The 72,089-nt window shown below is 36.2% G+C and overlaps 1 long non-coding RNA gene across 1 annotated transcript; it reads right to left on the bottom strand.

Annotated features, from left to right (window-relative positions):
• Window positions 1-10,797: 10,797 nt before the first annotated feature.
• On the bottom strand, window positions 10,798-34,751 carry LOC138921215 (uncharacterized). The gene is made up of 3 exons (XR_011433619.1): window positions 34,569-34,751; window positions 27,945-27,990; window positions 10,798-12,173 (listed from the first exon to the last, which is right to left on the bottom strand). It is a non-coding gene; the product is annotated as an uncharacterized lncRNA (long non-coding RNA).
• Between the last annotated feature and the right edge of the window lie 37,338 nt (window positions 34,752-72,089).

Here is a 72,089-nt window from a genome sequence, read left to right on the forward strand (position 1 = left end):
ATGCACAAAATAATTCACTGGACAAAAACTTTTACCTATATGAAGAATTTTTTAGCCATATTCTCCATTTTTTTTTCCTTTTATGTTTCTCAGGTGATAAAAGGAATGGATCAATAAGGCCTTGAAGAAAGTGCTTTCGGGAAAATTGGTTCATTAGCTCCCGGAAGCCTAAGACACCCAAGCATCCACTCTTTCCAGATATTGGGTTTTTTTAATTATGATTTTTTGAAACTTTATCATTCATATTCACAAAAAAGATACTAACATCAAAATATATAATATCCTAAGTGTCCAAAATTTCAATACCACGTTACTCAAAACATGATGGGATTGATCTGAATCACTGCATATGTGCTATTTCAGGGGTCGATACAACCTGAAGTCAGGTAAAGTCCTGGTTCTGTGAACAGTCGCTCATCTGTAGGAACAGTAACACTAAGTTTAACTATCTATACCAACTCAGTTATATTTATAAAAGTTTAACGTATTTGAGAAAGGCTATAGTGACATCGCTTCCCCAAGAATGTATAACTTTTACATTACCGGTCGAAAATGTGATATGATGTTTTTCTTACAGAGTAAAACTTTTTCTTTGTAAACCTAGTTTTAAGTTCTAAAGACACGTAGCAGGTAGAGGAGATCAGCAAATAAGTTTAAAAGAAGAGTTCAAGATTTTGTTAGTGCTGCCTGGCAATTTTAGTATATTTCTGTGGTCCATTCAATCTCCCATCCTCCTAGATTACTTTATACCCTTATCTCTCTCCTTAAAGCTGAAATACTTCTTGCCTCTTATGCTGTGCTATTGATATTGATTTGGAAAATAGGAGGAATGAGAAGAGCACTCTCTTACACTCCAGCATCTCCTAGCCTGCGTTCATCTGCTTCCAGATGCTCTTTGGTTTCCTGTACCCAGTGGACGAAGGAAGAGTGAGGGCTCTGACCTAAGGCCAGCCTGTCTCTCACGGCCAGCACTTCTCACCCATGAAAGATGTTGCTCCAGTAATGTCTCCCTCCACCACAATCAATTTTCCCTTCCACCGGATCATTCCTATCAAAACACAAACACGCTGCGGCACATCCCCCTCAAAAGACAAGCAGTTCATTTTAACAGAAATCCAATTCACTCGACTTTCTTCTCGAGCTCCTATCCCATTTCTCTTGTTTCTTTTACAGCAAAACTCTTTGACAGCGTTGCCTCCCTTGCCCTCTCTCCTTCTATTTCTTTTGTTCTTTCTTCGGCTCACTGTAATCAGGTCTTCATCACCATCACTCCTTCGAAACAGTTCTTGACACTACCTGGCACATTTATTCATTTAATCATTCATTCAACAAAAATTTTGAGCACCTTCCATGTGTCACATCTGTTCAAAAGTAATGAATGGAGAACCTCAGAATCAGATTTTTCTTTCCTTCTACCCTGGGAGCCAAATTTTATTTTATTTTATTTTTTATTTATTTACTTTTTTTGGTGAGGAAGATGGACCCTGAGCTAACATCTGTGCCAATCTTCCTCTACTTTGTATGTGGGATGCCACCACAGCGTGGCTTGATGAGTGGTGTGTAGGTCCATACCCAGGATCCAAACCCGTGAACCCCAGGCCATGGAAGTGGAGCATGTGAATTTAACCACTGCACCACCAGAACAGCCCCAAGGGAATGGAATTTAAACTCTCCATGGGAGCATAGCTGGATAAATCTTGATATACTTTCAGCAAAATTGCACAGATGAGTAAATCCTGTGCCCCCCAACTTCCTGTTTATCAGGGGAGATGGGCAGCACAGCCACTCCAAAACAGACCCGGGCTATCTTGACCAGTGAGCCCACTCAAACTGCATGGGACTGCTCTCGGTTTCGCCCTGGCAGTCAAATTCAAAGTCTGGGTCCCACACTTTAATTCTATTTAAATTATACAGTCTTCAAACATGCCAAAAATCTCCATGCACAGATTCCTTTTAAGCAACTTTATGTTTATCACTGTCCCAGCCTCCAAGACAGCATACTGAAATACTAAATGGCTTCTAGACATTTAGTGTTTTATGTTTTGTAACAATTTTTTTTTTCCATTTCTCCTTTCAAGTGCCTTGACCATACTGACTCTAGAAGAGTCTCTGATGATTATGGCTTCCCTTGTTTTAATGATCTTTTATTACTCTTTGTGAAAATGCTAATCAAAAACCTTTCAGTGGCTAGTCTAGAGAAAAGAAGTGATTTAGTAATTGACTCTGGGCACTGGGTTGCTGCTTTAGGAAGATACTTATCTTGTCTGTCAAAAGCTGACTTTGCCAAGGAATTTCTAAGGTGGAATATGTCTTTTCCCTTCTGCTTCTCAAAGGCATAGATTTCTCTCCAATATGTTTTAAAAAATGGAAATCACCTACTTAATCTTTGGTAATGAGTAATTTGAGTTATAAATCTCAAATAACCCTCTATATGAGAAACTATAGTGGTCACTTTTGTACTCTATCCTCAACTCATAAATGCTTTGTAATTCTGGGGACAGAGGTATGATCTGACGTATTCCAGGTTCTTAAGGAAGGCGTTCTCTTCAATTGCAGTCCAGTAGTCAAGTCAACCTGGCAAGAATAGCCCTTCCATCCAGGCACCTCAAAGCCTTGTCTGAAGAGCATCCTCTTTTTAAGGATTCCAAACTGAAACCACTTATTAAACCAACTAGTTGTCTCTGGTTATTAAGAAAGAATATATAATTGAAGCTGCTCTGGCGAAACACTAATGACCTAACACATAAAATGCAATAAGATGTTACATGAAATAATCAAAGGAATTGCTTTGGCTAGAATTGTGAACACACACAAAAATAACAGAACTAAAATTACAGAGTTCTTTGTATTGTGTCGCTTCAATATACCTTATACGAACAGTAACAATACATTTTCCAATGAGGTACTTATTTCTAGGCTGGATGCCATAGGTAGTGTTCTCAGCGCTTTTCAGTCCTACGCCTTCTTAACTTCCTCAAATGGAAATAAGTCAAGCATTTGATATGCAGCAAACTTTAGGAATATTTAAAACAAGTTTTCTCCCCTGCAGACTAGTAACAGATTTGAATCTTCCGGGCATACCTCTAACAGTTTATGTTGGCAACAATGCAGCTTCAAACAGCAGATGGTTACTTGCATATTATAGATAAGGGGGAAGAGCTAGCGATACACCAACTGGGATGGCAGCTCTGGGGAAAATTGCAAATTTCAGCGAAGCCTACGGAGTTTGAATGTTTATGAGCAATAAGGAATGGAAAAGCGAACAGGAGGCAAAATCCTTCACACACACAAAAAAGAAAGGTTACTAAGGCTGGTGGTATGGACCTGTTACTCTTCCCTGAAGACAGAGTAAATGCATCTGATAATTTTGTTGCTGCATAACGCATGCATCTTCGGAAGAGTGTGGCATGGATACAAAGTTCTGTAATGAGGCAGGTGGATACTCATCGTGCGTTCATTGCTGAGAATACCATAACACTGCATTCAGTAGATGACTCCCTTCTGCATATACAAGCAAGCCCGTGCTCCTCAGCCTAGCTTTCCTTTCTTCTCTGTTGATCCCAGTGGGTTTGTCTGTCTTATCTCATCATTAATCTATACCAATTAAACAAATATTAATAAATATATCACCTCTGTAATGTGTGGCTGATGCTCTAATTTACTCACAGCTTTAACTGAACATCTTAACTTATGAATAAGATTTGGTACAAATTATGGAGGCTGTCGAATTCATTACATTTCAGAGCCATCCAGAATAATCTTCTATAGCTCATTTGATACCTGATGCCCATTTGGTTATTTAAACATATTTTATATGTTTATATATATATCTGCAAAAGGGGATAGTTATAGTACCTCCCTCACAGGTTTGTTGTGAGGGTTTAATGAGTAAACATAAAGCCGTGGAAGAGCAAGCCCTCCATTGGTTACTCGGTGTTATTTCCAGTGTTATCGTGTTAGTATAATTTACTGTGTGCGGATAGCGCTGCAGAGCAGTTATGCAGACTTTTCTCTCTCTTTGAAAATTCCAATTTCCCTCCCAGTGCGGCAGATGATTTTTTATAATAGTTACAGCTAACATTTAGTGTTTATCATGTACCAGGTACTATTATGAGTGCTTTATGTGTATTAATACATTTAATTGTCACAATGATGCTATGAGGAAGATACAAATATTATCCCTACTTTGTATGTGAGGAAATGGAGGCACAGAGAACTGAAATTATTGTCCGAGGGTGACAAAGTTAGAACTGGTAGAGCTGGGCTTCAGACCCAGGCTGTGTGGCTCCAGAGCCCACACCCTTTACCACCTCCCTACAGGGCTATCGATGTTTGTTCTCACATTACCTTGTTTCTATGTCTCAGCACTTTCATTCCAGTCCCTGACTCAACTGAGCTTCTCACTTGTTCTTTGACTTGGTTACTGCCCTGTAATTCTCTCCTTCCTTTCAAGCATCTTCAATCTTGCGCATTTCACTGACTTTTCAAACAAACAGCTTTCTTTTGTCTTTAAAATAAACAAACGCAAGCCTCTGATCAATGTCATCATTTCTTAGGAATACTACACTTTCTCCCTTCTCCATCCATATTGTATTTCATGAAAACAAGATCCGTCCTGCTGTAACCACATTCTGTGTTCTTTCCTCGTCTACTCCCACCACTCCTCGGGAACGGCTCTCTGGAAGTTACTGTGACCTGCTCGGCGAAGCTAATGTCCTTCTTTCGTTCTCCTCTCATTAGGGATGGGAGGGGGCCTTTGGAAATAGAGCTCACAAAAGCAGTTTTTCCAGGCAATGAGTTAATTAGGATACACACCAGGGGGAAATAGAACAAAAGATTTCCTTAAAAAATTAGCGTTCCTTGTTTTCCTTCTATTTATTAGCTCTGCAGTAGCTACTCTTGATTACTTAGGACTTAAATGGCTCATTCTTTTATATAAATTTTACCAATATCTTTGAAATAACTATTCATTTCTCTATATTAGAGGGTTTATTTTTATTCATTCTTTTGACATTTCCTTAGCATTGTTCTGTTGCCCCAAACTAACAATCTTACCAAAAAATCTTTGCAAGTGAAGTAGCTATTAGCATAATAATGTCTGTGACCCTCCATTTCTTAAAGTAATTGACAATTAAGAACTGGTAGGACAGGTTATCATTAAACTGTAATAATTAGCTGTGGGCTTTTCAGATAATTGCTAATTTTAAAATATTCATAGCTTGGTACTGTGTATTGTTTAAAAAGAAAAATACATACATACATATATATATATATATATATATATATATAAGTCCACAATGAATTAAATCCTGAGTTAAGTTCAGCATCTATGAAAGGATATTTCTTGATTGAACTGGCATTCATGCAGTGTCATTTCCTGGCAGAGTTTTAGGTTCAGCTTTTTAAAGACATCTTTGTATCTCTCATAATACATAGCACAATCTCTAATATAGAATAAGCCCTCAATAATTGTTTGTTGAGTGAATACATGAATCCATGGTGAATTTAAGAGGAATAGGAGCACATTTTCCTAGTCTCTCTTGTTTCTCATCCCCATGAATGATGAGGAATGATGAGGAATTTAAGAATAATGTGGTATTCCAGGAGAAGAATCCTGGAAGTTGAACTAAAAACAGGGGCAAAGAAAGTCCATGTACACAATAGTGATGTTACCTCCTTCCGCCCAATTCTATCTTAGCAGCCAGGCTTTTAATAGGAAGCAATAGTTACATAGTCATAATAATGCAAATGCTAAATGTTGATTTAAACAAAATTGTGCTAGAACTGCATTGGGTTCTGTATTAGGGTTCTCTAGAGAAACAGAATCAATCTCCATCTATCCATATATGTAAAGAGATTTTTAAATAAGGAATTGGCTCACGATTATAGAGACTGCAAGTCTCAAGATCTTCAGGGTGAATTGGCAAGCTGGAGACCCAGGAGAGCAGATGGTGTAGTTCCAGTCCAAAGACTGGTAGGTTCAAAACCTAGAAAGAGCCAGCTTCTCAGTTCAAATCTGAAGGTGGAAAAAGCCCAACGTCTCAGTTTGAAAGTACTCAAACGGGAGGAATTCCCTCCTACTCAAGGGGTTCAGCTGTTTTGTTCTCTTCAGGCCTTCAACTGATTGGATGAGGCCCACCCACATTAGTGAGATCCATCAGCTTTATTCAATCTTCCAATTTAAATGTTAATCTCATCCAAAAACACCCTCACAGAAATACTCCAAATGTTTCACCAAATATCTGGGCATCCCATGGCCACATAAAATTAACCATCGTAGATTCTACGAGAGTGTCGTATCTGATGGAGAGGAGCTAAGCACAGGGGTTAGGAGGGAGGAGTAAGAAATCTAAACAGTTATTAAGCAAATAAGTAATTCTAAAATCTGTGAATCAGAATCTAGCAGTATAAGAACAATATTTGAAAGTTTACATTAGAATACTTTGTAAATATGAGATAGTATGAATTTAGAACAGTGTCTGGCTTACCATAAGCACTCAATAAATGGTGTGCATTATTTCTCAAATATTAGGATAGTCAATTACATACTCTGTTCTTTATTTTAACTATACTGTTATATTTTGCATATAAATTTCTCATGTTCTAAATTTTTTTTTTTTTTAAAGATTGGCACCTAGGCTAACAACTGTTGCCAATCTTCCTTTTTTTTTAAGTATTGGCACCGGGGCTAACAACTGTTGCCCCCCCCCCGCCCCCCGTATATAGTTGTATATCTTAGTTGCAGGTCCTTCTAGTTGTGGGATGTGGGACACTGCCTCAATGTGGCCTAACGAGCGGGGCCATGTCCGCGCCCAGGATCCGAACCCTGGGCTGCCGCAGTGGAGCGCATGAACTTAACCACTAAATTTTTAATATTAATTAATTTTTCATATAATATGTCTGAGAATCTAAGGTATATGGGTTCTATGAAGAGGATAAAAAAGCTGTCAGTTCCTGCGAAAGCACCATGATGAATTGCGAAAACATGAATTTTGAGGTCATGCAGGTCTTACTAGTTCAAATACTAGACTCGTTTCTTACTAATGCTGAGCTCTTACCCGTGTTAGTCACATGGAGCCTCTCAGCTCGTGGAATAGAACAGCGCCATCTTACTGAGAAGTTGTCATGTGGCTAAAGGAATCTTACATGCATAACACCCAGCACCTAGAGACAGAATGCATTCAAAAAGCACTAGTTATTTTTATTTCCTTTGAGGCCTGGGCAGGCCGATTAGGAATATATATATATTCCAGACTGATCTGGGGCAGGTTACTCAGCCTCTCTGTGACTCAGTTTTCTCATCTATAAAGTCAGGATAATACTAGTAACCTGTCTGTTATGAGTGTTGTGAGGATTAACTGAGTGAAAATCTGTAATGTGTCTCAAGCCCTTACAGTAGTCCTGGCACTAACGGGAGCTGTTTAGATATGACAATAATAATAATGCCACAGGAATTATAATAACTATTGTTTGTCCCCAGAAACAGTATTATTAGCCATAACTAAAACAAACAGCAGCTGCTATATTTTCAATGTCTGGCATCATAAATAAATCATTTACAGACCAGTTTTATGCAGTTTCAGGCAAGGTGCTGAGGAGGTACCAGAAGGAGATCAGAAGACAGGAGTCTGTTCTTATAAGAAAAGCCTAAGAGAGGCCTGACATGGTGGCGTAGTGGTTAAGTTCGTGTGCTCTGCATCAGCGGCCCAGTGTTGATGGGTTCAAATCCCAGGCACAGACCTACTCACTGCTCATCAAGCCATACTGAGACAGCATGTCACATACGAAATACAGGAAGATTGGCATAGACGTTAGCTCAGGCCAATCTTCCTCACCAGAAGAAAAAAAAAAAAGAAATGCCTAAGAAAATGTGGTTGGACATTGGATGCCCATAGTGAGGAATTTTGTGGAAAGATTTGTCATTATGCGTGTATTCTATTTCCCTTCCTACTCCCACAAAGCAAGGGACTCTAAAAGAAGAACTTTGAAAATTTATATTATGTTCCTGAAGCTAAGGGAACAATAGTTGTTATGGAAAATCACTCTCAAAAGCACTTTCAAACAAAAAGCCAGCTGAGGGCCTGGAGAAGCAATATATAAAGTGGGGTGCTGGTACGAGTTTAACAATTGCCAGACCCCCCTCCTCGAAAAAATTGAAAGCCCTGATTTGTAACATTTGCCAATTTCCATTATGTAAATATTGCCACTATGATGGATTTCAAGTTACCACTATGAAGTTACTGACCATGGAATTGGGAATTTCTGCCCTCAGATTTCACGAGCCCTGGGAGCAAGCTGCGTTCCTATAGCAAGCATTACCTTTTCACAGCTAACGTTCCAGCAGGGGAGGCTGTCAGAGGAAACCACAAAGCATCCCACAAGAAAAAAGGCAGTAGCTAGTACAAAGACACAACATTAAGTTAGAACTGAACCTATCAAGTAAGGCCATGTGTGCCCTTTACCACTTCTCTACTCCCCTACGCCTGATGCTGTAGCGAACAGAAATGTGAGGTAAGAAGTGACAGAGAGTGAGGCAAGAAGTGTATCAAGAAAGTCAGTCATGACTTTCTTCCCCAGAGCAGCCTGTGACAGCTGTGAGCTGAAATGGGAGAGTTTTAAATTTAGTAATTGTTTCTACCTTTATGAAAAAGACTGGCATTTTTTTGTTATTTGAAAGTTTTCTAAAAACTATGGAATCTACCTAACTTCATCTAGGAAAAGAAAACAACAGCCACAGTTCTTCAGATAACATCCAAAAGGTAGCGGTGAAAAAGAATACAGCTCCATTCTGCCTGTGCCCAACCTAATCTAACTGGTTCAATAAATTGGTTCTATCAGTAATATAGGAAGTCAAAGAAGGGTGAATGCCTAGCAGTGGTATAATTTTAATAAGGAAAAATAATGATTACAACTAAGCCCAGCCTTACCAGGGCTAGCCTCTTGGGCTACACTCTCATTGTCAGGATTAATCACTCTGTCTGACCCCCAATGAAGGTTATTTTTCCTATAAAGCTCTCACATAGCATGGTCGTCCTTGGGTTCCCTCTTGACCATCTAATCTCTTCTGACTGTGAGCATTTGGGGCTGGAATCAAAGCGTGGTTATTTTTTGTGTGCCTGCACCGCTTAGAACAAGGTACACTTTTCACCCGTCTGTAGTTGCGTACTGTAATGTACTTGGGAAACGTTTGTTTCTTTAGTTGATGGAAAGAGTCTTTGTTCTTTGTATCGAATTAATTTGCTCAAGTCATTTTCTACTGACAATGTAAAGGGCAATTTAATCCCAATTTCAATCAATAGAATCATAAATTCCGCTCAATTAAAATGAAAACTGATGGCATTTTATTATCCAGTGGGGAAGGTTCACAGATCATACAAACCTGTTAAACCAGCAGAAGTTGGAAAGAACACAGTTAAACACTGAATCCTTAACTCCAACACCATATAAGTGTTCGACCCTTTTGGAGAAAGACTTGCCCTTGGAATTTTATGCCGTAAAAAGGTTAACTTCTTAATTGCACGTGTAATATTATCGTTAAGAAAGATACAGAGAGAAATGTTGTCAGACATCGTATAATTAATGTAAGTTAATATAAAGTGTATGTTAATTACCATTTTTTGGTAACTAAGGAGAAGAATACCATCCCTTTCTCAATTCATTGGAACAAAGTCTGTTAGCTCTTGCTCACATTCATTCTGTGGTCTGAAATCTGTGAATCAATTCACCTATGTGGTGGGCTTATCCTTGGTCACGTCTATTTTGGAATTTCCTAATTCATGTTCTAGATGTACCTCCTTCCCAAACATGCTACATGCACAGCTTCCCACAAGTGAGTTGACAGTAACACTATCACTTTACCGTTATTTTGGCTAAAAATCTTAGTATCATCCATGACTCCTTTATTTTTCTCACACTTCACATCTATTCTGTCAGGAATCCTACTGACTCAACCTCCCAAAATATTTGTGGAATCTGAACACTTTCCTTGATTCAAACTACCATCTGAACTAGTCACCCAACTGGTATTATTGTTTCTACCTTGCTCCTTTACTGTTTTTTCTACCATACATTACCTTCTTACAAAAAATATTAATCTCTTAAAGAATTACATTTATTGTTCAATAGCTATCTCCTCTACTACAGTGTAAGCTCCACTAGGGCATGCATCTTTTTCTGTTTTTTCCACTGATGTATCAAAGGCACTTAAAATAGTACCTGACGTGCTGTAGGCACCCCTTAAATATTTGTTGAAAGAATGAATACTTGGCTAAAAACATATATATATTTGGATAATGATTTCTATTTTTACATATATATGTGTACATATATGTATTTTTTAAACACACACATATGTGTATATATACAAACCAACACAGACATGTATGTGTGTATCTGTGTGTATGTGTATTATTTATGTAGAAACATTTTTTGGGTGTACTGATTGCAAATACATTTATTTTGGACCTCAGTAAACATAATGTTTGTTCTTTCAAAATTTCATTCTACCGGAAAACGATGGCTTGTATCTACAAATTTTATCAACCCTTTGAATGAAGACCACAGAAAAGTAGCACCTCAAACAGACTCTGGGGAAAATAACAGAAGAATGGGCTTATGTCATTTACAGATATATCCACAAAAACAGCACGTTGCTTCTGTCATTTAACAGAAAAATGAATAAACGAAACCCCTCATTCAACAATATTTCTTTAATATGTACCGTGTGTGTGTTATTGTAAATAGTTTTGTATGCACATTTGTGTGGGCACAAATGAATGAGACACAAGCATTGCTGTTAAGGATCTAATAAGTAGCAGAATTTTATTTAATGTAAGAATAATTATAACATGTGAGTCATAATGTAATGATTACCATACTAGGGGCATGCACATAACGTTACGGGCACTCAAAGAAATAAGAGAGAAATACATAGCTTTGCGTTATTTCCTTATTGTGCTGTTCTGATGGAAAATAGAAAGGAAAATTTTCAAACTGGGAAATTTTCGCTTCCTCTGGAATAAAATACCTATAAAAGTTTATTAAAATTTCATACAGCATTTAAAAACATTTTGAAAGCGTTATCTTTTTTAATTTCAAAACCATTGCACTTTGAAGTGTGGGATGGTTAAATTTTTACAACATGAAGGATTACAAGAGGTTTGTTTTTATTGAACATTGTAATATGACTATTTGAGCAAAAACTTCCAAGTCAGGCTATTTACTTATATACTAATCAAGTATATATCAAAAGGGCCGCCCATATGAAAAGAATCTTAACCACCCCTGGAATTAAGATAATTTATGTTTGCAATTAAACGTAGGAATAATTAGCCCGTCCCTAAATTATAGAATGAAGAGTATAAATTCATGTTACAGAAGGAATGATCTCATGTAGCATTTACATTTAACTGTGAAGAATATGGCGAAAATGTATTTGCATTTTTGAAACAGTTTAATTTCTTAGACTTAATATTTGTATTTAACGCATTTGATAATTTCTGGATGTAATTTTATTCATTTGCTCTTTAATATATCTCTCTTAAAAGGGAAAAGACAGTCCTAAGACATTATGCTTTCTTCCCAATAATGGCAAATCTCACAGATGCCTTAATTAAAAATATTTAGAAAGTTCTCCGTAATTCGGTTTTTCCCTGTTCCCATAGAACGCAATCCACACTCCTGGTACTTCCTCTTTTATTCTTGCCATTGTGCCTCCAACCTCTTTCACAAACTTCCCTGACTTGACTATCCATATTACTTCCTTCATTCTTTTTTTTTTTTACCTTAGTTTATATTCTGCTACATAATAATACATCCATAGACTTTTAGATTTGGAAGCCTGAAAACTCTTATCCATTGCGCTGCCATCTATAAAAGTCCATTTGTGTGCTGGTGAACTGTCTCTCAATAATTAAAACATCTTGATTTTGAGAAGTGAGTTGAGGGGCCGGCCTGGTGCCACAGTGATTAAGGTTGTATGCTCTGCTTCGGCAGCCCAGGGTTCAATGGTTTGGTTCCTGGGTGCAGACTCACGTACCGCTTATCAAGCCATGTTGTGGCAGGCGTCCCACATATAAAACAGAGGAAGGTGGGCAGAGACATTAGCTCAGGGACAATCTTGCTCAGCCAGAAGAGGAGGATTGGCAGCAGATGTTAGCTCAGGGCTAATCTTCCTTAAAAAAAAAAAAAAAAAAAAAAACAAGAAAGAAGTGAGTTACGGAGATGAACTTACTACACATCAAAACATATGACAACATAGGCCGATCCAAGTATATATTTACACCGACATGTGCAAAATATATAGAAAGCGCAAATAAGTAGAGAGAAAGCAGTATTGTTCCCCAGAGAAAAAACTTACAGTAAGCACTAGTGATTTTCTCTTGAAGTATATAGAGTTAGCTATATAAACATTTCCCACAGCTGACCAGGAAAGGTGTTATCTCCCAAGAAATTATTATCTGAGATAATGAGGAATCTGCTAAAACCTATAAAAATCTCAAGCTGCTTCCTGCTTCTGCTGAGTCATGAGAAAATGAGTGCTATCTCAGAAAGAAACATGAATTATATCTCTAGTTACTTTGAAGTCTTAGGTTGAAGTCTAAAGGATTTGGGGCAGGGACGTTAGATTGTAAAGATAGAGTTGTCATCTCTTTATCTAACTGAAAAATGCATTTTGTAGACAAAAGAGCATGTGGAATTGAGTCTATGCAGTTGATGTAAAAAAACTTGATTGTGTTTTCTGGACTACAGGTCCTCGTTTGAGAATGATGGATGTCAGAGAAGGAAGAGAGAACATCTCAGGAGAAAATGAAAAGATCGAAAGCTCAGGATTTTTCCACATGTTGCTTCCTGTAGGAAGACTCTCCATTCATTCTTGTCATCGTTACTATTTTAGATTATTTTTTATTTGGATGAAAAGAGGGAAAGCATACTTTTGTATGTGAAAATATCACAAACATATATATGGGAAGGGTTGATAGAATATGGATTCGATTGTATTGTTGTTTGAAAGGAAGAGTCTAATTAATAGGATGAAATGCAAGAGGTATTAATGTAAATTTCTATACTTGGGTTCAGAAATTAGTTGGACAAGTAAACGGATGGCAGAAAACTGGCTTAGCTACATTTTAGCTACATTTTAGCTACATTTTATCCACCTGGGTGGATAAAGTTGGTTTTACAATTCTATACAAGCCAAGTGTGTGATGTGGCAGCCAAAAATATCTAATGAATCCTCAAACTGCATTAGCAAAATTGCAGCATCCAGGGAAGGCAAAGTAATAATTCTCTGGCTCTTCCCTTTGCCCAGACCACATCTGGAGCAATGTGTTAATTTCTAGACCCCATTGACAGTTAATTACAGTACACCCCAAGGGATATAACCAGTTGTTAAAGAGTATGGAAACTATGGCATAAGAGGAATAGTTGGAAAAAATTGTGCTTAACCTGGAAAAGAAGACATTCAAAGAAGGTGCCTTAAAGTCTTTAATGACTGTCGTGTGGCAAAGAGTTTCTATTTATGTTTTATAGATTTTGAATTGTGATTAATGCCAATTCAGGGCTAAATATCAGGGGGAAACAATATTGGGTCAATATAAGAAAGATCTTTTTAAAACTTGAACTGTCCATCAATACATAGGCTCCTTCATGAAGTAGTTGCAGGTCACTAAAATTATTCTGGATAGAGATAGCTGGACACCTGCAGGATGTGCTTGAGTCAGCTACTACCGGCTTATGAAAGCCAATTGTTAAATATTTAGGGATTTTGCCAGCTGGTTAGGTTGCTCGAAATCAGCAAACTGTAGGAGGGTTTACACCAGAGAATTTGGCAAGCAATATAAATCAGGATTTTTTTTTTTATGCTTCACAAAGAACTGAAATTGATTAACAAGTTTTTGTTAATATATTTACATATGTATGTTAAGTGAGAATTTTCTCAAGGGGCTGATAGAACAATGTGATGATAAGATTGATTAAAATCTCTCTGAAAACACTGCTCTTTCTTTATTGAATAACAACAACGGCAAAGTTTTCTCCATCATTCCCAAATGAATTGGATAACAGAATGTAATTTCTTCTTCCATTCTCATATTCTAACTCATTTTAACAACCCCACTCCTGTCTCCAATATAACTTGTTCCTTCTTGCATCTTAGTTTTATTGCTTTTACTTATGATGCTTCTTTCTGTCCTTCTTTTATCTCTCTATCTCATATCAAACCTGGAATCCAAACAAACGTCTTCTGGGAATCATTCCCTTATTAACTATACCAGAACTTAATCCGTCCTTCCTATGCGTTTTCTCAAGCACTGATGTCCTCAGTGTGAAGCACACTCAATCAAACTTATTAATATGTTGTTGATGATTTAGTGCTCATCATTTTCCAATCTTTGTTGCATGCCTCTCCACTTACATGATAGCCCCTTACTGAGCAGAGGTGTCGTCAATGTCTTGATATAATTTCCTGCTCAAAGCCCTTCCAGGGCCATTGCGATAAAGCTAAAACTCCTTACAACAGGATATGAAGAAGCTTCTGACTGCTCTCCATCTTCCACGCTCATCAATTGACACACAGCTCCAGGTATCCTAGTCTCCTGAGCTGCTCCATAAAGTTCCCAGAAACTGCTGTCCAATTCCACACTGGTGTGCCCCGGCTGCTTCCTGGAATGATTGAAACATCTGCCCCATCAGGAGAAAATTTCTTCATCTTTATGAGTCAGGCTCAGCTCAAGTATCCCTTTCTTGATGAAATCCAACCTCTGCCCATAACCTCGGTCCCACATTCACACTCAGCTATCTTGCCCACCAACTATGGAGTTCTGTAGTTGCTAGTCCCTAGAGCCCAGGATTTAAAGTCACATAGACCTGGCATGAATCCGGTTTCACCACTTTCACGTTCTGCGATTTCTGTCAAGCTATTTAACGATCCTAAATCTCAGTCGTCTCCTGTGTCACTGGGTATAACTTCCCCTTCCTAGAGTAGTCATAAGTTAAATGAGTGGTACATGTAAAGTGCTTGGCACTTAGACTGGCACAGAATGAGCCCTCAGTAAATGGCAGCTCTATTGGACTGTAAGGTCCTAAGGCCAGGGCATCTTTGAAGTCAAGAGTCTAATGCTTCAGGAGTACTCAGTAAGTGTTTACTGAACAACTGAAGTGAGTGCCTCTATGACAGGAGAACAAAATATCAACTGAGGATGCGATTAGAGAGGAAGTAAAAGGCAGATCATTTAAATCTCTTTTAGATTCAATGCCTGACTTGCTTCAGACCTGATATATAATATGACCTCGAGATTTTTACTAGGCTTCCAGCACGTTCAATCGAACTTATATACAGAAAAGTGGAAAAATTAGTATTAAAAATAAAGTTTCTAATTAAGAATATTTTCTAATTAAGAATATTTTCTAATGAGACTGAAGCCTTTTTTTCAGGCACTCATTCTTCTAGTAACTTTCAGATCTATGAAAATGGTAGGAAGGAAGCATAATCATGCTCATATGGCAAGTTCCTTAATTAAAACATATGGCCATTGCAATTTCAAAAGGCCACAATAAAAATCAGCGTAGTTGTTTAGAACCAAACATGACAAGTTCAGTGTTATGGTATAAATTGAACCAGGCTCAAGTTAAAAATAAGAGCAAAAAAACAGTAGTTTAGGATAACGTCTACAGGTAAATATTAACCAATTATATTTCATTTAGAAAGGTAAAAATACTACCATCCTCAAGTTCAGAAACAAGTCTAATTTATTTCCTTAAAAGCTGCTGCAGAACAGATCTTATGGATGTCTTTCTTACACGTTAAGACACCTCCTAATGGCTCTTTCCAGCTTCAGTCTTGAGCTACCATAATGACTTCTTTGAAAATTCATCCAATCTAATTTACCTAAAGCATAGTTGTGATCATATCCCATCTACAGTCAATAAATTTAGAGTATTCTGTGTGGCCCTCAGAGTAAAATTTCAACACATGAGTGTGACGTTTGATGCTCTTTACAGTGAGGCCCCAAAGCCCCTTTACTGTGCTCCCCTCAACATATCCTTCCCTGCGAAAACAAACAAACAAAATTATTAATTTGGCATTTCCTAATACAGCCCAACTGTGTGTCCTCTAAGTTCCTTCTAGAATGCCCTTGACAGTCATCGCTGCCCTTTGAATTTTAGCCAAGGCTATGAATCCATTCCAGATACAGTCATTCACACCCTTCTTTTTCTTCCCATAGTATTTAATTTGTATATCTATTATGATCACTTCAATTTTTATATGAAAGACATTCTTGAAAATTAAAAAGCGAAGTAAAAATTTAAACCAAGTTGGATTTTCTCAAAATAAATTTAAAAATGATAGAAAAATAAGACAAAAAACCATTTGTGTTATTTTTCCTATAGCATTAATCTGAATAATACACAAACATTTATGGAGAAAAGTGAAACTTCAGAGGGCATTAGTCTACAACCACAAATTTATTATTCTTCTCTTTTATAAAATTTCTTGTATCCAAGTCTCTGTCATGCTCCAGGATATTTCAGGTGTAGCTCTTTCTCAAACTGCACTGACATTGTCATGTATTGTGCTGATTGTGTCTCACTAAGGTAGAGTAAGTTGATAGCAGCAATGCATCTTTATTTGCTTTGTGTCCAATGAGCCCCATTTTTCCTTCATGGTGATGGCCTTCTACAGTTATTATCAGAGGATTTCCTATTAAATGAATGAATTTCTTTTTTAGGTTTGATTTAACTTAAAATATAAATTAAAAGAAAAACATCATTTGAGATAACTCTAAATTCACAGACTATATTACCAAACATGTGAATAATTTTAATTCAGTGTCTTCTGGGAAGGTCAATGCCACTCAGGAAATCGCCTGTCATCTTGCTATGAGTGGATTTCCTGCTCCCTTCATTCACTGGGCACTGCAATGGGTTCCTAAAAGGTACTAATACTCAATTCTCAAGATATTAGTGGGTGTCTTATTTTCATATCAATCTGAATGCACATTTTAAGGAAAGGAATAAATCTCATCGCCACATTATTTCAAAAAGCATACCCATAAATAAGAGGTTGATATATTAAGATTATTAAATTCTATCTTGCCTTCTACTTATAGTTATGTATTTCGTTCTCTCCTATTTGATTTGGAGCTCCCTAGTCAGATGCCTGGCTTATCTATTTCTTTTAGTGCTGACAGAACCTAATACATTGCCTTATTCACCAGAGTTGATGCAAAAAAGAGTTTGTTGAATCAAATTGCGTTTAATTAAATATAATGACTGGATAGTTATTTTGAAGAGAGAAGGGGTTTTATCTATTTATTTTTGCTGTAGTTTTGTGATTATACGATGCAACATCCATTAAAAGTCCAAGCAATTTAAATTTAGAGATGTATATTCCAACCAACATTAATCTTCATCACAAATACCCCTCTATCAAAATTCTCTAGTCAAAAATGTCAAGAAATAGTCTCATAGAAAGCAAATGATAAGAGATATCCAGCACCTGCTGCCTTTATGCAAACTCTAAATTTAAGTTTTCTATGTTTAGAAACATTACACATCTAGATAGCAGAAGAGTAAAATCATTTTATTTGGCAAGATCTTCCTACTTCATCTTTTTGATGTATGGATATCTGTGTGAAATAAGTCAGTCAATCACCATTCACTGGCTTTGTGACAAAACCTCTGTACTTTTCTATCAAAGGGTTCACTGAACTTATTGATTGATCTTACTACAGCATCCTTCCGACTGTAAAGCTCCTAAATTATGATTTTCAAAAAAGTAAAATCATGACATATAAAATGAACATAAGCCATTCATTAATGAGGGAACTAGTAAGATGTTGTAACCAATTCAAAGGAGAATTTGGCAATTTGGACTTCAGAAATTAAATTTTAAATTAAAGCTAAAATGAACTTGTTAATAGATTCAAAACTGCTTCATCTTCCATACAGCAATAATAGGCAATATTAAGTGTTATCTTTTCTATAGGCCAGAAATCAATTTTCTTTCCTTACCGGGCCATATTGATTTGCACTACCATTATTTTTTAATAAATTATCTTCTACTCTTACAGAGACGTAAAATGGCCTAATAAACAGAAAGCCAGTTAATGCTACACACACTTACAAAATCAGATGCAACCCAGAGGGTCTACTAAAAGAGAATCCAGTCCTCTCCCTTGCCAATCTGGGTAATTTTTTTTCCTGAAAGGGTATATAGTTTTGGAATGTGATCTTGGTATTTAATCTTCTCTAGGATTTTTTCTCAGAGGTGGAGTCTATTTCAGTTTATTAAAAAATGTTATTCAGCAGTGTGATTAATTTTTTAAGAGTATAAACTTTTGACAGGCAACAGACTGGTTCAGGATTTAGCTAGATACCAGAATCACTCAACTTAGGAAAGGACTCTTTGGGCAATTTCTCATTCTGTGGGTTTTCTTAGCTCAGTCCTTTTAAGTCAAAACTATGCCTTCCTTTCTCTGTTTCTCTAGCCACCAAGGATCCCTGATCTGTAAACTAAGGGCCTAATGTCCAGATTAAATTCAATGCTACTCCCAGTTTCCAAGAACAGAAACTCATTCTATGTCCTTTTCAACTTCCATATCCAGAAGTTCTTTTAGTTCTATCGTTCTTGGGTCAGGGCAAACTTCTTTGCTGTCAGAGAGAGTCAAGAGTGGGAGTGGAATTGGAGTTCAAACAGATTTTCTCTGACAGTGTGTGTCAGTGGATCATTTATTTTCTGATGAAAGGCAGGAGCAGCTCCAGTTGGGGTTGTGAGGGGTGGGTATATGCTCTTACAACCATATCTTAGCCAAATAAAGAAGGATAACACTTTTGAAAACATTTCAGAAAGCACTCTCCCACTTCATGTCAGAGGGAAAATTTGCACAGAGCTGGATTTCCAAGGAATCAGCTTGCAGGAGTGTAGCTATAGAAGTGGGAAACTTATTATTTTACAGACCAATCATACTCTATACTTGGTGACCTGAAGAATGACATGCCAGATCATTCACCAGATACAGAAATAGGAAAGTAAAGGAGAGATAGTTAGAAAGCACAAATAGCAAGATTTGATGAATTACGTGTAAGGGAGAAAGCAGAGTCTCAGTTGACCTCAGAGGTGTCAGGACTCAGTATCTCTGTAGTCAGAGGTTTCATTAATTGAGGTTTTGTATACTGGTAGGTATGGGAGACAGGAGTTGATGTGAAATTTGGCATTGATCATGTTGTGTTTGAGATACTAGTAACTATTCTGGAAGGTAAGTTCAGGGTCTAACCTGGAAATTACCCATTTGAGACCATTAAGTTTATAGATTTTGATTAAAATCATGCTGGATAATATTCCCAAAGAGGGAGTGTGCACGGAAAGAAAGTACTAATCATTCAAGGACAGAAATCTGATGACAGAGCCAAAAGGGAGACTAGGAAGGATGAATCTAGAGGCCATTTTAGAAACTGTGGAGAGATAGATTGGTGTCAATTGGGTCATTGGAAAGAGTGCCTAGGATTGACAACCTTGAACATATATATAAACCAAAGGCAAAGAACTAATAGAAATTGAGAGAAGTTAAATATATAGGAGAGAGAAGATAAATTTGATAGACAAAGATCCTAAAAGAGACAAAAGATGATGGGTAGCAATATGTTGCTTAATTTGTAGAGGATGAAGACAACCACATATTCTGATCCTAGAAAAAGAAAATAAGAGCATGTGCAGATAGAAATCATTTCATACAAAGGGGACAGGGAGTTGAGTTAGTTCATGCCTGATGATCTCAACTTTATTTAAAAAATGAAGGCAAGGTTGTTAAACACGTAGGGTGAGCTTCGTGTAGAAAATCTAAAAGAAAGGTGTTGAACAGAAAGGAAAAAGTAACCGACCAAGAAAAACAGAAGAATGGTTTAGTGTTTCTGTAGACCAGATGAAATGGGATTCCGTTTATTTATAGTGGCCCAAACCTAGGCAATTCCATGACTTTCTCCAGTGGTAGCAGACATATGTAACAAGAGGTAGAAAATACTTGTTAGAAGGAGGCCCAGTGATTAACCAAGCATCTAGGTAGGTCAGAGAGGAAAGTTCAAAATGGGCTGATATAATGGGAAAGAAAGGATCAGAGATCTCTATGAGGTCAAAGAGCAGGTTATGGAAGTGAGGGTATGAGAAAACTACAGTGTTCGGAGATGGAAATTTTGAGGTTTATGATTTCTGTTGAGACTTTTTTTGTGTGATAAGAAGGTTAGAGTGAAACTTTTGATATGAAAGAAAGAAGAATTGAACTGAAGTTGACTGGGTTTAAAGTGTAAGAATCTATGAAATTAAGTCTATAGGTAGATCCTTCTTCTGGACTTTGAAATTGACATGATTGATTACAGAATATAGGATAGAAAAAAATATTGACTCAAATACCAAAACTTTTCATCAATATGAGAGAGTAACTAAAAACTTTTTAGATTATTGTTAAGAGGGGAACATAGAATGATATGTTCAGAGGTTGTGAACTCCACATAAAGAGAGAATATTATGTGAGAGTAGAGAGGAAGAGTTTGGAAATCAATAAGGATAGTCACTCTTGCAGGTCATGTAGCATATGAGAAAACAAATATTTTCTTCTTAGGAAAGATTTAAGAGAAGAGTTTTCTTCTAGTAAGGGAGATAGAAAAGAAAGTATTGGGAATATTGTTGGGCAAGAGTTGGTTTTTGTTTTATTTTGTTTTATGAATATTTTTAAACATTAGACTACTAATTCATTGGGCATATTTGAAAGGTGTGGGAGAAAGGGTGAGAGGAAGAACAGTTCTGTGTGAGAGTGAGGTTGGGTAGATGGTATATAAAAGAGAGGTTTCTATAGTGAATGCTGATCAAGAGGTAAGAAGCAAGGATGTGAAGTATATTGCAGTGATCTCGCCATAAAGTTTGGAACCCTAGTGTCAACTTGGGCACAGAGTTTCCTGGTGTCTCAGCAAGAGAAGCTCAGATCATGACTTCTAAGGCTTTTGGAGTCAGAGTTGAGGGAATTTTTGCTTCCAGATCCACAGCACAGTGTTTGCCTTTGTGAACAGCTTTTAGATGTTCCCTTTTCTTCACTAAACATCCTCATATAGCCTGGTTTTCTTTTTATCCCAGATCCTCTTTTTTGAGCAACCTCTGGCTTTTTTAATGTCCTTTTTGGTGTGGTATTCAGAAATAAATAGTCTGCACACACAGTATGTTCTAGCCTAAACATAGAAGAAGACTAAGATACCTGCAATGAATTTGAGTGAAAATGCAGGAAGAAACTGTGTTAGCTCATTTGACATCAAGCTATGGACTTAAATTGAAGTAACTTCCTATAAAGCCCAATACTTTTCTTTATCCATATGTATCATATGTGTGTGTATAATGTATAGTTAGATTTGCTCAGACTGTCAACATTATTTGGCATAATGAATCCACTGTAACGGTTTTTCTTCCCAATGCTGTGTTTTCAAAACTTTTGAGAAGTTGCAATCACCAATGTTAACCACAAATGTGAAATGAGACCCAGTCAAAGACAGAGCCTGTAACATGATATTAGAGATCTCTTTTCAAGTTGATGGTCATTGTGTGCTATGGTTTGTTCACTTACAAACATTTAACTATACCTTCATCTTTTCCATATTTCTGTATTATCTATAAGTATACCATGAAAAATGTTGGAGGAAGCTCAATCAGTGCTATGCCATTGGACCTGACTCCAATAATGTCAAAAATCTGCACATTCTAGAATTTTTATGAAGTGATAAAAATACTTGCCTAAATCCATCCTCTGAAGGCTCTTGTTTCCATATTTCATTAATTTTCCTCAACACCCCTCACAACTCTAAATCTTCAGTCAGTAGTTTTCTTGAGACAAGCATTTTAACTAAGGATTTTAATACAAGGTTTCTAGAGTGTCTCTGACTAGAGAAACAGTAGAAGATTTGAGATAACAACAGAATCTGGTGCTTAATTTATAAATGGCCTAAGACAATACATACCTTTCTGTCACTTAAGATTCAACCATGTCATTTATTCAACAAACAGAGAACTCACTATGTCCTATTTATATTAGAGTCACTTTTTGTTGGATATTGTGTGTACCAGGCATGGGGCAGAGAGTGGGAATACAAAGATAAATAAAACGTAGTTCTTGTTCTTAAGGAGCTCAGAGTCTAATAATAGACATAGATGTTTAAATATATAATACTGCGTGCTAAGATGCATAAATAAAATAATACGAGAATGTAGAGGACCTGAAGCACATGCAAGGAGGAATCTAAGTGTAAAGAAACTCTTATCTTCTCAAATTAATACTATTTATATAGAGTTTTGTCTAGAATTTTCTTCATTATATAGAGCATTCTTTTTTGAGGCAAACACTTCAATGAAGCATTTCATCAGATCAATCTTGGCCCACCGACATGAAACTGCCCGTATTTATCGCCCATATTCATCACACCCGTATTCATCAACCAATTCTTTTATATTTTTTTGGTTGTGTATTCAGGTTCAATGTAATACAGTCAGAACATTCCTGGGCATAACTCAGAATGCTGATTAGCAATACAGCTAAGTCTCTATTTCACATGAACCTGGGATCTATTTCCTGACATATATTGTTAAGCATAAAGGAAAAGAAAATAAATTCATGGCTTTGTGGATGAGAACGCAGGCCTAGGCTTGTTGACACCTGTCTGTGGCTCCTTTCCAAGGGCTTATTTTCAAAAGCCAGATCTCCATCCTTTGTTGAGTTGAAAAATCAAAAACAAATAAAAAGCTATAGGAAACTTTCTTTGTGGAGGAAGAAGCCATGTGTGAAGAATTTTCATCCACCATGCACTGCCAATGTTTCTAAGTCTAAATATCAAGAGCATTGTCTCATGATGGAATTTGCCTATGAGTGATTAACGCCATAAATTACACAAAGAAAATGAGCATACTGCTAAAATAATTGCTCCAACACTAATTCCACCCTGTTACATCTTGCTAAGAATCTTTTGCCTTTTATGTAGTCCCATCACGTTTATTGCAATTTTCAAGCCTGGCCTATTAAGATTTTTTTTTTTTTTTTCCGCTAAAACTTACTCTTTTATTACATTTAAGGATGATGAGGACTGGATAATGAAAACTTTTAAATTACTCCCATTTGCAATTCTGTTGCTTACAAGGTAGTCAAAAGCTATCCAATTTTATTGGTACATTAAAAAAGCCGTATGAAAGAATTAAATTTATATGTTTTTATGCCATCAGCTCTATTACAATATTCTTTTCAGTTTCTATGGAAAGGGCTTTCATCCACAGAACTACAAAATTAAGAGACATTCTGCATTGAAATAAGTTTCTTTCATGTGTTAAGTACTAGACTGATTTACAACTCCCCATTGAGATGAAGTTGCTCAAATTACCGCCCCTCCCCCCCATCTTTCTTTTCAAGTTTAAAATGAACTAAGCAAATTTGCCGTTGGTGTTTTATAATGTCAATGAACTTTAAAGACCTTTTGAACAAATGGGATTGCCTAGGCAGCCACCAGGGACTAGATCATCATTTTCTTTGTATTTTTATCCAATTGAAACTGTCTCACTGATTCAGGCCAGGGCTCCCCAAGCTGGGTGGCTACGTAAGTCAGGGTATCACCAACACTATTCCCAGGAAATTTGTCCAACTGGGCTTTCTTTGAAGATCCATTCTCTTGCGCTGCTCTCTTGTGAAGAAGGATTCCTACCAGAAGATAGGTTTCCTACTCCACCACAGGTGATTTGGCCCCTCCTTCAAGTTAAGTCTCCACCCTCTCAAATACATCTTCTACTAAGGCTCCTGTTGTGTATGTGAAATTTTCACTAGAGCTCTTCTAAGCCCCATCTTTTCACACTAGGCCGCCTGTCCACCACCCACGTCCCATTCAAATTAGCAACAGTCTCATCCTCCGTCTTTCCTTGGGCATCCACAGATTTATGGACAACCACTGCTGCTTCAACTACTCTGCAGCTAAATTGCTTTTGATGACCAAAACTTCAGCTTGCTCATGGAGTAAGACGTTCAAAGCTTGAGACTTAATTCACCAAACAGAGACAGGCCATAACTAATATAAAAATAATAGTTCTTTTCAATTCTAGGATATTGTTAGCTGTCACAAGCAAAGCAGGCTTGGGCCTATATCTCTCAGGAACGACAGACCTTGAAATAAACGCATGCTGCTTCATGAATATGTTGTTGAATCTTGAGAAACGTTTTTTGCAGGGGCGATATTATCTTAGAAAAAACTAGATGGTACTCTCTTGAAAGGTTTAGCTATTTATAGGCATGTTGTTAAATGGTTCTTTTCATAATGAAGATTACAATAAGCATCTCTGAAAAGGTGCTAGCCTTTCTAAACAATTACACTTAAAATAGTTTTTAAAGCCAAGCAGAATTTTCTTCTTGAACACTCAACTTAAGTATCACTCTAACTTTTCCCAAAGTAATTAAACATAACTTTCCTTGCTCACTTATAATAATATTTTTAGCCTTTATTATACTCTTTTTTTGATCACAATAGTCATTTAGTCTGATTACAGTCTGATACAAATTAGATTTGTGTCCTGGATATTTGAATAAATAACTGAATTGTATTTTATTATAAATAACTATATTTCACAATTTGATAATTTGTTTCATATACCCTTGGGTAGTTATATACTAACTAAATTATAGAAGCTTTAGAATGCCATGACAATAAGTTTTTGAAAGTAATATAAGTGTAAGTAAAGATAGAATGACTTTTAATCTGTGTTCAGTGCGTCTCTTATTGGGCATGTCATATTGTCACAAATAAATGTTCTTTCTGAATCTGAATATGTGCTAAACACACAAGCAGCCTGAAACCTAAGTTGTCACGGCTGAATTCCTAAATTACAGTTTTTAAGAACTGAGCTTGAACGGAAAAGTATTTCAATTAAGAAAAGGTCATGAGGAATCCTTAAATAAGTATGATGATATACACCTTAGATCTAAAGGTTATTTCCTACTACTAAGGCTGGCAGACAAGATGGAATGGCCCAGACAAATGAAATTTCAGTATTCTGCCAACTGGTTCTGATCCTTCTACTTAATTCTTCTCCTTATTTTCGACACACTGAATCTGCTGATGGCATTTTAATTCAGGCTGGCTGTTTACCGTCTTCTAGGATTATACAGGTATTTTATGGGGGTTTTATTCCAGGGCAGCCAATTAGCAAGCTGAATTGGGTTACAGGTTATTATCACTCGGAAAACAGGGGATGTTTGCTCAAACTTGTTTTCTTCCCTGTACTGGAGAAAATATACATGCTTGCAAAAATAGCATTAATTCTCGAAAACATTTATTCAGCTGAACACTGGCTTCTCCGATGTTACCATATGTGATTTATGGCTTACTAAACAGAGATTGGGATCTTCCCAAAGCGAATGTTAAGAGCGGTACACCACATTTAGGGAATGAAAACAAAAACCAAATAAACCAAGAAAAACACTCGATCAAGTTAGGTATTTCTAATTCAATCAAGAAATATATACACATAGAATTAAGTAAGAATTCTGAACACAAAGATGTGATTTTACGTACATTGGTCCTGTTTGTACATAGTGTGGCATTATGAATTCTGTCCAAATATGCCCACCTTTATATAAAATATAGGAGGAAACACTAAACATGTGACTTGTGGACTTTTCCTACACAGGGTAAATAGATATATAGCAATAATTTTGTTAATCTGATCCATGAAAAATTAAATATGGAAAAATTCAGATAAAGAGAAATGTTGGTTCAACAGTTGTTTTGTTTTAAATTTTGCATCTTAATTGAACAAAGTAACATGATTATTCCTAGGTCTTCAATTAATTTTTGAATAGAGACAGCCTATAACGAGATCAGTAAGTTCTATCTGTTTTATCATTTGTTTACTTTTTAGTCAATTATCAAACACTTTAGGCCTTCAGTTTTATACATCCCAGACTTGGCCATCAACTCATTTTGTATGTGCTAATTTTATTCTACATAATGACATCAGAGTTTCCTATTCTGTTTTTCCATGCTTCTTTTTGTGTATGTTAGGCCTACGTGGAGATGGATGAGTACTAATATTTTTTTAGAATAAAATACATTTTTGTAATCCATAATAAGAGTTTTTTTTTTCTTTATGAGGATGATTGGCCCTGAGCTAACATTGGTTGCATGCCTCCTCTTTTCGCTTGAGAAAGTTTGTCTTTGAGCTGACATCTGTGCCAATATTCCTCTATTATGTATGTGGGATGCTGCCACAAGATGGCTTGATGAGCAGTGTATAGGTCCGTGCCCAGCATCCAAACCTGTGGACTGTGGGACATGGAAGCAGACCATATGAACTTAACCACTACACCACAGGGCTGGCCCCCATAACAAGCAATTTTAAGTTGCTATTTTATATTAAATGTAGATCATCTATTCATCCACTAATTTATTAATTCCTTCCACAAATATTTAATGAATGCCTTTTATTTTCTAAATATGTGTAATAAGTATTTATTCCCATTTCAATTCCTTTCAATTCAAATCTAATTAATAGATATCTACAAATCCTGCTTCATCCTGATAAATCAAATGACGCAATCCAATGCAGATGTGTCTGTTAGTCATATTTTAAAAAGTGGTCTCTCTATCCCAGAAATCCAGTAGTCGCTATGAAAGAAAAATTTCTGGTTCTCTTCTAAATACTGCTTAACTCGGATTATCCCTAATGCGCACCTAGTAAAAAATTCTCATGGATATTTACTATAATCAGTGTTTTAGTTTTGTTTAATATGAAAGCCATGAGGAAAGATTTGCTGTTTTATAAATATGATCATATTTGAATTTATTTTATTCTTAGAGTTTCTAAAGATCTCTTTCAGTCACCCAAACCACCATGTAACTATAGTTTTTATAAGTTATTTTACGGCCAAAGTTCATATATTTTTATATTTACTATTATTTTAATTAGGAATAATATTCAAATAAAAAGTAATCTGACATCTCAGATAACTATCGCCTGTATCATAGCAGGCTCTAAAATTTCCTACAACACTTACCTATAATGATATTATTCCTCAAGCTCATCAAATGTGTAGTCATACCAAGCACCTTCTTCATAATTTCTATCATAGGTACACTTAACAAACCCCATGTTTATTATTATTTTAAAGTAAAAGTAACATATATCACCCAAATGGAAAGTTAAAGTACTTCACCCCTCTGACAGCACCCTGACTTCTCTCAAAAATTAACCACTATCTAGTTTCTTATGAGTTCTTCTAGAATAATTTAATTCATGGTTTTTTTTTTGGAGGACGATCAGCCCTAAACTAACATCTGCTGCCAGTCCTCCTCTTTTTGCTGAGGAAGACTGGCCCTGAGCTAACATCCTTGCCTATCTTCCTCTACTTTATATGTAGGACACCTGCCACAGCATGGCTTGATGAGTGGTGCTATGTCTGCACCCAGGATCTGAACTGGCGAACCCCAGGCCGCCAAGCGGAACGTGCACACTTAACCACTGCACCACCATGCGGGCTCCTAATTCATATTCTTAAAGAATTTATACAAATACATTTGCAACGATCAGTTATAATATTTACATGAGATCTGTCTATATCAACAAGACAGAAAATCATTCTTTTGTCTTCACTAAAGATATATATTTCATTGTATTGATACAACATAAACCATTTAACCAATTTCCTATTTATTGATCATTAACTTTATTTCTAGTTTGTTTTAGTTATAATGTTGCAATAAATAACTTTGAACATATTTTGATATATTCTTATGAGTCTATTCAAGATCACATTAATATATGTCAAATGCTGGAACAAAATATACTTATTACACATTTTGATAGATATGGCCAAATTCCCCTCAAAATATTTGTATCCATTTACATTCTCATTAAAAACCAGCGACAGTGCTTATTTCCTTACCCTCTCACCAACAGTGGATATTGTCCAACGTTTTATATTTGTCTATCTGTTGAGAAAAAAACATAGAGTATCATGTTCTATTTGCATACTTTTATGTATGAATGAGATTGAGAATCTATTCATATATCTATAGTTTTTTTTTGAAAGCTACTCTTTCTGAATTTTCTCATTTTAATTGCTGTATTTATCATATTATTCTGTGGTAGTTTTATATATGTATTATTTAACTTGAGGAAATAAACTATTTGCTATTTTGGTTGTCAAAAGTGCTATATATGCTGCCAATACAAGTTCACATTTTCTTCCCTTTTTTCTCTCTATATTTTTTCTATATAAAATATTTACTTTTTATGTATCAAAATTATCAATTTTTAAAAATTGTATCTTGTTTGTTTTGCTGGAAAAGACACTCCTTACTCTAAAATCATATTAATTCAATGAAGTATTCTTCCTGCATTTTAATTTTTTCATTAGTAGCATTTAATCATTTAATAAATATGTTTTCTATTTTGATACAAGTAACAAAGTAAGGAACACTTTAGCTACATTTTAAGCAAGTGTTCAACAGACACACATGGCTATTTCTATATTATAGAACATTTCCTCATCACAAAAGTCTTACTGGACAATGAAGATAGAGTCCTCCACCTTAATATTCAGATTTTTTTTTGGCTAATTCCTTAGGTTTATTGTATAGATAAATAAGTAGTGTACTGTGATAAAAGAAGAACGTGTGCATGCATTTCTAGTTTATTCTAGAGCTGAATGGAATGTTGGAGGCTGGAAGAACTCGCACAATTTTACCACCTGAGCCACTAAGTTTGTATACCGATATACAACAGTGCGTGGGGTGGGGGATGGGGTTGGATAGAGCCAAAGAAACTCTTAGAGATCAGCTAGTTCAAACATCTTATTTTCTGCAGATGTTGAGACAAAAGGCTTCAGAGATGAAGTAAATTTCCTACCCAGTTAGTTTGTAAGAATGATGACAAGAATTCAGGTCGCCTGATTCTCAATCTAATCCTGCACCCACATTTATTATAAACCATCCATGTGGAAAAATAAATTATCTAGTATACTCATGGGATAATTAAGTATGAACACAGAGACAAGAAAACGACATTAGCTACCTAAGAATCTATGTTGAAGTATATTTGTATCCTAAATGTAAAGTGTCCTGAGTGTGGTCATAAGTATTGCCCCTGTCTATATATAATGCAGATCTCAGTACTTTTATTCCACAGAAGAAGAGGAGGAGGAGATTTATTTCACAACTTGCAGAGCAGATGCCTTCAAATTCCTCATCACACATGTTTACTGTCCAGTCTCTTCTTCCTTCTCCTGTAGAAGTGGAGATTCATATTCTCTTCTTTTTTCTTCCTAGCCTCCAGCTTTCTTGACCCCATCTCTTTCTTTCTAAACCTTCCCAATCTCAAACGCTCTCCCTTTTTTTTGCAGAATAATTCACATGCTTTTTGTTTCTGCATCCAAACTTGCATCCACACCTTTCAAGGTGATCACCAACAGAGGCTCTGTTGCAAAGATAGTTCTTAAGTCTTTTATTCGTAGCCCTCTAAAAGGTTCATGGTTCTCAGAGTTTAGTCCACCATGTAACATCACTACCAGCTTATAACGAAAGGAAACAAATTCTCAGACCATGTTTTCCACCTATATGGACATTTACTGAGCAATCAGTCATCAGTATGCAGGCATAAAACTCGTACAGACTGTTTGGCAAGATTCATGATATACTACTGTCTTTTCAGGGACTGTGTCCATGACAGGCTCACTTGACATCATTCTAAAAGGCTCACTTGGAATTATACCAGAAGCAGAAATCTTTTAACCTAGTTGTCATCAGACAACTAGAATCCTTCTAATGATGATGGGACATAGAACCATTTGGGAAGTCAAATCTTGGGCTCTATTCCTAGGCAAGGACTACAGACCTGGCTGGAGTCTTATACACTGTTCGCGCAAAGGAAGGCTGTGTCTGTAAAGAATTTTAGTGAATCCACAGATCTTGGATTGAGAATTGGCAATCGGGAACAACTAAAGTTTTTCTTTTGTAACAACTGAATTTTTGTAACAACTAAATTTTGTAAATTTTTGTAACAACTAAACGTAACAACTAAAATTTTTCTGTTACATATTTTATGGGTGAAAATAACTTCATTTTTATATGTTGAATTTCAGAAATAGAAAGGTCTGAGTTCAGTGAGGAGTGAGTGTTATCCGCATTCTGTTGTGTTAAAGGTGGCATTGTGTGAAAGAAGAAATTCCAGGAAATTATTATAGACAGGAAAGATGATTCTTCACAACTGAGAAAGGAAGGATTTTTATGTTAGTTGGTAGACTGTGAAAGAAGTACTGGTTCATGAAATAAGACAATTAGCTGAAAGGGTGATATACTCACTGAGATGAGGAGAGTTGTATTTAACAGCTTCTAGGACAGTTGGGAAAATAACTCTATTTTAATAATACCTCAATATCTTTAGTTAAAAGAATTTTTAAAGAAAATTTAAAAATTATTCAGCTTCTAGATTTAAATAAGTATTGGAAGAAGGCAGAGTTTTGGTAAGATGAATCTAAATAGCCACATTAAAAAAAAAACTATTCATAAGATAAAAAAATACAGAAATATGTGTATTCTAATTTTAATTCAGAAAGAAACAATTGCTCCTATGTGTCAGCCATTCTGCCTGGTGCTTTATATATCTTGTCTCATATAATTCTTAAAATGGTACTGAAGCGTATATTAATTATTCATCATAACATTCATTAATTATCTTAATAACCTTTTGATTATTATCAGAAAATTCTTCCCTGGTACCTTTACACAATACTAAACTTTAATTTAGGCATAATATTTTTTTTTATTTATTAATTTAATAAAGTTTGTTTTTTGGTGAGGAAGATTTACCCTAAGCTAACATCTGCTGCCAATCTTCCTCTCCTTTTATTTATTTATTTTTTTGCTTGAGGAAGATTAACCCTGAGCTAAGATCCGTGCCAATCTTCCTCCATTTTTTTTCTGTGGGATGCCTCCACAGCATGGCTGACAAGTGAAGCAGCTCTGCGCCCAGGATCCGAACCTGTGAACTCGAGTTAGCGAAGCAGAGTGCACAGAACTTTAACCACTCAGCCACAGGGATGGCCCCCTTTACGTTGCTTTTTATGTTTTCTCTTCTATTATCATCAGTGAGGTAGAAGAAAGTCAGTTTTTAGGTATTTTCATACAGTATTGTAGGGTATTCCATAACCAGGGATATTTCCTCTCCCTAAGCTGGACTGTATGTTTCAGTCTTGTTCTATTCTAAAGACATGGACGCCAAAGGTCAGAGAACAATCAAGGAATTCAAACAGCATTTATTCCCCCATCAAATAAAATAGTAAGACGTATCTAGATTTTATCTGTTCTGATAGTTGCTCTCTGCCCAGAAAAGGAAGAACTCTTTAACCATTTGAATAGTTCCTAAGCCAAAGGTGGCATCCCTCAGCTTTGGGGCATAAGTCCGAGAGAGTTCACCACAGCTCATTAAAAAAAGGCGGGGTAAGAAATACCAGTTGCCAATTCCAGCAAAGGAAATGAGTATTTTGATGCTTGTAATTAACTGCACTGTGGTAGAAATTATGGCTTCTGATGAAATCTAGGTACATTTCCTTTTGCTTAATCTGGTTTACAAAGGCTAAATTTCTCCCCAAGGTATCTATGGCAAGATACATATTCTAAGCAAAGGGCTTTTAAACAATGAATTCGCTGACTTTAGGCAATCTTCCCCAGGGCCCAGTGATGTCAGCACACTTTGGAAAGAATGTTATTTAAAAGTATTAACCAAATCTATACTCAGTAGAAGGAAAATAGGGTAACAAAGTAGGGGCTGGGGAGCAATTCTTAAGCCCTATTTAGAGATTTTTCCTGAAAGGACTTGTATAACATAGAGTCGAGATGGTCCAAAGAACAAATTATTTTTGTTTTATGCCATGCACTTTGAGGAAGCAGGAATATATTGAGGCCTAATAGTATTGGTAGACCGAGCATATTTAAATTGCAAAGATTTTAAAACAACATGTTTCAGATCTTCCATTTACCAGGTACAATACTAAGTCCCTGAACCAGAACATGATCTTCCAGCTGGAGTTTAATGGAGCCTGTGGGCGGAAATCAGATCTATGAACTTCCCATCTAGCGCAAGTTCACAGTAAGAAACAACGTTATTGATGTTTTTCTGGCACCAAATTATAAAGATGACTAAACTGACTAAGAAGAAAACAAAAGCAGAGTCTGACTGAAGGAAAGTCTAGGAGGAAATAAAGATGATGAAATTCCTAGCTCAGAGAGGAAAGGAATGGAAGAATTAATCAGTCAGTGGGAGGTTAAACCTAAGAATCAGAGAGAAGTCTAATATTTAAGTCAAGATGTTCTCTAAGCGAGTGAGATGTGAAAACAATCTAAGGAAGAGAGGGAAAAGCCCTATAGGAAATCGTAAACAATTTTCTGTACTAAAACCACAGGAGCAGAAGGGCCCACAAAAAAACTAATTGAATTTAGTAGCTATATTATCTGCCTGCCCAATATCGTTGTCAGTAATTCATGTATTGACTGATAATTCTAGAAAATAAATAGGGATCATAATTACAGTGACTTAAGTATATTGAGATTTGGTTCCTTCTAAATAGGAACTAATCAACTTGTAGGAAACCTTATATTTAGTATCTAACAACCATAATGATTTCATTTGATATGTTATAATAACTACCTAAATTTGGTCTGACAAAATGAGTATGCTATTACAGCAATGGTTGTAAAATTATAATAATTTGCTGCTACCATAGGAATATACTTGGGTCTATATTCTTGAAAATCATAAACCATTTAGCCAGTATTGTAAGGTTTATTTTAAATTTGTGAAAATACACTTTTACAAAGATTACTTATTCCTAGCTCTAAAAAGGTACAATACTTTAAAAGTTGTGGACAGGAAACAAAATAATCACATACTTAAAGAAAAGTATTTAGTTTAGATCAAGGAATAAAATAATCACAGATCATTTAAAAATAAGGCATTTAGTTTGCAAAATTATTTCCTCCCAAATTTTTATTTCAACAATGGCAGTGAATTAAAAAAAAGAATAACTCTATTTTAGGATTTAATTAGCATAAAATTTAAAAAATAAAATTTAATAAAAGTTGTGATAGGTCCAATTCTGCTTCGTTGGCTTTGCTTGTGTTGTATTTTTAGAAAAAGGGTTCAGAGAATAAGCCGGAATTTATGATCCTTAAGAAAAAGATCCCTTTTTATTCTATTGAAACGGTGAACTAATCGTGTTTCTGAAGAAAGGAAACTCATCCAAACTAAGTGTATTAGAGTTCTGGCAAGAATTCTTTACCTTAGGCAACTAAAATAATGATCTAGCTTAATTTAAGAATGTTTTAAATCTCAAAGTAAAGTGTTGTAATCTAGTTAAGTACATTTGCCACAATAAAATTATATGGCTGTTCTTTTACAAATGTGGTTCCCATGTGGGAGAATATAGGAGAACCACCAAAAACATAATATGAGGGATGCCTAAACCAGAATAACTACAGTGGAAAGATGTATGTGTCCGCATAAGGCAAATGTTATTTTATTGCCATTTGTACACATCCTGTGTCACCTCTTAATTAAGAAAATTTAGACTGGCAATGAGTAGGGATAATAATTTTTTTACCTCAGGGAGTCCTGGAGGAGAAGGGAAGGTGGATACAAAGAATAGCTCAGAGGGGAAAAATAAAGAGATTGTTGGGGCCCAGGGCAGGCCACCCCAAAATATCCCACAATAGCATATTGATTATTTTGAATTGAAGTTACTTGAGAAGCAAAAAGGACATTCTGACCCTCCCGTCTCTGTTCCCCCTGAAAGCAGGAAATGAATCCCCCATGTGAAAGATACTCTCTGCATCCTTATCACCACAGCTGGGGAACTCAGGGCTGAGAATCCTGCACAAACCAACCTTGATAACTTACTACCTCAAGTCTAAACTCTGCTGAAATTCCTCACTAGTTAGTACCCTAAACTTGAGTTACTTTGTCCTGTCAATTCTTCCCAAATTTATTGTTTCCTTGTGTAAAAGATACATATATATATATTGCCTCCTCTGTTCCGAGCATCATTTCTCTATGATCTCTAATACATACCTATTAAACTGGGTTTTTCTCCTGTTAATCTGCTCTTGTGTCGATTTTATTATAAGCCCAGCCATAAAAACATAAGAAGGGAAGAAAAGGGATTTTCCCCACCCCAACAAGATATATAGCTCAGAATTTCTGGGCTCTCCAAAACCTTTTAAAACGTCTAAAATTTCTATAAATAGTTTAGACTTAATACTTCATTAGATATCAAATATTAGGACCTAAGAGGAAGATCTAAAATTACTGGCCCATAAAGAATGAGTTCAAAACACACAAACAAAAAGGAAGAAAATTTTAAAAAGCTCCCACGCCCTTTAAAGAAGTCATTTCACTTACTATGCAAATCAACACTGAACAGATGACGTTATTTTTCTTATTTTAAAGATGAGGTTCTGCTAGTATTCTAATGTCAACTACCTTCCCCGAGTAGAAGAATGGATTACTGACTTACAAAATTGAAGTTTGACACGTAACGTTGCTTTTTTGCTGCGACCATCTTCCTACTCTCACGGTCTTTGGTCTTCGTCACTGAATCTCCTCATGCCTCCCCTCCGGACTTCATCAGAATGATTACAGCTGTTTTATTACTTATTCTCCCATAACAGTGAGTGCATCATGAAAGTTTCAGAATATCATCTAGTTTTCAGAATTGTGACCCTTTTGTAAGAAATGTTATTTAGATTAATGATTCCCCCATTGACCTTTTCTGTAAGATTTGTGGAAGTGGAGAAATTACGTAGTCCCTGGCAGCGCCTAGTATACTCACCCTCAGCAATGATGTGCGTGCTCAAATGGGAAGCCCGTTTTCTGCTTGCTGATTTCAAATCTTTTTCCGTAGCAGCCCTTTGTAGGCCTGCTCTCTACATCCCACTTTGCTTTCTGCCACAAGCATCAAAGTGTCATCTTGCTTTCCTCTCTGACGCCCAACTACTCCCTTCATCCCCTGGGTCTTTCCCTCAGGCCTGGCTCTGGAAGGAGATGCTGTCTTTAGATTCCCATCTATACAACTCCTTTCTTTGGGACCCCAGGGGAAAAAAATACAAAAGTCTCTTTTATTTTAAGGACTGTACTGCAAAAACTGCAGGGACGTCCACATAAAGTTATACAAATTATGAACGTAAGTATGTAACAATGACAATGACGTACTTACAGTAATAGCAGTATCTGATCTACGTAGTTCTCTACTCCTTTCTGAGATGGTCAATAAAAGAAGTCCCTGTTGGATTTCTGTCCTGGACTTTTACTTTGAAGAGTGAGGTTCAACTACACTTTGTCCACTGTGTGCCAACCACTGCTTTTTCTCTCTTATCACTTGTGGCCGCCAATCACTTCCTACCACCAACCACTGCTATCTTTTGTCATAGTGAGCTTGATGGATGCTTCGTTCCAGATCAATCCATCTGAACAAACTAAAGATAAAAATAAACATGTACAAATTAAGATGTCTCCTTGCTACAAGAAGAAAAATCAGTTCCTTGAAGAAACGCAGATTCTGAGACAACCATTTCCCATAAGTGATCTTGCCAGAAAGGATTGTATTTGTGATATTTTCCCTCAGCTCCTAGTCCTTATAGAGAGGGACAGGTGAATACTACCCAGGTAGAAAAATTGGGAAGAGAAGCAGGGTGTGTGTCAAGATATTTTTAAAAACTCAGCCTAGGGCTTCTTGGATTAGCTGAGATGAGTACACTATTATGCTGCTTCAAATTAGACCTACACTGACACATTTAGGCAAATTTATAGCATAACTTGCTTTAAAGAAGATGATAAAGGAAAATATTTAGCAATACTGTCATGAATAAAAATGTAAAAAAATATATTGCGAGTAGTTTTTCTTTTACATTGTTTTTAATTTATATGTTTAGAAATGTCATGAACTTGTATCTTTTCTTCCGTATCTTTTCACTTTTAAAGCCTATGGACTTCTTGACCATTCTGATTATATCCCATCCAATTTGTCTTTGCGTGTTTCCCAATACTCATCCAGTATCTCCCTTCTTTATATTACTTTCAAAATAAAGATGAACTAATACTTATATGAAAGATTGTAATTAATACTTCCATTTTCCAGCTAAACTTCATTTTTTTTCCTGGAAATAGGTAAGCCATAAAAAAAATCCTTTGTCTAATTCCTATATTTTTAAATGAAACGCAGTCTCAAGCATGCACAATTTCAAAATCGTAAGTTAGGAGCATAGCTGATGTGAGGAAGAATTATTCGGTCCTAGTCTACTATTCTTGAGCACTGCTTCTCCGAGTGCTCAGTGAAGGCTAAGCTATATATTTATGTGTGTGGCTGGATTTCGCCATTAATGTGGCATACCCTAAATTAAAATAATAAAGTTACACTCAGAATCTTTGCTTTGTCTCACCCAGACCTGCCTCAGGTACAGTGATCACTCATCATCAAAGGGTAGAAAATTATTTCCTAAGATAAAACACTAAAAAACCTGCATTTGTATTGTATTTTCTTCTTCCTCTCCTTTCTGAAAATACTAGAATATATTACCTTCGATGTATTAAATGTTATTTTCTTCCAGAATTGGCTTACTTTAATCAAATCTTTAGGAAATAGAATAACAGAGAAAGTGACAAAAATACATAAAACTCAAAAGCTTAGGATACAGCATATTTGCTTCATTTTGCAAAAAGACATGGTCAGACATTGCTATTAGCAATGACCACTTAAATGGACAATAACCACAACCTCTTCATGCAGTCCCTGCCCCACTTCTCTGGCATTGAATTCACAAGGGCTAAACGACTTGCTCGAATAGCCAGGGAAAATGCACCCTAGTTTCTCCCCCTATAAGTAGCTGTGATAATTGAAGTCATGTATTTTCCTAGAATAAATTATTTTCAAAGGCTTTCACTATGTAAATAAATAACATATGAAGAAGTACATCCTCAGTATAATACCACCATAATAGCGCTAAACTTAAACTATATACAGATAATGTTCACTTAAACTTACTTTAACTCATTAGTTACAGACTAGAAATAATCAGGTCTGTGCATCTATGAGATGTTAGTTGAGCAGCTGTTGTTCTTATCACTATTTTCAAATCTACAGAAATTTATTTTGTTCTAAGCAAATTAATCTTTTTTAAAAAGCAGATAAAGGAAATACTCTAAATTAGACTTATCCTGTGACCCAGCCATTCTAATTATAGTATTTATCATAAGAACATCATTAAAAATACTAAAAAAGTGTTTGCCACACAGTCCAATTAAAGCAATGGTTCTAATCAGGGTATAACAGTAGGGAATTATTTAAATACGTCATGACTTGAAATACCTATACAGTAGAATAGTATGAATGCCTTAACATTATTCTGTGTAATTACATTTTGTGATATAGAAAATGAGCAAAATGTATTATTGAGTGAAAATAGTCATTGTTACAAGGCATATAAAATAAGAAGCCTTTTCTTTTCTTTTCTTTTTTTTGAGGAAGATTGGCCCTGAGCTAACATCCATGCCCACCTTCCTCTATTTTATATGTGGGACGCCTGTCCCTGCATGGCTGGATAAGCAGTGCACAGGTCTGAACCCAGGATCTGAACCAGCGAACCATAGGGCACCGAGGCTGAACGTTCAAACTTAACCATTGCGCCATGGGGCTGGTCCCAAGATGACTTTTCTTTTTTAATAACAAAATGCATCAAAATTATCTAAATGATACATACCAAAATGTTAACAGTGCTTATCTTTGTGTGGAGAGAATAGAGGTTGACTTTAGTTGTATTTCCTTCTTTCTGTCCTTTTTTTTTCTCTTTCTGCTTTTTCTCCCCAAATCCCCCCAGTATATAGTTGTATATTTTAGTTGTGGGTCCTTCTAGTTGTAGTACATGGGATGCCGCCTCAACATGGTCTGATGAGCCGTGCCATGTCCGCGCCTAGGATCCGAACCAGAGAACCCTGGGCTGCCGTAGCGGAGCACACAAACTTAAGCGCTCGGCCACGGGGCCGGCCGCTCTATCCTTTTTTTGAAATAATTTATTTACCAAATTTCCTATTATGGGCTTATATTACCTATACATTAATTATCTTAGCAACAAAGTACCTTTGGAATTGTTCTTAATATGCAATTATGTAATAACTTTAAAACCAATCAAGCAATGAAATTATTTCTGACCAGTGAGGATCTTTATTAACAATACAGCAAGAATGTTTATTAATCTCTCAGAAAAATGTTCAGGAAGTACCTAGTTCATATATAGGTTGTCTTCCAAAACTTCCCTAATAAGCCCTTTGGAATTCAGAACAAATATTACCTAAGAAAGCAATGTCGTAAATGATAGCTCGGTTTTCAGATCATTCATTTATTCACCAAATACATAAAAAGATCTTACTGTGCGTCAGAAACTGTTGTACGCACTGTGGAATCAAAAACAAGCAGCTAAAAATCCATCCCCTCATGGCACATGAATTCAACCTTTATGTACTATCTATAAAGTATGTGTGTATATATATATATATATAGTATAGTATATATATAGTATAGCGTATAAATTATATATACCATATATATAGTATAACAGATGGTATTAGATGTTAAGAAGACTAGCAAATTAAAATCTGTTGAACTAACTGAAACCCTAAACATGTGTACGCAAAACAGTAGAAAACAATGTTATGGTTAAACTAATAAGGAAGACAATATCATGGAATAAAATCACTTAAAAATTATTTCTTTACCAAAGATGATATGTTGTGGGTTGGATTGAGTTCCCCCGAAAAGATATGTTCAAGTGCTAATCCCTGGAACCTAGGAACGTGATCTTATTTAGAAAAGTGGTACTTGAGAAAACTTGGAAGCTCTCCTCCACAGTTTCCCTCTTTCTCATCGCACGATGGGAAAGCTTTTAACTCCGCAGTCCACACTTTTACTCAAGATAATACTTCAAACGATTCTGCGCAGCAGTTTCAGGCTTCAGATGAGCTCCGCTTCCATCTGCCTATGACCCATGGCACAGACCCTTTTCTCTCATTTGCAGAATAAGGATTTAAGGGAGGCACTTGCCTCCTCAAGCAAGCTATCTTCCCACATGTCACCTTTGTTCAACCCCCTTCTATCTGATTAAGGAACCAGACAGAAGCTATCATCTAGGGAGTGGCCCACGTGGGAAAATGAGGGTGGAACATCATCTCTTCTTTTTGGATAATCTCTCCCTCCCTGGAAGAGAGTGGGAATGGGGACCCAAAATGACTTCTTCAGAACCTTTGGCTGCGCAAGGTACCAGGTCGGGAAAGAAATTAATGGAATAAAAATTAAGTGGGAAAATTTTCTCTACCCAGGGAATTTCCCCCGTGATCAGGAGGCATGATTACGGGTTGGAGGAGGAATAGAGAATTTATTTGATGTTTATGAACTAGCAGATTTCATATTTACTCTTGTCATTATCTGTATACAAATTCATTGCTTCATGAGAAGGTTAAAGGAGACTTGTAATGGAGACTTGTTCCTGTGTACGAACATCAATACATCATGTACACACACCCTGGGGTTGTATAAAGTAATTTGTAATAACAGGGTGAGTAAGTTGGAGCTCTGTGATTACTCCTTTCAGCACCTTTGCCTTAACTCAACTTAATGGTGTGTGTTTTAGTCTATCCACCAACTTTTGGGGATTCTTACCTAGAGTATTTTTATTTAAAAAGTGTTATACCTGATTTTCTAAAGGAGTTGAATAATAATGGTAATAATAATGCTAGAAACAGTCACAACTGTCAGAGTACGCTTTCTGCAATTTATGCATTAAATGCCTTTCCCAACTAATTTCTCTTTGTCCCTTGAGTCTTAACTCAGTCATAATCTCTACCAGGAATCTCTATGTGATTGATCATCCTCAGTTTGAGGGTGGAGAGGGACTTAGTGCTTTAATAGTCACCCATACTTCTCCCAAAACAGCAACTATGTTTTTCTGTCAGCCCCTCCACTAGTATTGTAAAGAATTTGCTATACTATCTTGCCAACTATAGAGAATATAGACTATTTTATTAGCATTTTTCTTCTTCCCTCCCTCCCTCCTTTCCTTCCTTTCTTCCTTCTTTCCTTCCCTTCTTCCTTTCTACAACAAGTGAATTAAAATATGGGTTCAATGAACCATAGCATTTGATGGACACTTATTGGATGAGCAAGTCTCTATTGAGGGGCCCAATTTTCTGGTCACTGTGATGGGCACTGGAAACACAGTAATGAAAGGACAGAGAGTGTCCCTGCCTTCCTAGAGCTTATGCTGAAGATGAGAAAGAAAGCAGAAATAAACAAATAAATAAGATCATTTGACATGTTAATTAGAATTATGAATATGAGAAATAGGGTAAAGTAGCAGAAACTGAGAAAGAGAGCATAGGAAGTCTTCTCTGAGAGGGTGAGATTTGTATCCCAAAGGTTTAGCTACTTCTCCAGTGATTATTTCTAAGGAATAAATGAAACTTTCATTTGTTATCAAAATAATAAGCAAATGTTAAGTACCATGTTTCTCCCCAGTGAGCTGATTGATTTATTTGATTTAGGATCAGTATGTCAGGGCCATTGAGAATGATCGTGCAGTTTCTGTCCCTTGCAAAAGTACCTAGCTGAGGGGTGGATGGTCATAAAGTCAGCCCAGTTTCAGCTCACACAGCCAGGAACCCATGTAGAGGCTCAGGCACCCACCCAGGGCTCAGTCAACTGGGAGGAAAAGCAGACTCTTTTTCCTGCCCAGAGGAGTCACTTTTTCCTATTTGCTTCCCCCAGGAAGGGTTGCCTTTCCTAATGATTTCTTTCAGAGGGGCACTTCTTTTAAAATTTACACAAAGAACCCCTAAGTAATATCTGTTGCCCTGATAGCCCTGAAAATGTTAAGCTTTATATTTAACTGGTCAGAAAGGCATTCAAATGTTTGCTCTTGGTTCATTCAGTATAAAAATAATAATTCTTAATTATTTTCTTTTTCTCTTTCTTTTTCTTTTTTATTGAGGTAACATTGATTTATAACATTATGTAAATTTCAGGTACATCATTACCTTTTGACTTCTGTGTAGGTTACATTGTGTTCACTACCAAAAGCCTAGTTGCCATCTGTCACTGTACGAATGTGCCCCTTTACTCCTTTTGCCCCCCAACCCCCCAGAAACCATCAATCTGTTTTCTATATCTTTGTGTGTGTTTAACTTCCACATATGAATGAAACCATATGGTATTTGTTTTTCTTCATCTGACTTATTTTGCTTTATACCCTCAATGCATTGTTGTTGCAAATGGCAAGATTTCATCTTTTTTTTTTTATGGCTGAGTAGTATTTCATTGCATATGTGTACCACATGTTCTTTATCCATCTTTCTGTCAATGGACAGTTAGGTAATCTCCAAGTCTTGGCTATTATGAATAATGCTGCAACAAACATAGGGGTGCATATATCTTTTTGAATTAGTATTTTCGGGTTCTTTGGATAAATATTCAGATATGCAATAGCTGGATCATAAGGTAGTTCTATTTTATATTTTGAGTAGTCTCCATACTATTTTCCATAGGGACTGCACAAATTTACATTCTGTCCAGCAATATATGAGGGTTCTGTTTCCTCCACATTCTCTTCACACTTGTTATTTCTATTTTTTAATAGTAGCCATTTTGATGGACATGAAGTGATACCTCACTGTGGTTTTGATTTGGATTTCCCTAATAATTAGTGGTATTGAACATCTTTTCATGTGTCTATTGGCCATCTGTATATATTCTTTGGAAAAATATATGTTCAGATTCTCTGTTCATTTTTTAATTGGGTTGTTTGTTTTTTCATTGTTGAGTTGTATGAGTTCTTTATATATTTTGGATATTAACCCTTTATCAGACATATGATTTGCAAATAACTTCCCCCAATTGGTAGGTTGTGTTTTTGTTTTGTTGATGGTTTTCTTTGCTGTGCAAAAATGTGTTAGTTTGATATGATCCCATTTGTTTATTTTTTCTTTTGTTTCCCTTGCCTAAGGAGATATATTTAAAAAGATACTGCTAAGGCCAATGTCAAGGAGCACACTGCTTACGTTTTCTTCTAGGAGTTTCAGATCTTACATTAAAGTCTTTAATCTTTTTTGAGTTAATTTTTCTGTATGATGTAAGATGATGGTCTACGTTCATTCTTTGGCATGTGGCTGTCCAGTTTTCCCAACATCATTTATTGAAGAGACTATCCTTTGCCCATTGTATATTCTTGGCCTTTTTGTCAAAAATTAGTTGACCATTTATAAATGGGTGTATACCTGGGCTCTCTATTTTGTTCCTTTGATCTATGTGTTTGTCTTCATGCCAATACCATATTGTCTTGATTACTATAGCTTTGTAATATAGTTTGAAGTGAGGAAATGTGATGTCTCCAGCTTTGTTCTTTTTCCTCAAGATTGATTTGGCTATTTGAGGTCTTTTGTGGTTCTATACAAATTTTAGGATTGTTTGTTCTATTTCTGTGAAAAATGCCATTCAAATTTTGACAGAGATTACACTGAATCTGCAGATCACTTGGATGGTATGGATGTTTTAACAATATTAACTTTTTCAATCCATGAGCATGGAATATCTTTCCATTTATTTGTGACTTTTTCAATTTCTTTCATCAATGTCTTATAGTTTCCAGTGTATAGATCTTTCACTTCCTTGGTTTAATTTGTTCATAAGTATTTTATTCTTTTTGATGCTAAGTGGGATTGTTTTCTTAATTTCTCTTTCTGATAGTGTGTTGTTAGTGCATAAAAATGCAATTGGTTTTTTGAATATTGATTTGTGTCCTGAAAATTTACCCTAATTTGTTTTTTATTTCCAACAGCTTTTTGATAGCCTTTATGGTTTTCTATATATAATATCATGGCATCTGCAAATAGAGAAAACTTTACTTTTTCTTTTCTGATTTGGATGCCTTTTATTTCTTTTTCTTGACTAATTGCTCTGGCTAGAACTTCCAGTACTATGTTGAATAAAAGTGGTGAGAGTAAGCATTCATGTCTTGTTCTTGTTCTTGAAAGAAAAGCTTTCAGCTTTTCACCATTGAGTACAATGTCAGCTGAGGGCTTTTCAAATATGGCTTTTATTATGTTGAGGTACATCCCCAGTATATCCAGTTTGTTGAGAGTTTTTATCAGAAAAGTATGTTGAATGTTGTTAAATTCTTTTTTTGCATCTATTGAGATAATACTATAATTTTTATTCTTCATTTTCTTAATGTGATGTACTGCATTTATTTATTGGTTTGTGGATGTTGAACCATCCTTGCACCCTTGAAATAAATCCCACTTGATCATGTTATATTAGTTTCTGCCAAGACCTGTTGTTGTCCCAAAGAGGTGCATCACATTCAGCAGCTACATGTAGTCTGCTTGGAAGCTGGGCCCTCAGGCAGCATCTGGGAATGTATGTAGTTAAGCCTCTTCCAGGGAGAAAGAGCCATAGAGGGAAAAAGGTGTTCCTGTACCTGTTAAAAACTGCTTCTTTGTTTTCTACAGTCCTTTGGGACTCATAAATGCAAACACCATTGGCTATCAGAGCCATATGATTTGAGGATCTACCCTTAGGCAGAAGTACAAAGGTTGTGGTGTAGACGTGTGTATAAGCTCCTTCTAGGGAGATATTGGTGTCCAGAAAAATAATCCACAACCAATCTATAAATGAAAATTTGGGTGAGTTTATTCTGAACCAAAATGTGAGGACCATGGACCAGGGACTTCCTTCCCAAAAAAGGAAGGGCACCAAAGAAGTGGGGTGTACAGAGTGGTTATATACCCTCAAAGAGAATGTTTCACATATGATTGAAATGTCCCTTTTACAATAGTCACGAGACTGCTCTGTCAGCACAGTGTTTGATGGACACAGCAGGTAGTAGGTCTGCCATCTTGGTGGACACAGCAGGGTGGCAGTTCTGTTGTGTGGAGCTGGGTGGTCACAAGTGAGTACAGTAATCAGTTCCTAGCCTAAGGAAAGATGCTTATCCTTAAGGAAATGCCAATGTGGGGGGAAGTTGCACCTTTATCTTAAGACCGTTTGTGCTTGTCTTTGGGACATAGCAAATATTTAAAGCAGATGTACAACGCACGCTCAATGGTCATGGCAGGCCCTTTTGGAAGAAAACAATGTCAGGCCGAATTAGGTTTACACCAAATGGCTTCCTCATATACTCCAATATATCCTATTGCTTGCCATTTCTATTAGTCACTGGTGACTGGGAGCAGAAACAGAGAAACAGAGGGAGAGATGTGCAGTTTCCCCAGTCTCCAGGGAGGATCACAGCCAGCCCCTAAATGTGTGCTAAATTAGAAGCCTGGCCCTAAGGCAGCAGCTTTCAAAGAAAGCAGATGGACCTTTTTCAGGGAAAGACTGGGAGATGTGTGTTTTAGCCTAGTCCCTCTGCACTGAGCCCTGAGGGGATAGCTGTGACAAGTACTTGTGCCCCCATTAACAACGACTGCTTTGTTTGACTAAAGCAAAACAAGTTCTTGTGGATCTCATGAACACACCTATCTGATGTCAACAGAAATAATCCATAGCCAATCTATAAATCAAAATTGGGGTGAGTTTATTATGGGCCAGATCTGATGACTAGTCCGGAGCCTTCCTTCCCTAAGGAAGGAAGGGCACCGAAGAAGTGGGAGTGTACAGAGTGGTTAAATACCGTCAAAGAGCATATATCATGTATGATTGGAATGTCCCTTTTACAATAATCATGAGATTGCTTAGCCAGCACAGTGATTCACACAGCAGTTGAGGAACACGGCAGGCAGCAGGTCTGTGGTCTCAAGCTGGGTGGTCACAGCAGGTCAGCAATCAATCCTTAGCCAAAGGAGAAATGCTTATCCTTAAGGAAATGCCGTTGTGGAGGAAGTTACTTCTTTATCTTAAGGACATTTATTCTTGTCTTTGGGACTTAGCAAATGCTTAATATACAATGCATGCTCAATACCCACATCAGGCCCTTTTGGGAAAACAAGGTCAGGCTAAATTAGTTTTATATCAAACGGCTTTCTCATATACTCCAGTATATGCTATCACTTGCCTTTTATTTATCACTGGCTTTCAAAGCTAGCTGTTTAGGGACCCAAGACTCTTACCTTGGGTGACAGTCTTAAATGTTGGGGTACTAAATGTGGGCTCCAAACCCATCAGTCCTCATAGAGAAGCTGGGACTTGAGAATTTCCTCCTGATTGTATGGAACTGTGCTAGGGGTGGAATTTATGGCAAGAGCATGTCTCAGTGTTACTGAAACCAAAGTGGCTTCACTCCTGGTGAGTTAAATCAGACTCTCCACTCAAAGCAGTTGTCTCACAAAGTAAAATATATTTGTGGCAAATAGGAGACCATGAGGAATCATTTCCAGAGTCACGGTGTTCTGGACCAAAGGGAAGCAGGGACATTTATTTCGGATGGAGAATGAATATTCAAAAGGGAGAGGTGGGTATTCGCTTGTGCAGGACCAGTTGGAAAACATGCTTCCTCATACACTGCAGTTACCTTAATAAAGTCTAAGCTCCTCCTGGAGAGATCTTAGCGGTAAAAATAAGGCAAAGGTCATAGGTGCAGCTCTCATGATGAAGCTTGGTCTACACATCAATCTTAATAAAATTTATGTACATCTATTGGACATCTATAGGGATTATCTTTTAACAATTTAAAGTACCATTTTATTTAACATCTTTTCTTTTCAATTAGGTTTTGCCATAAAACATTTTTAAGTTATTTCAACTTAAGTTTGTTTCAATGGCCTTCTAAGAAATACACAGGGCATGTATAAAGAAGTCAAATTCATAATTATATGCTTCCAATTTTCTTTTCATTATTGAAAGAGTTAACTTAAATATATTAACCTTGTGTTTATTTCCCTACAGAAAACTACTTGTTTTAATGCCTTACAAATTTTCTTTCCCCTGCATCTTTATTCTGTAGGCAATGAGCCAACCCTTTTGAAAACACACATTCACACAAATAATCAGAAAAAAGGTTTGTTTTTTAAATAAGAACATTAATAGTCAAGGTTATGTATGTTTAAAATGCTTTCTATAGTTACTGAAACTCAAAGTTAATTTATGCTTTTGAAGTTAATTCGCTAAGATTACTGCAATTGAAACGCTTGGAGAATATCATCTATTCATTTTCAGAGAAATTTATTTCTGAGGCATACAACTTTCTTTTGTGACAGCCTCATCAAAAGGCAAACTCTCTTTTGTATTTTTCCAGTACTGTAATGCTCTGTGCACTGAACTTGTGCTAGTTACAGCAGTTGCTGAGTGTCTTAGGCTGCTCTTTCACAAAGATGCATTTTGGAAGACCCTTAACAACTTGGTTTCAGAAGGGCAGAAACGTATCATATTGTTTCAGTCCGTTCGCTCTTGAAAGATGGGAATTCATGACAGAAACCAGCCTAAATTAAAGCCATTACACTCTCACTTTACCAGTCTTGCCATATCCTTTGTACTTGCTGAGTTCTCACACCAAGGAATTCTTCTGAGTGCTGAATAAAAGTTTTATTTGCCTTTCCCATAATTTACCTCCAAGCTTCCCTCTAATTATCTTATTTCCTTCCCCGGTGAACAACGTGCCCATAATTAGTGTTAATAATTTTATTTTGGAAAGGTTTATGTATCTTTTGCTTATACCTGAGTGTTGCACAAAAGCATTGGGAAGTGGTTTCCTGTCTTCATCATGGAAGATGGGAATCAAGGGACTCTCAGGTTTTATATATTTACTTCTGATGTCATAAGTGCTTTTCTGGATATTGTATTTCCAGGACAATTTATGCTTTTATCTTTTTTTTTTTTTTTTTTTTTTTAAGATTTTTATTTTTTCCTTTTTCTCCCCAAAGCCCCCCAGTACATAGTTGTGTATTCTTCGTTGTGGGTTCTTCTAGTTGTGGCATGTGGGACGCTGCCTCAGCGTGGTCTGATGAGCAGTGCCATGTCCGCGCCCAGGATTCGAACCGACGAAACACTGGGCCGCCTGCAGCGGAGCGCGCGAACTTAACCACTCGGCCACGGGGCCAGCCCCAATTTATGCTTTTATCTTATGGAAAAGATAGTTACAGCTTAAGTTGCTGACTTACTGAGGCAAATGTTTTTGAATTAGATGCAAAATGGAATGATATACTGACTTTGAACAGTTTGTGGTACTTGAATCTATTAAAGCAAAGTGATTGCATGTGTGTGTGGAGTATATGCTTGTATTCCAAACTTAGCGTAACATCTATTTTCACAGGAAATCCAGATAGGAAGCAGGTCTCACACAAAGTGGCAACCCATTTTAGGGGCTCTTTGAGATATTTGTCCCCCCCAAAATATATATTAATATATTAAATGTAAATGTTTTTTCTCAGGGAAATTTCATGTGAGTTCATGTAATTGTGTTATATATCTTTGATCTAGATGATAACTGTTTTAACAGCAATCACATTAAAGGGCAGTATATGTTGATTTTAGGTTATGTAGAAAGTAATATTAAATAATTTTGACTGAAATGATCCACTTCAGAATTCAATTATATCTATTAACAATTATCTTGGAAAAAGTCATCAGATTATTAAAAATTTGCTATCATTTAATTGGAGTTAAAATGAAACCCTAAGGAATTTTATTTCACTTTAATTACTGTATCTGTTACATTTAAATTTTGCTTTCTCTGATTAAGATCTTATGGGGCTGGTCCTGTGACATAGTGGTTGGGTTCACACACTCCGCTTCTGTGGCCTGGGGTTCGAGAGTTCAGATCCCAGGCATGGACCTGCACACCGCTCACAAGCCATGCTGTGGCAGCATCCCACATACAAAGTAGGGAAGGATTGGTATGGATGTTAGCTCAGGGACAATCTTCCTCAGGCAAAAAGAGGAAAATTGGCAACAGTTATTAACTCAGGGCCAACTTTCCTCATCAAAAAAAAAAATTCTTCACTAACTTTCCCAAAATAAATCATTTTAACTATTAAATTAATATATTTGAATCAGAAAATACTTTGGGAAGCAAAGGAGTATGTCATTATTGGAATAGAATTCTGCTAGCATAGAGCTGTGTATGTTCAGTCTCTACTGATAATCTTTTCCAGTAGAATCACTTGAAATGCTATGCCAATTGCTAACAAAGACTTACTGCTGAAAACTAATAAAGAGCTCAGTTTAACTTTCTCCTATTTTTCTAAAAAAGCTATTGAAAACCATCCAAAATTATTATGTGCCAATTCTTCAGTCAGCCAGCATTCTTTGCCTCCTAGGGTTTCCTGGCCTCTGGAAAATATTGCTTGTCTTTAAAGTATTCACACTGAGTTGAAATTTCTTTCTTTTAGTGTTCTATTTACAGTAACTACAAAGGCCCCCCCAGAAAAGATTTTATTGATCAAAGAGGTAAATCACCATTGAAAAATTGTGTTTACAAATTCAGCAATCAACACAAAATAAAAGACTCTCTAAAATATGTTAATTATTTTAAGAAAATTTAGCTGCATAAATTGTCTCAAATTCTCTGAAACTTAGTAACACAGATAAAAGGATAGAAACACTTTTTATTTTTTTTCTTTAAAGATTGACACCTGAATTGACATCTGTTGCCAATCTTTTTTTTCTTCCCCTGAAAGTCCCCCAGTAGATAGTTGTATATTCTAGTTGTAGGTCCTTCTGGTTGTACTATGTAGGATGCTGCCTCAGCATGGCTTGATGAATGTTGCCATATCTGTGCCCAGGATCCAAAGTGGCAAAACCCTGGGCTGCCAAAGCAGAGCGCACTAACTTAACCACTCTGCCATGAGACCAGCCCCAGAAACAATTTGAAATTAAGCCTCAAGAGGATCAAAATATGATTATAGTCCTCACTGAATGGATCAGTTAAAATATTGATAGTTGGGGCAGACCCTGTGGCCGAGTGATTAAGTTCTTGCGCTCTGCTTCGGTGTCCCAGAGTTCCACTGGTTTGCATCCTGGGTGCAGACCTAGCACTGCTCATCAAGCCATGCTGAGGTGGCGTCCCACACAGCACAACCAGAAGGACCTACAACTAGAATATAAAACCATGTACTGGGGAGCTTTGAGGAGAAGAAAGTAAAAGGAAGATTGGCAATAGATGTTAGCTCAAGGCCAATCTTTAAAAAAATATTGGTAGTACTTTGAGAGCTGAATAAATAAGAGATGAATGTAGCTGACATTAAAAAGTCTCTGGATGAATAGATCTCATCACCGGTTATATCTAAATGAGGTAAATGTTTCAAACTCCGCTATGTTTTCTGTAGCTTTATTTTCTTCTCCCTCCTCTTTTGAGTAATATGTTACATATCAGGTAAGAAATTACCAACAGGTACGAAAGGAAAACATATATTTGATCTATTAATCAATTAATGTCTAGAGACTTTCCTAAGAAAATATGTATTTAAATACAAGGTTCAAAAATTGGAGTTTTAAATCCCAGTACTGAAATAATATTAGGGATGAGCAAGGAGGCATTAACAAAAGCTAGGACATCAAATATTATGAAGAAAGAGACAAAAACACAATTTTATAAAAAGAAAAGCTATTAGGGATTCAAGTGGTTTATTCACCTTGTACCTCTAGTTTCCCCAGTCCCTAATGGAAATGAGATTTCTCTCTCAGTGTTTAAGACAGCATTAGGGAAATACAGTCTTGCCCTGGCTGATGAATGAAAGACACTTGGATAAGAAATATGTTGTGGCAGCTGACTGGATAACTCTTGCTTATCCTTCTGGTTTCAGTGTATAAGCCACTTCTTGCATGTCTTTCTGACTCAGGACGTGTTGCTTATGTAGCACTCCTTTGTGCTCTCAGAGCACAGTCTGCTTATCTGTATCATAGCATTGTAATTTAGGGCTTTCTTGTCAGTCTCCCCGTGGTCTCGTTTTCATGACTATATTTCTTTATCTACCACTCAGCACATAGTAGGCCTTCAATAAACACAAAATCAAACAAAGGATGAAAGAATGACAGAAGGAGGGAAAAACGTAGAGAAGAAAGGACGAGAGGAAGGGAGGGAGGAAAGCAGCACAGTCAGTGAACAAGACACTCAGGGAAGGGCAATATCATCTTTTTTCTAAGCGAGTATCCATGTGGTGAAGGAGGGCCATCTGCCCACCACTCAGGCAAGCAATGGCAAGCAGTGTAGGACACGTGTTGCACCCACGGTATCCTCACATCCCCTTCAAGGTGGAGCAGTTTAGGAAGGAGAGGTCCAGGGAAGAGAACATGAACTTACAGCTGCAGCTGGAAAACAAAACAAAACTCATTATTCTCTATAATCTCTGTAAGAGAATAATCCTCTTGCAAGATGCATGCACATTCTTATTGGATGCATGTACTTGTTGTGTTGTAAAGATGTCTTCATAGGCTGACACTTCACTGAAGAGGCTAGTGAGAAACCAACTTCCCAATGTGTAAAGAGAGAGATCCTCTTGAGTGAGTAATCATAGAATATACAGAAGTGGGCCAAATTAATTAAATTTCTTGGTAGTGATTCCAAATCATCTCGACAAAAGTGGTAGTCACTTGATAAATATTTTTCATGTCACAAGTTATTTGGGAATCAATCCATGGTTACTTCTACCGAATTATTAACAAAGATCTACACATCTCGTACTTTACATTAGATTTGGGGATATCTACATGCTGATACTTTTAACAATTAAAAATTTTAATTTTTCCATCACTTAAGAGGACTGTACCCCAAATTATGCTCTATTCACTTTTGTAGTAACCCATTATTCCATTTGCTGCAGTCACTGGTTCATATATCCATTGGCATATCTTTCTATATGATTGCTCATATGTGAAGATAACCTTAACATTTCTGTATGAGATTAGAAAAGCAACACAATCACGAATCAAATAATTTTGGAAGTAAATCATTCCACAATTTACCTATCTGGATACAGCCTGATTAGTAAACCACATTAAAATGGATTCAAATGTATGTAGAAAGGCTCTCTACACTGTGTTGAAGCGAAATGTTCTGCCAACTGTAGTTTCTAAATGTCACTGTAAGGCCTACCCAGAGAGCAAAAGTCATGCTACAACACGATTGCAATATAAGTCACTCAATTAGGAAGAAAAAAGGGAAACTTGGTATCTGTAAATCTAGGATTTTCCTAATTTCTTTCCCGGAGAGAGAAAGCTTGAATGCCGTGCCTTAAGTTTAAGAAAACCTTCTGACACTTTGCAATCCCATTTATTAATTGTTGGAGTTTTAAAAAGTGTAATAAATAGAAACACTTTTACATCTAATTTATGGCTTCCCTCCACATACAAATATTACTAAGTATCCTTTAATTCAAAAGGAAGACTGAAGTTTAATGAGGTGTGGCTTAATTGTAGTATGGAATGTCTTTACTTTTAATTCACCTTTGGAATGGCACTTTGAGCACAACACAAAGAATGCCCTTTTTTGAAATTAAAATCAATACAGTCTATTTGCAGTTTAACTTTTATCCAGATAATAAATACTTTCAGCCAGTAGTTTTGTATACATCTTTGACACATTTATCGTAATTGTAGCTTTGTTGCATTGTGCAATAAATTTAGATAGAAACTTGAATAGGTACTTTTGCTTGCCACAATTAAGTAACTAAACAGGTAAATGCGTGGCTAAATTTTATGTCTTTAGATTCAAGACTATATGTAACAAAGTAGTTTTTAATAGAGCAAATAGATAAAAATACATTTTTAATAGGACTAGAATAATAATCATGCTTAATTTCACCACTGACCAAAAAACCCTAAAATGGAAGCTTAAATATTTTGTTTAAGGTATAGTAGGCATTCTGTCTACGAGAAAAATTTAGGTAACCAGAATAAAGCATGAATTTACATTTATAAACAATGTTTATGATGTTCTTATTCTTAATAATTAGCTGTGAATTTATAAAATTATATCTACAAATTTTCCCTTAAATTATACTGAGTCACGATGTACTAACAACATTGAGACGCAATTACATAGTTTCACGATAGATTAAAGGTAGACATTATTTCCGTTGAATACAAAGTTGCAAATTACTTTAAAATTTATCAAATTAAATACTTCTAAATAGGTCTAATCTAATATTTTATTTCCTATTCAGAATTTGGCAAACAGAGAATTCTTTAGCTAGTACTTGCTTTAATTCTTAAAAAAATACATTTGATAGCACACAGTATATTAACACATAAAAACTAAATTCAGTGAAAAAAATCTATATATCTAGAACTGTTGAAAACGAAACTAAAGTTTGCATTAATCTTATCTAATTTAGGTAATAAATTGGCAGACATGGAAACAAAGGTTTTGCTTACTGAGTTGATAATTTTGACAGCTCTGATTACTTGAACAAGTTAAGCAGTGGATTTTATCACAGAACTTATTAGTAGATTGATTTAATAATAGATGTAACAATAATAAAAGCCTATATTTTAATGATATCTTTGATTTCAAGCCAGGTATAGCTTAGATTTATATAGTATGTATATAGACAAAGAAATATAAAATAGTTTTGAATTATTAAAATAGAGGATACCCTATATATTTTATTGCCAATTTTGACAATTTTTCTTTTATTTTAACTATATTGCAGTTACAAATGAACGTATTGTGATTCAATTTGTCAAAAGGTAACTTTCCTTAATAATACATAATCTATCGTGAAGAGTTTACACTGTAGATAGTGATAGACTTTTTATATCCATAAATTGCATTTTATACAAAAATTTTTAAAAATCACATCATGCTGGTATGTGATGCAAAATATAATGAGATTGATTCATTTGTCTTGTCTCAAAAAGTGACATGAATTATCAATAAATTGGTCTATTTGAAGGAACTGCTGATTACAAAAATGGCCAAAATGGAAACCCTGTCCTATGGTTTTATTCTCTTTTTAATATGTAAGTATAGTCATTGTTGCAGCTAAGAAACGCCAGAAAAAGAAAAAGACTAAATAAAAACAATGTCGGTGCAAGTTGTTAATTCCCAAATTACTGAAGTCATACAACTAAATGCCTAGGCCAGTAACAGTCACTTAACAGGTATTACAAAACATCTACTGAACAAAATGGCTATCCGAACTTATTTGAATATCCAGTGTGATGGGGAACTTGTCACATTGCTAGTGAGTTTCTGTACTTCAGGTTTTCGCTAATGAATCCTTATTTCCATTACTTGGCCAGAACTATTGCTAAGACATGCTGAGACCTCAACAAATGGCCAGTTACAAATTGGGAAACGTTGGAATTGACAGGTACTAGGTCTTGGAGAACTGATGTTGATGGAAGGAAGAATGACATTCAAAACGGACAGACTAATTCAAATCACAAGTGTGTTTAAAGATATATGTTGAATATGGGCTGATCCAGGAAAGTGTTAGTATTCAAGAAAGTATTTTTTCTTCAATTTCAATTTTTTTTATATTAAGGTACCAAGTTAGATAGAAATAAGCACATGTCTATGTGTAATGAGTTTTGATGAATGTATACACCCACGTAGTCAGCACCCTAATCAAGAATTAGGCTGATTTTCAGTCAGGTCTCCCTACTTCCAGCACTGAGCCTACAATGGTTTCTTTCACAAGAGAAGGGTCTTGCTTGTTCTTAAAACAATATATACAGTCATACACCACATAAGGATGTTTCAGTCAATGACAGATTGCCTATGTAATGGTGGTGCCGGAAGATTAGTACCACAGAGCCTAGGTGTCTAGGTTTGTGCAAGTACACTCTATGATGTTTGCACAAGGACAAAATTGCCTAAGAGCACATTTCTCAGAATGTATCCCCATTGTTAATTGACACATGATTATACATGCAGTTACAGAGTAATTTTTGATTCTGGCTGCTTTCATTCAAAATTATGTTCATGTAATTTATCCATATTGTTGCATGTATCAGGAATTCCATCATCTTTATTGCTCTGTTGCATTCCGCTGTATGACTATAGCACAATTTACCCATTTCCCGGTTGATCAACATTTGGGGTATTTTCAGTTTTTATTTGTTATAAATAAAGCTACTATGAGCATTCTTGTACAAGCCTTTTTATGAATATAAGATTTCATTTCTTTTGGGTAAATTTCTATAAGTAGAATTGCTAGCAATTTTTTTTTATCTTTACAAGAAACTAGACAAATCTTTTCCAAAGTGGTTGGCCCATTTAATACTCCCAATATCAACCTCCGAGAGTTCTAATTGTTCCATAGCCTTACAAACACTTTTTTAAAATTGAGGTATAATTGACAGAGAACATTAAATTAGTTCCAGGTATACAACATAGTGATTTTTTCTTTGAATATATTGCAAAATAGTCACCACAATAAGGCTAGTTAATCCCTGACCACACACAGTTACAAATATTTTTTTCTTGTGATGAGAACTTTTAATATTTACTTTCTTGGCAACTTTCCAATATACAATACAGTGCTGTTAACTATAGTCACCATGCTGTACGTTACCTGCATGCAAACACTTTTAACGCTAGCCATTCTAAAAGATGGGAAATGGTATCTCAAGGCAGTTTTAATTAGAATCTCCCTGATGACTGATAAAACTGAGCACTGTATCTAGCGCTTATTAGCTATCTGCATATTTGCTTTGTTGAGGTTTTGCCCATTTTTTAATTGGGTTGTTTGTCTTAGTATTGAGTTGTAGGAGTTCTGTCTGTATTATTTAGATGTTATTTATATATATGCTTATATTATAGCCTTCCATATTCTTTATAGATACTAGATATTCTTTTATCAGATATATATGAACTTATTTTCTCCCAGGTTGTGGCTTAGCTTTTCATTTATTTTAACTATTTCTTTTGATAAGCAGAATTTTTTAAATTGATAAAGTACAATTTGTAAATATTTTCTTTTATGTTTTATGCCTTCTAGATCTTATCCAAGAAATCTTTGCCTACCCAAATTTCATGAAAAATTCCCTTGCATTTTGTCTATAAGATACATAGTTTTAGCTTTTATATTTAGGTCTATAATCTTTCTTGAATAAAACATGTCTGTGAGTGAGAGGGGGGGATCACAGTGTTTGGGGCTTGTTTTTGTTTTTCCATATGGATAACCAGTTGTTCAGAAACTTTTCTTTCTCCCATTGAATTAGATTATCTTCATTAAAAATTGACAGTTTATGCATCACTATGTTTCTAGATTTTCTATTCTGTTTCATTGATCAGTTTGTCTATTCTTATTTTAATACCATACTGTCTTAAATGCTGTAGCTATAGGATATGGCTTTAAGTCCACCAAATTTTTTCTTCTTCAAAGTTGTTCTGGCTATATGAGGATCTTTGCATTTGCCTATACATTCTAAAGTCAGGCTCTAATTTATATAAAAATGCTAATTGGCTTTTGAGGAGGATTCCATGGTTCCTATACAAACATTTTCAAGAATTGATATCTTAACAGTTGGTCTTCTAATACATGAATATTATATATCTCTCCATTTATTTTAGATTTTCTCTGTTTTTCTTCAATGTTTTATAGCTTATAGTATAAGAATTTGCATATATTTTGTTAAATATTTCCTGTCCTTGAATACTATTTTTTAAATTTGATTTTCTAGTTTTCTGTTGCTAATACATAGAAATACAACTAATTTTTCTATATTAGCTTTGTATTCTGTGCAATTCACTGTTTATTTCTAGTAGGTTTTCTTTTCAGATTCCTTGGAGTTTTATACACAAACATAATGTCATCCATGAATGAAGCCAATTTTGCTTCTTCTGTTATAACCTGTTGGTCTTTATTTCTTTTTCTTACTTCACACTGGTGAAGATTTCCAGCTGAATGTTGAATACAGCTAGCAGAAGTAAATATATTTACCCTGTTTCTCAATCTTAAAATGGAAATACTCCGTTTTTCAACGTTGAGTATATTAAGTGTAGGTTTTCCATACATGTCCTTTATGAGATCGAAAATCTTCCTTTCTCTTCTTTGTATGCTGAGCATGTTTATCTTGAACGGCAGTTGAATTTTTCCTAATACTTTCTCTGCATGTGTTGAGATGCTCACATATTTTATTAATGCAATGAGTTAGTTTGATTGATTTTCAAATATTAAACCAATCTTGTATTGATGAAACATATCCTATCTGCTTATGATATGCTTTGTGTACGGATATAGATATTGCTGGATTCAATTTGATGATATTTTGTTAAATATTTTTGCAGCTATATTCACAAGAAATATGAGTCTGTAATTTTTTTATGATGTCCTTGTTGGAATTTATTATCAAGTTTGTGCTGATGTCATAGACAAGTTGAAAAATCTTCCTTGCTCCTATCCTCCTTAAATGTTTATAATATCTATCAGGGATGGAATATAACCCTGGGAATTTCTTTGTGGAAAGACTTGTATGTGTGAATTCATTTTTCTTTAACAGATATAAGTATATTCTGTTAAGTTTTCTCATTTCCTCTTGTGAAATGAATCTATTCAGAAATTCAGAGATCATATTTTCCTGATAACTGCTAAAATAGAAGTTTGAAAAGTGGGAGTTTTAAGCTTACAGATAGCCTACTACTTCCTAGAAGGACTCTGTATTTTGGTTGGATGATTGAGGGCTGCAGTTCCTAAGGAGGAAGCAGGAGAAGGTGAGAGCCAGGCAAGTCATTGGGATCATTGGGTTTCAGGGTAAGATTTCATTCTCTACAGGAAGACTGAAGCTAATTAAAGAAATAGAGTGGGAATCTCAATTACACTGAATGAGCAAACACAACAGAGGTTAAAAAAAAGTTCTGTCTTGGTGATTGTGTCAACTGGAACATAAATTGTAGTGATCCAAAAACTAAACCGGTTTTAATAAAAAGGGAAACCAACGTCAAAAAATTACACACTGTATGATTCCATTTATATAATATTCTCTAAATGATAAAATTATAAGGGAAAAGTATGAACTAATGGTTGCCAGGGGTTAAGGAAAAGGGATGGGAGTATGAATATAAAGAGGCAACATGGGAGAATTTCTTTGTAAGGATGTAATGATATAATGATAATCCTTTATCTTGATTATAATGATGGCTATGATACCGGCGCAACACAAGGTTGACCTAAGGGAACCCATATTGTAGAAAAGAAACCATATTGTAACTTTGAATGATCTGTGGTTAACTAACCCCAACATGCTCTGTAGATTTTATGGCCCTTCCCAGCTGCTATAAGTTGATAACTTTGTTCTTTTGAGCTCCTTAGGAATGTGATGACCTCCAGGCAGAGAGTCTATCCTGATAGACATCATCAATGACAACTAAAAGGTCAGGATATAGGACATTGCTCCAGTCTCTGATGCATAACTGGTAAAACAAAAGACTATCAGGAACTAAGACCATATGTCTGCCCACACTTGGAGATCACATGGAGGACCCACTGGGGTTAGGTCTATTTTTCAGGGACTGTTAAAATTTGGGCTGTCTATACTTCTTATCCTTCTGGTTGCATACTTGATTATAAAATATGCCTTAGTTGTTGCTCCAAAACTGTTGAGCAAGGTACAAATATTCTAATACAGCAATATGTCAACTCGAAGCTTGGAACAAGAGAATATTTCCAAATGGGTGTTAAACAGTTTCATTCTTCTAACCCAGATCTATGCCCCAATTCAGCAAAAAGTAGCTAGATGGGTAGTCACCCCAAATCCCTCAAGAATGAGGAATGACCAAAGAATAGGGAGATTGAAACCAGCAAACAGTTAGCCATTGATGGTCAAGTAGGTAGTAACTAAAGTTTTTTTTCCTTTTTACAGTTACTGATTATAGCTTTTAGTTGTTCCCCTGCCCGTCATTAACTGTGCTATTTAGGCAATATGCTATCTGAATCTCACTACATTCCTATAGATAACATCTCCCTAAAGCCTGGGTCACCATGGCAATGGGAGTTTGAATTGTTTTTTCAGGAATTAGAACCCCTTGTCCACTTTAGGCCAGTCAAGACCACCAACCCATCAACTGGGTGCATGCAGATATCTAAGTGACCTTTTGATGTCAAGAGGCTAAAAACTCCACCCTCAGATCATGCCAATGCCAAGATTTTGTGAACATACGTCCTATAAAGAGGCATGAAGTCTGACTGTGCTTGTGCAGATCACCAATTACCTCACCTCTCCTCACCTCCAATCATCTATCTCCACATTTCAGACCACCTTGCCCGCCTACCCCATAAATACCCCTGAGTCCCCATTTTTGAGGAAGTGAATTCGAAACTCATTCACTCACTTTCTTGCATGGCTACCTTATGATTAAAATCCTCTCTCTGCTGCAATCTTGTCTTGGTATTTGGCTTTCTGGGCAGTGGGAAAAAAGGAACCTGGTGCAGTAACAGTTATATGAATCTATACACACAAAACATTATCATAGACTTATACATAACGGCATAAAAAATGAGTGCATGCAAAATATACTAAAATCTGAGTAAGGTCTGTAGTCTGTTAATTCTATTATGCCAATCAATTCCTGGTTTGGATAATGCACTATAAGCATGTAAGATGTCCCATTGACAGAAGGTGGGTGATGAGGACAAGCAAACTTTCTGTACAATTTTTGTAATTTTGTGTGAATCTACAATTATTTCAGCATAAAACTTTAAATAAATTTTAAAATAAATAAAAAGGAAATTTGTTGGCTCACACTAGTTTAATGTCCAAGATTATTCCAGTACCAGGGTTTCAAATTATATTACTAGGACCCATTCTAAGAAGATGTCTAATACTGCTCTCTTTCATGTTGGCTTCTGTCAAAGAGTTAATGCAAAGACAATAGCTTCCCAGAGTCAAGGACAGTTTATGTGTATGTGGGTGTGGAGGGGTGGGGCACAAGTATCTTCTTCCAACAATTCAAATATCCTGTGTCTAAATGTCATTGGACAAAATTGGGACATATGATAATCCTTAAGCCAATCACAGTGCCCATAAAACCCAGGCTATGTTTTGAGTCAACCCCATAAAAAGCACAGTGAATTGAAACTGAGAGGCATAATTCAAAATATTGTTACCAAAAAGTTGACTAGATCTGGGTGCCCTGCAAAACCACTAGAAGGGCATGAAATTACTCAGCTCACCTCAGGCATTCCAAGCACTTAATAGAAGATGGTAGGCTCACTATTCTAGAATACATTCAGTATTTAAGCAGAAATTTTTAATATACTCTATGGCTTAAGACATGCTTTAGAAATTGAATGGCATTTGAGAAGGCAGGAATTGACACATTAAAATGGAAAATACTTTCCTCTAAGACTCATTTATTAAGCATATATAAAATATACTTTCTAGAGCTATATTAAAAAAGTCTAATGTTTATTACATTTAGAGTTATTTAAGTTAGGCAAATATCATTTTTACCGTGAAATCTCTTTTTTACAAGGCTAAACTTGTAAAAAAAGATCTTTTTTTTAGAAGTCTTAACTTTTATAGGAATCCCTTATACGTCATGGCTTACAAATGCATTCCTTCTTAAAGAACTGTATGTTATTCTAGATGTGATCTGACAAGGACAGAGTAAAACCAAACTCTTATCTATTATTGTCTTGGACACTATATCTATGCTAATCAGTTAGTTTTGTTGTCATCTTCACTATATCCTTGACTCATTGTATTTGCAGTTGACCAAAACCCTTAGTCTTTCTTACACATACATTTATTTAGTTGCATCTTTCTAATATTGGACTTATAAAGTTTTTTTTATAATTTGTTCTTTTACTTTAGTGTTAGAATTTATTTCTATTTTGAATTTCATATTTTCAGACTTTTTCTCCTATAGTTTTAGGCACCAAGGATTTTCTGTCAATCTTTCCGACTTTGTCTATCACCATTATTCCCAGTGTTTTCTCATCAATAAATTTCAATTAACATGTTATCTATGCCCAACTCTAATTATTACTATATATCTTGGACATGAAACAGAACTTTCAGGTAGATTTAACACTGTTGGGATCTGACCATTAGGTCCTTGTGAGTATTCTATTGTCGAAAATATCTTATACCCTCTATGTGTCGAAGACAGCTTCAAGAACTCTATGTGTTGCTTTGCTTAATCATCGCAACAACCTATGAGGATGTAACATTATCATTCCCATTTTACAGATTAGAAAACTGAGTCAAGGAGAGTTTAAGTAAATTTCCCAGATCATACCACTAGGAAATAATTGAGCTAAAATTTTAACTAAGGCCGTCTGACTCCAGAATCCATGCTCTTCACTCCTTATCATTTCCCCTCACCATTCATGCCTGCAAGAATATCAAGAAAGAGTCTTTCAAAAGGCCACATTGAAATTCAAATGTCATTGCAATTCTGCACTGCAAGTGCGAATCACTAGGCATGTCACTATTTTTGCAATTTATTATAGATAGTAATGACTGCAAAGAAATGAGTAGAGATGTATAAATATACACTAAACCATGTGCTGCTGTTACAAGCCTGAAAGTGACCCAGAGGAATCCCAGTTACAGACTTATTCTTTATCATCACCTAACTTTTAGCTGCATTGTTCAATGCAAGAGTCTCCATTTTATTGTGAGCTGGATAAGCCAAATTTATTATAGAAAATTCCAAGCCAAGTCTATAATCTTATTTTTGCTACAATTCTGGTATCAATATTTGTTTACCCATTTCAAGATCAAGTTTTCTTTAACCTTTCCTACTATTTCTGCTCCCAAAAGATGCCTCAGAATTCTGTTCTGATACTACTTAAATCAAGAATTTATGCCTACCAGAGGAGATTCTTCCTTACTTCTCTCATTTGTCCCAGCAGATGAAATTCCCCTCACCTTCCACCTCCACAAGTAAAAAGAATTTTAACTAGAGCTGTTATTCTTAGTAATAATTACCAATACTATGCCTTCAAAAACCCAGAAACGATATGTACAGTACTCAGGTTTCTCAAAATCTGCAAATGTTACCAAGGCATTGACAATGAAATAAAATAAACAGAAAAATAAATTGGAGTCATCCAAACTATGTGACAACAAATCCAAAGACTGTACACTGAAACTCTGCCTGATATGAGATCTCACCATCTGTTTGCATTCTATTCTCTCCTTCTCTCTGCTATTTTCCAGGAATACTAATTATGTTAGTTAGACCATGTATTGGTTAGAACTCTATTGGTAAAAGCATCACAACCTCTGTTAAAACCAGCTCAGAGAAAAAGGAAAGATCACTAGCTTGCTTAAGAAAGCCCAGAACTACAAGACAGACAGAGATTGTGCTAAAACTCAAACAGTTAAAGAGAACTTTAATGTCACCATAACCCAGTCTTTCTTACATTTTCTCCTTCTCTCTTGTTCTTTTTTTTTTCTCTGAGGATTGGCTTTATTCTATCAAAGGTAATTCCTTTAAAATATCAGTGTCTCAGATCTGGCAGATGTAAGAATCTCACTCATTCCACCATCAGAGAGTAACTGCCTCTTTTTCTTTAATTCCAATTACAAAAATCTTTGGGAGGCGGGACTGATTGGCCCAACATGAGTCTGTGCCCGTTCCTGTGGAAAATGGATCAGTTTTCCATGATGGAAAGATCCCAACACTACCTTAGGATGGAATGGAAAAGGAGTCATTCCCACCGAAAAAGGGAGAGTTCTTTCTAGAATAACGGAGCGGTGTTTAACAGGCAGACATTTGAGGTCCAGTACAATCTTTCTTGACTTTATTGCTGTATTTTCCCCTTCTAGCCCACACTAATGCAGACATTTCTTCCTTATTTCTCCCTTATGCTATAGTCTCTATACAGACCTGAGGAAAGACAACCTTTCCAACTCTGGAATTTATCTGAAAATAGGCATCTTGCACTATGTAAATTTTTCTATCAAGATCTTTGCACTATCTTGTCATTCAAGTCCCAAAGAATTCATTGTTTCTATTTTTCATCTAGCTCACAATGTTCACAGGCAAATGTAATCCCTGCCAATGAAACTACCCATGGCTACTTATAGCTACCCAGATATCCCTAAATATTTGATATACACATAGCTTAGGCTGTAGCTCTGGGAGCTTTACTATATGAAATTAAAAGATTACGTAGCATTCTCACACATTAAATTTTTAGTTTGAAGAACTTAAAAAAGATTAGGTGTAAACCACATAATCAGTCAAAAATATGAATCATCTGTGTTGCTTAGCTAGTTCAAATGAAATTAAGATTTCAGGTATTTCAAAAAGTTAATTACTTTTAAGTTGATCCAAGACCGAAGGTGACAGACACCCCCAAACTTCCACACCTGGTCAAGACATCATGAATGGGAAACAGAAATGATTCAAGTTATTCAACACGACGACAAGAAAAGCAATGGAAAGCATTTTCTTTCCTTTGATATATTCAAAGCCCAGTTCTCGATGTCGTTGTCTCTACACATTTGTAACTTGTCATGAGTTATGATGTCTGTTGTAAACGTTTTGTACTAACAGGAACTTCAGTATCCAATTTTGTAAATAATTTCCTTTTCAATAAGTTTATATGGCTCCAAGTTCATCCCATACTGTAATACGTTATTCTCATTTACATCTTTCCAATATTCCTCCTTGAATGGAATGGAAATTAGCGACCTTACAGGGAGAACACAGGATTAAAACTACTGAAATATATTTAGGAGGGATGGACATGACCAGATTTGCATCTGGGAAAGAGCACACTGGCTACATTGTGAAAAGCGGCAAAACATGAGGCGGGAAGACACCTTGTAGGCTGCTGCAGTGCTGCAGAGAGACGATGAAGCCAAGACAAGAGACAGCAGCAACGGAGAGAAAGCAGCAATGATAACATGTGGAAGGAAGCAGATTGGTAAGATACAAAGCAAGTCACATGGGCAGACCATTTTTTAAATATCTCTCAGAGAAGTTCACTTTAGATTCATAAGAAATTTAATATTTATTATGCAGTTAGTCACCCCATGAAAGGCACTTTCATGGCTACTGAAGATATAGTTACAAACAAAATATTAAAAATCCTTTCTGTTATAAAGAGTACATTCCAGATGGAATGTGAAGAAAACAAGCAATAGTAATAAGAACAACGCATACTACATTGGATGTTGATAAGTACTACAGGAAATAGAACAAGGAAGGGGGCTTAGAGGTATCTGAAAGCTGAAAATGTAAATGTCACCAGAGAAGACCTCACTGAGAAAGTGGATTTGAGAGTAAAGTCCTGAAGGAAATAAAGGAGCCAAGCAAGGATAAGGGAAAGAGAATTTCTGGCAAGGCAATTATCTGTGAGGCAAGAAAACGATGTTTCCTGGGATGTCAGCATGACTGCAGAGGGGTAAAGGAGGTGAGAATAGCAGAAAATAAGATCAGAGACGTATGGGGGTGGCAGGGTCCAGATCACACAGGGCTTTGTAAATCAGGGTAGGACTTAAATTTTTATTCAGAATAAGAGGGAAAAGCATTGGAATCATTTGAACACTGACTTACTTTTAACAAAACTACTCTGGCTGTTGTGTTGACAATGCACTCACAGGAGGGAGGGAGGACAAAGGTGGAAGAAGGCTCCCCAGTTAGGAAGCTATTGGGAAGTCCAGGTGAGGGGTGGTGGGGGATTAAACAGGAAGATCGTAGTGGGGTGGTGAGAAATGGTTAGATTCTGAACATATTTTGAAAGTAGAGTTAATAAGATTTGCTGAGGTACCGGAAAAGGAGACAAGAGAAAGAGATAGGTAAAGAATTTTGCCAAGGATTTTGGATTAAGCAATTGGAAGACAGAAGCTGGGGGCCATCCTTCAGTCCATTATTAACGTATCTCATTTGTAATGCAAAAATTAGGCAAATCATTTCTGAAACCATACTGGAATTCTTAAACCACATTTATTAGACAGTATTACTCAGAGTCTGTGGAGAATATGATTGACAAAGAAAAGTGAAAAGCTCTGGGTAGAGAATATAATACTCGAGCCACTAACTGAATTTTTTTCTGTTTTAACTGTGACATAATAAACAGATAATTTACCTTAATTTTGTTGTTTAGGCTATGGATACAAATGTCATTAATAATAATTATTATTATATTCTCAGGAGATTACATTAATTTATGTACATGCAAAAACTATACACGTTTTTAAATAGAAAACAATGCAATATTTTTGTTATATTGTATATTATAATACAATGTTACAATATATTCATCTATATATACTTTAGTTTTTTATTTTTTTATAGCATAATCTTTTATTATCTTTTCATATAACCACAATTATTTTTTTTTTGGATGAAAGAGATTGGCCCTGAGCTAACATCTGTTGTCACTCTTCCACTTTTTGCTTGAGGAAGACTGTTGCTGAGCTAGCATCTGTGCCAATCTTCCTCCATTTTGCATGTGAGACGCTGCCACAGCATGGCTTGATGAGCAGTGTGCAGGTCCACATCCAGCATCCAAACCTGCAAACCCCAGGCTGCCAAAGTGGAGCACACACACTTAACCACTCCACCACCAGCCAGCCCCTATAACCACAATTTTGAAACATCATTTTCTAAAGGGTCACTGTAAAGATAATTTCGTTTTTCTTCTACTTAGTTAATCAAATCTTATTTTTCAGGATTGAGAATTTAGAAAAATTTCTTTGTGATTTTAACCATCAAAGGTTTTAAACTCCAGTATGATATAATAAAATAGTTTGACATTTTGAAACTTTACTGGTCTTTTTTTTTTTTTCAGTGTACATGGTCTGGCTTTCACTAGAATACTTTCTGTCATACTTAAATTTTGGCAAGATCAATAATTCTGAAAAAAGTATAACAAATTAATCCCAAATTGAGGCCTATCCAAGAGCACTTCACATGCACATTTCAATTGTCTCTGTGTTGCCCCGAGCTACTCAATCTTGTAAACAAATAGCTCTGACACTACATATTTTGAACTTTTGACAAATGTGCGGGAGTTTTATCTCTGGAACACGTTTCTTCAGGCTGTTTCCTGCACTGGTGTCAATTTTACACATCATTTTATCTGAAACTGCTAGACTTTATCAAGACAAAATGTGCTGATATGCTAAGACAGGACCCCTATGCGTAAAACATGAGACTTCACATACAGATGTATTCTGGATTTGTCGTGCTAAGTCTATACTTACCTTACAAACACACTTCTAATAATTCTCATGTTATACAATTCCCATTAAAAAAAGAGGGAGAGTGCATATATAATTGTATTTGCTGCTCAAGTAATATATTCCTGACAGGAAAGGACTTCTGTTTTTGCCAGGCATTGAAGCAACACAAGTCTACTGCTTAATCTTTTTCACATGTGATGACGAGAAGAATTTTCCACAGACTAGTTCTGGTTCTGGTTCTGTATATTTCTAACCTTGTTTGTCCTCTGCTACCCACATACATCTAGTCTAGGAGGTACAGGACATATGCATATTGCAATGGGATCTCTGGTGCGCACCTTTATGAGTCAATGCTGTGCACCTGGTAAGTCAATGTGGTGAGTGACAGGAGTCTTTCTAAAGGCCATTGTAACTGTGGTTAGCAGTAGCTTAATTATATACAGAAATGACTATAAATTAAATGATAGTATCCTACTGAACCCAATTAACTGTCAACTCTACTCAATTTCTCTTTATCCAGATCCAAAAAAAATGCCTGTAATCACTCCAATGCCAACTATCAAAAGGGAAGTGTGACAAAGGCAAGGTCAAAATACTAAGATGTATGAAATTGTAAGCATATTATGCATCAGATATACTAATACATAACTGTAATACATAAAATATATGGGAGTTCACATACAGATGAACTTGCCACTTGTGGCAGTGCTATAGACTTATGCCCTACAAATAGAGAAATTCTGATAAAATGTATTTTGCATAATTCCATAAAAAAGAGAAAAGATATGTTTCATTTGTAATTACAATACTGAACATATAGGAAATGTTCATATTGTGATTACGTCTGTCCCTATCTCTCGCAAAGCCAGGTGAATCTGAACTATACAATTTGTATTCAGATAAACTATACAACCATAAATGTTACAACGTGACATTTTTTCACAAAATGTGTCACCCTAGATATTAAACACAAATGTCGTTCTCTTTTTATCCCAAAATAAGATCAGAATCCAGATGAAATTCATGTAAAATAACATTTTTCAACCTATTTTTAAAAATTCGGTAGAAATGAATTAAATATTTATGAAGATAGAGTTTATTTTTGAGTATATTGTTTACAGGCCTAGCTTTTTTATATAACCAAAACTCATAGGAAGGTATCAATCAAGGATCATAATTCTATCCACTGTTAATTATTAAATGCTAAACAGAACTATTTTTGACAAAGAGATGTTTTGTATATGATCGATTGCCAAGTGAGATAAACTGACTTAAAAATTACCAGCCATTTCAGTTTCTGGTAGTGGGTGTATCAGAATTAATTTGAGCACATCTCCTTTATTCAACATGAAACAATATAGACCCTGACTCCTTTCCTTTCGAAGTTCAACTTCACTAAAATATTTTTAATGAAATGAGAAGGCTTGACTGAGTTCCAATTGCAAATATGGCCGGCACAGACTCATGAATGGGAATTCACTGAAAGGACGAAAAATTGTCGATTGGTGACGTGTATTCAAAACCAGTTCCTAGAACAGTGTTAACTGAGAACAGAGCCCTCTTTTGACCTAGCCATGCTGGCACTGCGCAGCTGGCCTTCAGGAAAATGGCAATGTGTGTACTTAAACTAATAAAGCCACGTGGCATTCAACTGCTTTTCTAGAAGCCTAGCTCGTCTTTATCGTGGAGTAACTACTGCTAATCGCAGAATGCAGGGAGAGAGAATTTTTCCACCCTACTGTGAGCCATTCTCTGAGAAACTGCTGCAGACCAGCAAATAGACGGAATGCCTAGTTCTCTGCAGGTTAACTAGTTCTCGGTGTGTTGTTCTCATTGTGTAGCTGTAATCACACTACGAGAGAACAAGATTCTCTGACAACTTGAGCAGGCTTTCTGGTTTTCTTTCCTTCAGTATTAATAACCAATTTTTTTCTCATGGCAGGAAGAAAGAATGCAGGAAAGGAAATAAAGCCATTTTCCCAACCTACGTATTGGAACCTAGAGTGGTTTAATTTGAATCATCTCATATTGTGCTATTCTAAGCTGGACAGGCAAGGAACATTGTGTAACAGACTCTAAGCCCAACCTTGGAGGCAATGAATGATGTGGTTTCAATTGATAACGTAGAATCCTAGAGACTAAGTATTATTTCAGATAATTTTGTTTCTAAAAGTTGATGGAATTTTTTAAAAAATTAACTGATAAGTAGCCAGACGGATATCTCAGGGTTTGTATATTTAATTGCGGTATTTAAATTATTTGTATATCACTCTTGATTAAATAATGAGTATTAAGTAAATTAAACTTACAGGGCATCACGAAATGGCATACAGTCATGCTTTGCTTTACGACAGGGACACATTCTGAGAAATCTCTCCTTAGGTAATTTTGTCATTGTGTGAACACTAAAAAATATACTTACACAAACCTACATGGTGTAGCATACTACACACCTAGGCTATGTGGTACCAATCTTATGGGACCACCATTACATATGTGGCCCATCATTGACTGAAATGTTATAAGACATGTGACTGTAGAGTGTAGATGAGATTATCCAGAGAGTGTGCAGCACGAGAAGAGAGGGGGCAAAGAGGAAGACCACGTGAACAACAAATTTCAAGAGTTGAACGGAGTTAGAAGAGCCTGCTAATTTAACTGAGAAGGGGTAGATAGAGAGGGAGACCAAAGAATAAGAGAAATCCCGACAGTAGACGGATGATGGCATTTTGAAAAGGAGAAAGTTGTCAAATTGGCTGAATTTGACACCCAGAAAGCCACTGGTGACTTGTGAAGAGAGTGTGATGGAATGTTAAGGCTAAAAATCCAGAACAGAATGGGCTGGAAGTTAAATAGAGATGAAGAAAAGAGATAGTAATTTGGGCTCTGAAATGAAAGAGAGATATAGGCTGATAGATTATAGGAAAAGTTAGACAGTTAAATGAAAAAATGCCTTTAGAGTTGAAAAGGTCTGGATTTGAAACTTGGGTCTGATACGTATTAGCTGGATGACTTTGGTTTGCCTCAGGGTCACCATTTCTTAAATAGAGACATTAATGTTTATTTCACAAAGTGATTTTTTTTTTTAAGATTTTATTTTTCCCTTTTTCTCCCCAAAGCCCCCCGGTACATAGTTGTATATTCTTCGTTGTGGGTCCTTCTAGTTGTGGCATGTGGGACGCTGCCTCAGCGTGGTTTGATGAGCAGTGCCATGTCTGCGCCCAGGATTCGAACCAACGAAACACTGGGCCACCTACAGCGGAGCATGCAACTACTCGGCCATGGGGCCAGCCCCCTCAAAGTGACTTTAAGGCACAAATTAAATATTATATGTACACTCCCTAGCCAAGTATAAATACTAAATAAATGGTAGCTATTGAGACTGTTAACAAGTAGCTTAGATCCTCCCTCTTTCCACTGAATTTAATTATTAATAATAATATTACTTATAACAATAATAATAATAAATGCTATTGACAGACTATCTCTATTAATCAGGTTTTCTTGATGGCTAACATGAAAATTAATTAACTTAGGGGCTGGTCCCGTGGCTGAGTGATTAAGTTCGTGTGCTCTGCTTAGTCATACTTGGGTCACCAGACAAACTACCAGGAGCTAAGAGGAAAAATAATATTGCTCCAACTTAATATTCCTTGTCTGAGGCAGTTGACTCCCACTTACTAGGATTCCTCTGTTATATATGAATGTGTGAAAATACTGCTCCACAAAAACAACAATCATCCATGGAGACTCCTATGTGCCAAATATTATGCTAGACCCACTTATAGTTATTTATAATCTTTACATCAACACTTTCAGGCAAATATTGTTAGAATTACTTTTGTGGTGAGGAAGATTGGCCCTGAGCTAATACCTTTTGCCAAATCTTCCTCTTTTTGTTTTGTTTTTTTCTCCCCAAAGCCCCAGTACATAGTCATATCTCCTAGTTGCAAGTCCTTCTAGTTCTTCTATGTGGGATACCACCACAGCATGGCTTGATGAGTGGTGTGTAGGTCTGTACCCAGGATCTGAACCCAGAAACCCCAGGCCACCGAAGTGGAGCATGTGAACTTAACCACTATGTCACCAGGATGACCCCAGTATTATTTAACTGATGCACAAAGTGATGTTTTTAAGAATTTACATACTGTGCCCAACATCACACAGCTAAAAACTGAGTGTGGGGGCCAGCCCAGGGGCATAGTGGTTAAGTTCACATGCTCCACTTCGGCGGCCCAGGGATCACAGGTTCAGCTCCGGGGTGCGGACATATCACCACTTGTCAAGCCATGCTGAGGCAGCATCCTGCATAAAACAGAGGAACATTGGCACAGATGTTAGCTCAGCAACAATCTTACTCAAGCAAAGGACGAAGATTGGCAACAGATGTTAGCTCAGGGCCAATCTTCCTCACAAAAAAAATTAAAAAACAAAACTAAGTGTGTCTGATGCAAATGTCCGGTATCTTCTATCAGCTTAAATTCAGCTGCAGTTTATAACAATCCCATCTCAAGTTGCTATCTTTTTTTCCTTTTTGTTTACTACTTAGAACAAGGAAATGATTTTTAACTGTATTGAACTGTCATTTCTCCATTATGAGTAATTGCAGGATTGTTTTTGAAATATATATCTATTCAATAAAGAAAGAACATTGTCCATTTTTCTCATTCTAAATTCTCCTTCTACTTTCACTCAAGTTAAAGTTGTTTCAGTGTCATAAATACTGAAACAATTTCATAAAACTGAAGGAATTTCAGTTCTAAAAAATCCTTGAAGATGCTTTTCAGATGGCTTCTCTTTTAAAAAATCTCACTTCTAAGTTTCCCCTTTAACTGACAGAGTTCACTTTCACTTCCTAATTGTGTCTAAGCTTGCCAACTCAATATTTCTCCTCCAAACCACCAATCTATCCCCAAATCAGTCAAATTGAGTAAGCCCCAATATGGAAGCATGCATGCTATACAACTAGAATGTCGTAATGACACTGCCCAATTGATCCATGTATTCTTTTTTTTTTTTTTTTGAGAAAGATTAGCCCTGAGCTAACATCTGCTGCCAATCCTCCTCCTTTTGCTGAGGAAGACTGGCCCTGAGCTAACATCCATGACCACCTTCCTCTGCTTTATATGTAGGACGCCTACCACAGCATGGCTTGACAAGCAGTGTGCAGATCCGCACCCAGGATCCAAACCAGTGAACCCTGGGCCGCTGAAGGAGAATGTGCGAACTTAACTGCTGCATTGCTGGGCTGGCCCCATGGTCCCTGTATTTCTGGCTATGATGAATCTTAGTCCGTCAGTATTTATTTGGACAAACACAGTTGAATTGCTTTTCATCAACCACTTATTTTTCTGCCACTTGGTAATCTCTGTAGGTGCCTTATTGTCTTAGTCTGTTTGGGCTCCTGTAAAAACAATACCGTAGACTGGGGGCCTTAACCAACAAGTTTATTTCTCACAGTTCTGGAGGCCGAGAAGTTCAAGATCAAGGAATTGGCAGGTTCAGTGGCTGATGAGAACCTGTTTACTGGTTCTTGGACGGCCTTCTTCTCCTCGTGTCCACACGTGGCAGAAGGGGAAAAAGAGCTCTCTGGAGTCTCTTTTCTAAGGGCACTAATACCAATCACGAGAGCTCACCATCACGACCTAATCACTTCCCACCTCTTAATACCATCAGATCAGGATTAGGATTTCAACATATGAACATTTAACATAGACATTCAGTCCATTGCATTTATTTTCCTTAGTATTGTATCCTCTCCACACATATGCATTTATTAATTCAATCTTTTTTTCAAATTTTTGAGTCATTTATGGATGTTTGACTTCCACGAATATGAACTGCTCCACGCAAACACACAAAATGGCCAAACATTTAATACAGGTTTGTTATCAGTAAATGTTTTTGACCTTATGCCAATCTACTTGCCAGAAATGTTATAGGATCCATCATTGATAATGATAATTTTTAAATTAAGAAGTCTGTTGCTGTCATTATGATCCAAATCTTTTCATTCTCTGGTGAATACCATGGTTTTGAAGTTTTATCTTTCAACCTGAAATATAGATAAGAAGAATGGGAGAGGCTGGCAGAAGAAAGAAGTTTAATCTCAGTGGATCTCACTCTCTTTCCCATGGCATATCCATGTCAGCCAAGGTGCCAAAACCCAAGGGTAACATAGCAATATTAATAGCCATTCTTAATTGAGTTCACACCAGGTTACACGTACTTGGTAAGGTGCTTTATATGCCTTATTCACTTATTGCTCAAAAACCACTAGGATATTGACTTACTTTTACTCTCTTTTTATAGCTGGGAAGTTTGAGTTATAGTAAAATTGGGTAAGCAACAGGTTAATACCAGGGTCGTGTTCTGACTGTTGCTTTCTCGTTCAGGAGTCTAGTTGACATTCTTGTTTCAGAAGTGTTACTGGTGTAGGAGACAATTAGAAAATGATTAGTAGTGTGATTTGAACTAAAGGAAGAAAAGGAGTTCAGATAAGAGGAATATCACTAGGAATTTATTTATTTTTATATTTCTGCACATATGTAATGTATGCAATATTGTATAATGTATGTACGTATTTTGTTGTTGTTAGCGCTGTTGAATCAATTCTGACTCCCAGGGACGCTGCGTGCAGCAGAGCAGAACCCTGCCCAGTCTTTTTGCACCATCCTCTCACCTTCCAGCGCTATATCATACAATGATCCACTGCTATTCACAGGGTTTTTATGGTTAGTTTTTTCAGAATCGGGTGGCCAGGTCCTTCTTCCTAGTCTGCCCTAGTCTGGAAGCTCCACTGAAACCTGTCCACCATGGGTGACCCTGCTGGTATTGGAAATCCTGGTGGCATATCTTTCAGCATCACAGCAACACGCAGCCGCCACAACATGACAGCTGACAGACAGGTGTTGTGGTTCCCTGATCAGGAAAGGAACCCAGGCTGTGGCGGTGAGAGCACAGAATCTT

This window comes from Equus caballus, chromosome 28 (genome assembly GCF_041296265.1).
Source record: "Equus caballus isolate H_3958 breed thoroughbred chromosome 28, TB-T2T, whole genome shotgun sequence".
Lineage (NCBI taxonomy): Eukaryota > Metazoa > Chordata > Mammalia > Perissodactyla > Equidae > Equus > Equus caballus.